The following is a 72,089-nucleotide window of genomic DNA, read 5'->3' as shown; positions in this document are numbered from 1 at the left end:
TATCACTCTCACGCTTAGATATGAATATCTGAAGTATAAAATTTCAAGGCAAACATATCTATAAGTGATCCAACATTGAAACAGATAGACTTTAATAACATGTTGAGAAAAGAGACCGAGTTTAATCCCAAAAGTTAATATTGTAGGATAATAATTATTGTGGAGTTTTTTTTTATCAGTAAATTATAAGTAATTTAATAGATGAGTGTATGCAGTGAATCTATTTATCAAAGGGTATTCTTGCTGGTTTTTCCCACTATACCTTTTCCTCTTAATAAATTGAACTTACTGCTTATTAGACAAAAATTAAATCGTTAATCAAGTTTAAGTATAGTGAGTTTTGTCATCCCTATATAATATATCTACATATGTATCAAAATGGGTTCAACCCATTTTTAGCTAATAAAATAAAAGATTATTTTTTTAAAAAGAAGTTATAAATTATTTTATTCATGATTGGAAAAGAAACATGCTCACATATAATCATATACATACATAAATCGTGAAATAATAATCATTAGTACTCTTTTTTTATTAGTAATAATATTTTTTAATAATAATCTCTCCATGATATATTGACTGAAATTTTAATTGTGTTAAAGACTCTCAATTTCAGTTCTTTAATTTTGAGCACATAAGTAAAATTAAAATTTTTCTAATGTGCATTTTAAAAACCATTGATTAATGAATAATTATGTCACGACCCAACCTATGGGCCGGACCGACACTAAGAACTAGGCCAGCCTAAAGCTCCCGAGGCTCATAGTAAGCCTAACTATTCCTCAACCCAACTCTAAGGCCCATTTGGACCCAATTTCAAGAATTCTATCGAATAGAGTCCAGCCATAAAATTGACCTTTTAACTAAGAGTTTTTTACTTATCCGACCTGTAAACATAATATATAATCAATTGGGGAGCTCAACTTACTCTCCACATACTCATAATAACATAAAGTCAAATGGGAGCTCAGCTCTCTCATCCAGTCCAACATACATACCTATAATAAGTTTACAGGTCAAACATGACAAAATATATTACAGACCCATATCAAATAAATATTTCTAATATATGCGGAAACTCTAGGAGTTAACAGAATTATACAAATATTACAGACATTAATAGATAACCTGCGAAAAAGAAAAGCAGATTAACCACAACAATAATCCTCCTGTAGCCTGGAAAAATAATGAACAGGAGTGAGCGTTCGACTCAGAGAGTATTATCAATTTTAACCATAATCTCTATAGCTATCTAAAACTAATACACCTTGTGGAGTGGAATACAACATCGTCATAAATTTCATACAAATCACATCAAAAAGGCAATTTGGAGCACTCACACACTCGAGAGTGTCAAATAATACATATATGAGAGCTGATCCCCTATACAGCCTTCTTAATCCAACATTTGCCAGCGAAGATCTCAAGCCGGACTTTCGTTTAATAAATCAAATTCGGAGTTCCAGCGAAGAACTCAAGCCGTGTCTACCCCGAAGGACCGTGTCCCAACGAAGATCTCAAGCCGTGTTTACCTGTCCTGTCCATATTCAACACTATACCACACGCACACTGCTTCAAATTACCACAAACAACATCCATGACACTTTAACAGTCGTGAATGCAATATAAAACGTGCCTAGAGTTTAACTACATAGATATATACATATAAGTGATGCATGGGCATGTTTGAACATATAATAATATCGAAATTACAATTAAAATTAATATTTTACTCACAGACTTAATCACAGTCACTGTGGCGGCTGGGCGGAGGAGAAAGGCTGTCCCGACTCACCTGGCAATTTTATTACAATTATTTAGTACATTTGATTCAATACAAGCTAAAAAAAGACTAAAGATGTTCTAAGTCGTGTCGAAAATTCGGAAGAGTCTCTCCTATACTTATGACCTACCCAACTTGCAAAAGGGCTTAAAACGCACTTCTATAACTACAAACTATACACTCACAACTCAATCACATCACACAGCCCCTCCTGAACCTAGGGTCACATGCATCATGCAAGATTTATTTTTATCTATTTGATTTCAATGATAAACAACATATTAAAGCTCTTTTAATATGTTTTTGGATCTGTATTTGCCATTTAAGATTTTAGAATTAATCAGATTAATTTTAGAACCCTAGATTAGATCAAGAATAAATAAATTAACCTATTGATGCACTGCAGCGTATTTGTGCCTTTGGGATGCGTCTTCAGGACACCAGATGTTGTCTCTCTAGCTTGTCCATATCAAGTTCACCTATGGCAGCCCTTGAACAGCTTCTAAAGCTTTTTCTATTAATTAGAAAATCAAGTTTTGCCTTTTAAGAGATTAAAGATGTAAACAGAACACTAGAAATAATTTCTAGTATTTTTAATTCAAGAGATTGTTTGCTAATCTCTTGGAATACATGAGAGAAGAAGATGAAGAGAAGGGAGAGCTTCTTGGGTGGCAGCACCAAAGATATCAGCTGCTGGTTGTATTGTTTTCTTTTCATAACAACACTTATATAGCTAGGTTACCACTTAAACCCTTGACACATGTCACCCTCTGATTGGTTCTAGGTTTAATTTACCCAATCACATTGTGCCAAGTGTCAAACCTATATTTAATCTTAATTTTAATCATCTTACATGATTAAAAGAAATTTGACAAGCTTATGTGTAATGCCATATGTCACCATCTCATGGTGCCACATGTCACCCTGTGAAATGACCAAAATGCCCCTGTGTCTTAATTTTGAGTTCTCAATCCAAAATAATTATTTCTCTTCTTTTAATCAATTTATATCAAATATAAATCAATCAATTAATCTTTATTAATTAATTTCTCATTAATTAAATTCATATTTAAACACTTTAAATATAAATTTAATTTATACTATACATCCAATAATCTAGATTTGGTTTCAAGCCATGCCAGGGACTTTGCAATCTAATTGCAAACCAAACCTATTTAATTAATCAATTAAACTCTTTAATTAATTAAATCATATTTAATTTGATGATTACTTGTGTATGTGTGTGACTTACTAGACTTATCACTAATTGGCAATAAGACATGATATCAACTCTTAATATAATCAGAACTCTTTCTTACTATAAATGATTTCTCTAAATCATTTTATGCACCTCATAGACCATGGTTAACACCTAGCATAGCATGCTATGACCACCTAATCAGTAATAAGATTTACCTTAAATGAATCTATAATCATATATTACCATGCACTAGAATCTCTCTGTTAAAAATCCCAATTCAAGCTAGAGTCATGGTTTATGTCAAACCCCATTTGCTATGAATATTATGTTCTCTTTTAATTCCAGTTCTTGATTAAAAAGATTTTCTCATCAGAAACTATTTTCTGATTAAATCTATATGTCCTGGCCAGGAACTTGAAACATCAAGAACAATTAAATGAACATAGAATTTTATCTCTATTTACTTAGAAGAACAGATTCCATCTTGATCAACACCTACCTCCATATATAACTAGTAGGAGTAAACACATGCCCATATATCCATACATAGTACAAGTATGAAAGCAGTATCAAACTCAAATCACCTATATACAAGATAACTGTGCTATCTTAGATCTAACGATTATATGCACTGATATGATTTATGACAATACATTGACAAGAGTAAACTCCAAGTGCTTGTCATAAGTGTCACTGGTTCGGCCTACTTATAATGTATAAGTGCCTATCATGTTTGTTATATGGCATGAGACTCACCATTCTATCTTATTTATATCTCATATAAATAACTTGGGAATAAACATGAATACAATCTTTCTGGATAAGTCATGCCCTTATTGTGAAATATCTTCGATTGTGAACTTATTTATGATACTTTGTACTAGAAATACTATCACTCATATTCTTAACAACTTAATAATAGAATTTCGAACAAAATATCAATGGACTTTTTCTATTACACATAAATATATTATGTAAATGGAAAAGTGGAAATACCTTTTATTAATAAAAATATGTACAAGATATATACTAAATGATATGCTCTAGGGCATACTACTAACATCAAACAGTCATCAATCACAATATGTGAAATTACAGTTTAGTTCTCATAATTTAATCCTTTTGCAAAAACTACCTAAATGAGTTCTAAAAATTCTAAAACTTTACCCCGCGGTCCTTAGCATCATTACTACGCTAATGCAAAAGGAATTATAATTTTCTGAGCTACCACGAACATTTTACGGATTTCTAATCCAATTCAAGCACTAAACAATTAAAAAAAAGTAAGTTTCGGGTTTACCTATACCGATTTCGACCTCGGGGACGCGCTCGGGACATTTGATAGTGGTGGGGCAGCTAAAATTTTGACCCAATTCTAAGGCTTTTTTGGTAGTCTGTCTATCTGGCTGGAAATTTACAGATCCGGACAACCGTCAAATTTCCCCAAATTGAAGGTACCTACATGAAGCCCACAATACGGGGGTTAGTACATAATTTTTACGAAATTTTCTAAGCTCATTTAGTGCTCGAAAAAATACTACGAAGTTTCGTGGGACCCACAAAAAAATGATGTCTGAAAATTTTGAAATTTATATTGCCGTAAAGCTCTCGACAAGTGGAGTGCTCTGGTACTCTCGGTTTTCTTATGGGTTTCACGGTTTGCGAGAAATCTAGCTCAAAAGTTGAAATAGGCTAAAACTTCTAGGACAAAAATTGGGCAAACCGCTCGATGGATTTTGGTGTTCTTGGTGTCTATGGAAAACTCTCGAGGTGTAGATGAGTTTAGACACAAGCCCTAGCCCAAACAGTGGCCGAATCGGCCGAATTTTGATTGTGAAGCCGAAAAGCCGCTCGAGCAGGGGGAGCTTCGTGCGTCATTTCCGGCCGCCTGGAAGGCCGGCGACAGTGGTGAAAGGCTGGAGTGGCGCGCGGGGGAGGTGGAGAGGCTGGGGTGGTGGCGGCGCAGCGTGGGGAGGAGAGAGAAAACGGGAGAGAGGAAGAGGGGTCAGGAACACGCCTAGAGGAAGAAAAAAAAGGAGCTGGCCGGTTCGATTCGATTGGTCCGATCATATTTGATTTGATTCAGCTGGTTCGATTCAAGATACAAAATTTTGAATTTTTTCTCTGCCTTGGGACCGAAAACGAGGCCCAAAAATTTCAAAAAAATTCTAGAAAACTCAAAAAAATTCTTAGAGTCCAAATATATTTTTAGTTTTGCCACTTGGTCTTTAAATTAATTTTTAAAAATATCAAAGTTTTATATTTTTGAAAAATCAAACCTGATTTTTAAAATTTGAAAAATTTCAAATAATTTCTAAAAATTTAAATAAAATAAAATATTAATATTTATCCATGAAATAATAAATTTAAAATTAGGGGTGTTACAAATTATTTAAATTTATTATGAAATCGACTCATTAATTATAATAAAACATTATTATAAATTATTTATATTTAATTATAATTTACTTTTAATTATTAAACCAAACGATAATAGTTTTAAAAAACCCACAAAATCAAAGGTAAAGAAGATATTGATGAGTTTAGCTCTGTATTATTAGATTAGTATTTAAGATTATGAAATTTCGAGTTGAATTTTAATTAGACTCAATTGGAAAATAAAAAAAAAATGCGAAGAATATGCTTTAACATGATTCAGGCCAATAATAATGAATGAGGGCCATCACATGTGAGTGCGCATGTGCACCAGCGTGTACACGTGGAAAATATCTTTCTATCTACTCCGTCCATCGCACGTGGCACATGGGCTCTGCATAATGCTCTAGCAACAAGTGAATTGTTGCTCCTTTCCTCGACAATGTCATTGTACACAACTAACCTTCACATCTTCTTCTTCTTCTTCCTTATTTTTCTTATTATTATTTTTCAATTTTCACACATTAATTTTATTTCAAAATTATCTTTCCCTTTTTCTCTTCTTCTTATCATCATATACATATCTTTTCTATTTTCTTTATATATATATATATATATATATATATATATATATATATATATATATATATATATATATATATATAAACATGCAATTCGATCGATGCCTATGTTTCTAGCAAATCAATCATAGCTTACAATAATATCTAGCAAATAATTATAACTTAGATATTGTCTCTTACTAGATATTTGCTCCCTTGTCAGATATTTTTCAATATCTGCTTAATTGATTAATGTTTAGTGTCAATTTACAAAGAAGCATTAATCATTAATTAAATTTATTTAATTAATTACTTTTTTACGTACATGATTAACAAAAATTACCCATTTATTTTTTCATTAAGTTTTTTAATTTTTAATATAATTGGCTTTATTTATAACTCGAATTTAAAATTTATATAGTCATAAAAATAATTTAAATATCACTGAATTAAAATTTATTAATTATTAAGCTATTTATTTTAATGGAAAGCAGAGCTGGCAGGCAACATATAACTAATTTGTTGACGCCAAATGAGTCAAAAAAACATGCTGGCATGCTGATGGGTTAGTATAACTAAATTCTTTAGAATTAGTTATTAACAGACTTAATGATCTGTTTAATCCTCAGTTAATGATTGACCCCATAAAAAGAATATTAACAATGAAAGGGAATCATCAGATTAGAATTTGGAAAATGGAATATCATGCTGTCCATACATATAAATTAAAAATGTTTTGATTGATAACCATGTGATTAGTGTCTAGCTAAGTGTGGATGACAAAATTAAATTATCCAAATTAGCTTTCGTTGATGATGGGCGTAATTGATCCACTGTGTTATTTATAATAAGACATTAATTATATATAGCCCTATCCAGGGCAGTGCTTACCCTAATAAAGAAAAAAAAATATAATAAAAATGAATTGCACTGTCTGTTCTTATATATAATGTTATGCTATCAAATATCAATAACCATTATAACATTTTATTTCTTTTTAATTTTTTGCTTTTAGCTTAAGTACAAACTTCAAATTTTACAGTTCTTCAAATTTTACAGTTCTAAAAATAATTTCAATATTTCTAAACCAAAATTAAACTTATTAGAATTACAAGATTTTTACACATGAAAGACAATGAAAACCCTAAATTGCTGTTCATAAGAAAATGCAAACCCTGATTGCTGTTAATCTTTATAACTCACTGGAGCCATTATTGTTGGCACCAAATTGTCACTTAGTACTAAACACTTGTCCCCATATAATGGTGCACAGCACTGTCAGACTCAGACTACTCTGATTTAGCTGTGGGAGTGATTTGACGGCCAATGAAATGATTTCATTTCACTAGTGGGGATTACAGCATTTGTTTTTCTAGGTCCCTATACCTTGTCAACAAGGCAATAGCCTATAAGAAGGAGATAGCTAACCCCTAGAACATTTTCATATCACCCATATATAGAAAGATGGTACCATTTCTTTACAGCATAAAATTTATACACATTGGCAAAAACCATGTAAGGACCAAACTGGAAACATTTTTTCTCAAATAGCAGACAATTACAAGTTCTACAACTTGATGATGATGGTTGGGTTTGCTGGGGGACACCACTCATATTATAGAACAGAGAGATGGAACTTGGCCCCCCCTCATCCCATATTCCTTGGGAATTAATTGCTAAGTTCATCTATCATCAGAGACTCTGCACGTGAGCTCGACTCACAAGTTGCATGAAAGAACTTGAAGCTACTTTTGAACAAAAATATGTATGGTTAAAATGTAGGGGCCATGCCTATCTTTAATTCTTTTGCCAGCAATAATGGTTATTAGAGAATATTTTTCTGCACATATACTTTTATTGCCAGGATATAATGTGTGGTTAAAGCTTGTAAAATTAGCAAATCAATCTGTATATAGAAATTATTTCACTAAAAATATGATACACATCAACTTGTTAGTTCAAAGTCCAAAACAAGTAAATAAAATGACTCGACGCTGACCATCTTTCTGCTAATATCATTTTCGTCCACCTTTTTGAAGGTTATAATAAAGGATTGAGGCAGAAACATTGTGAATAGAGTTAGTGAGTGATTTTTAACATAATCTTTCACATGAAAAAACATTTTTATTTACAGATAAATCATGGAAAATAACGATTGAATTTAAAAAAGTAAATTTAGAAGCGAATGCTAAAAGGTTCTGTGTGGGCTTCAAGGGTTATATGACTGAATATATATAGAAATCAAAAAAGGGTTTCTATTGACTAATTTAATTGTCTCTTTTTTTTTTTTTTTGGTTATTTTATAAAAAGGAAAGATGTGCACTATCTATAGAAGTTGGATTTCCATGTGATCACATTATCGGCGCCGAAACCACACGACAGCAAGCTTTTAATTTTGCTACTAAACAATAATGGACATTTGGGTATCTATTTAAGTTGAAGATTAATCGAATGGTCTGAAACAGATACTTATATATATATGTATATGGATGATTAAAAATTTAACATAAATTCGCACCTGCTCTTTGTTTTGGAGTCATTCATGACGTTAAGGAGAGACCTTGCCTTTGTATTAATTAAATAATCACGTTAATTATTAGTATATATATAAAACGTAAAAGCACAGGATGTCTGTAAGATGCTGATTGGATCGATGCCACCCTCTGTTCTATATTCTCAAGAGAAAATCTCCATATATCAAAGATTTGCTTCCGAAAAATGACAATTTGAACAGATATGCATACTGTTGTTTATAATTTGGATACCTAACTTTTATTTTGCCTCCCAATAGAAGATTAATTAATTTATTTACTAAAAGTTCTTTTATAATATTTTACTGAATTCAAATATATATTTTTCTAAGTACAATAAAATTATACATTCTTCTCGCATTAATTTGTTCAACTTTTACTTATCTTGTTTTTATAAGCAATTATTTTATATAAAAAAAAAAGAAATGAAAAAAATGGAGAAAAACCAGCAGAGTAAACCCTGATCAACACATCTACCCAATACACTCGCTTAACAAACTAATTACAATCTGTCATGAAAATATTTCATCAGAAACAAAAGAAAATAACGAAATAGATAAAATGATTGCAGAAGCATCAGAAATCAGCTAAAGAAAAGCAGCAAAGTCCTCTCTTGTTACTTCACTGTCTTCTTTTGTTCTTTTACCTAAAAGAAAAAAAAAATCATAATTCTATATTATTATTTGCGTTTATAGTTTTTAAACAAATTCAATCGTTTTTTCTTATAGAAATATAGTTATATTGGATTTGTAGTCATTATCAGGTGCTTGATACTAGAGCTCCCACTCTTAATTGAGAAAAAAATATATTCAAATATATATTCAAAGGTAATAATCAGGATTGATGGGTTGATACCTACTACTGTCTAGGTTAAGAACCAATAGAAAGATGGAGAAGAAGGAGAGAGATGGCCATTAATTAGTATAGCTATCTTTATCATAGTTCCTTATCCGATGGCCCTCGACAGTGTCTCCGATAGGCTAGTTTTAGGACCGCAGCCATATGCACTATAACTTGAGGGTAAATTTACCAACTAGAATCCAAAAGCAAGGGTTACCATTATCCATCCTCCCCATGACGGCCATTCATGGTTCATTTGAAGGGCATTAATTGCACAAAATTGAATTCCCTTAGATGTGCAACGACCGGTGGGGGACCTCTTCCCAGTCACATATAAGCTGCCATTTAGATTTACAATTTCTATTCTCTAGCTACAGCATAAATCAGAATGTGATTGTCATCTGATGTTACTTGTAAAAATATTCGTTATACTATTTATTATTATGTTATATGGATGGATAACTGATAAGTGCTCCAGATATTGATGCTTTAACAAACGGGTGCCTGATATTTATTGCCTTTTTTTTTTTAACATTTGCCAATCTTTTAATTATTGTCTTGATCGCGTTTATTAAAAAACTAGCTAGTTTTTAATTTAATTACTTATTGATCTTAGTCACTCCCTCCGTCTTAAAAAAATAGTCCACTTTGCTTCTTGTACATGGATTGAGAATTTCGGTTATCATAGTTTAACTAAAATTTTTTCAAGTTTCTTTTCTTATGTGCCCCTAATTAAAGTTGTTTGCTAGAGTAATATTACTTGGATTGCATTAAATATAAGATAAATATAAAGAATTACTATTATTGGCTAGAGCATCAATTTGGTTTTCTTTTGTAGGTAGTGATTTACAGTAATATGCCTTTAATTGAAACCTTAAAATTTCTCATTTTCGTGATATTGACTGATATAAAGAGGTTAAAGTAGCATTCAGGTGGTGATAAATTAAAGTAGTGAGAAATCAATAATAAATTTTGTTATTTTTTTATGTTGTGGTCAAAACTGATAATAAATGAATTATTCGCTGCACTCTACTTTCTTGGAAAAAAAAAATAAAAGCCATTAACTATTTTAAAGTGTAATTACATGAGGGTACACTTAAAAAAATATAAATTTTTAAAAGAGGAAAGAAGACTACTATTATGGGATACCGAGAAAGGAAGTGTAGACTATTTTTTTGAGACGAAGGGAGTATGATAAGTGAATAAAATTTAAGTGCTTTCCCTTAAACGTGAGAGACACAGTAATTAATTAGTATTGTTAAATGAAAATGTGTTTTTAATTAATTAGAGACATAAATATGCTACTTACAACGATATGATGTTAATTATTATTTAATGTGGTAGTCTAATAGTTAATTTAGTGAGATAGTTTTGTCTAATATTAATTTTGACTTTTCACATCAATATTAATAATTAAATATTATCCTTATTTAGGAGTGTGAACTAGTTGGCAGCTCACGGGATGCCATCTCAGACTCGATGATAGACTCCTTCTCATGAGATTGAGTTAAATCGAGAATATCAATTAGTGACTTCAAATATCAAGTTTAAGAGAATTAAAACTATCAGACCCGAATAAAGATATGATTGTCAATTAAGTAAAAGAATATATATATATATATATATATATATATATATATATATATATATATATATATATATATATATATATATATTGAGTATATACATGTATATTCATATTTAAATTACAAATTTAATTTTTATCTTTGTTAAGTATATATATTCTTAAATTTGAGCTCATTCTATAGAATATATATATATATTTAATCTTTAATTTTCATTTCTGAAGATTTCCTTTCTTTGTGCATTTTGTTTATTTCTTTAGTTATTTATATATTGTTCAAGATCTAGATTGTTACTTCTTCCCTGTTAGCTCATCCCCCTTTCGATCTTTGGGTCTCCTTGGTATCAGAGCCTGGGGGGGAAAAGGTTCTATTTAAGGTTCGGATTCACATTTAAACATTTTGAGAGGTTGGTAAGATGATCTTAAGGTGATAAGACAGCTTCTTTAGAGGTGTAAATAGGCCTGGGTTGTAAGTCCCGTCTTTGTAGCCGAGATGGCGTGTTTAGGGCAGTGATTCCTGGTGCGGTTACCTCACTTAACTCAAAAGATCAACCTGGTAAAATTCTTTAAGTATGAATCCAATTTTCTCAGAGGATGCTTTCTTCTTCAAACTCTTCTACCTCGTCCTCCGAGTCGAGAAAGATAGTTAATAGTGAAGAAATAGTAATCGAAAATTTTGAAAAATGTATAGATAATTGGGAAATTCCAAAAGTACAAAAAGATCAAATCTATCAGACTACAAAACTCAATTTTTTCAAAACTGATTTCACAATCAAAATTGAAGAGAGAGATCTTCAAACTACAATACCTTTTGAGACGATTTTTCTTCTGTCTCAAAAATCCTAACAAAAACACCATGAAAAACAATACAAATACTTCTACATAGGTTTAGTTCAAGTTGGAATTAAACCGCTTACAAAAGAAAGATTGAACACCTCAATCCTAGTAGTTCTTAGAGATACTAGGTTCATAAACTTCCAGGACTCCTTGCTTAGTTCGGTCGAGTCTAGTTTGTGCAATGGACCAATATCTTTTGATTGCTATCCAAATTTTACTGTTTCCTTAAGTGACAGTAACATTACAAAATCCCTTGTTTTACAAATCAAAACTCACAATTACAAAATGCTTGAAGGATCTATTCCTCTTGCACTGATTTACAAAATTCATTACAAAGCTATGATTTCTGCTTTTGCAACAAAACATAAGTTTCAAAGCAAAAGAGGAGAAACTTTGCTTTTACAAACTGATCTTACAAAATCCAATACTGTAATCCCTAGATCTATCCAATGGAAGGACATAACCCTACCAGAAGAATGGATTTTAGAAGGTGCAGTAGAACCGGAATCTTCAAAAATAGTTGAGCCAAACGTTCAACTTAGGCAAGTAACCCAGTATGACGATGGAAGAGTCAGCCTTAGCTTTAACAGAAGCCTTAGGTTTTCAGATGATTCCTCAACATCCAGTACTGTTGACATAGGAAGAGTGTCTCGTATACCTTCTGTCATTAGTTTGCCTATTACAAAACCAATTGAAATACAAAATATTCAGCCTAGGTATTCTACCTCAGATTTACCTAGCTCTTCTAGGTTTTCTACTTCAGAAATACCTAGATCCACTTTACAAAACGTAAATTACTCTACAAATGTTCCACATCCAGTTTATACAAATTTACAAAACGAGTCTGTTCAGGATGAAACCCAAACAGAGTCAGAACCTACTTCTCCTACCTTTTCAGCCATTACAGAAAATGTAAACCATGAACTTAATGTGCTTGAAAAAGAATTTGAAGTAGACAGACAATATTTGCATGATGATTTTTATTCTCCTAAAAATCATAAAAAGCAAATATGGTTTTTCAAAAATTTCACTGGTCGAAGGGAAGAAATTCAAAAGAAATATTATGACTTTGTATACCAACACAAGGTTCATATTCTTTTCTTTGATTGGTTTGAGATGTATGCTAAAGAGCATAACATTTCATATCCGTTTTCAAAAACTCCAAAAACTTTCAAAAAACCAGTTCCAATTACAAAACCTTCTCAAATTACAAAACCTAAACAACAGGAGCCAGAAGATAATCAATCAGAGTTCATTGCAGCTCTGAAAGATCTTCTAAAGAAAGCAGAAGAAAAAATATCTGCTAAACAAGCAGAAGAAAAATTGTCTGCTAAGCAAACAGAAAGAAAACTGTCTGTTAATCCTGTTACTGTTAGAAACAAAGTTCCTGAATGGGAAATTTCAGATGGTAGAAAAATACAGTCTGAACATCCTCCTCTTAGGATAGTAAAAATTCCCCATTTAGAACAAACAGTAGAAGCAGCCCCTTACAAAATTCCAAATGAAAGTGATTCTGTGAACATAAAAAACATTGTTTTACAGAATAACTTTACAAATGCCCATTTGCATACCATTGGTAAGCAATTACAAAAAATGGAACAAAACCAACAGGCTACAGTTTCCCAAGTTGAAACTAAGCCAGATACAAAATTGAAAAACCCAATTTTCAAACCATTCCAAGTTTCCAAAAATAGTCAAAAAGATTTACAAAACAACAACAATTCTGAGTTCATTCAGGCTTTGAGAGATATGAAAACTAGGCTAGAAGCTTCGACTTCTACTCCAGTAGCACCTGAAACACCTCAAACTTCCCAAAGGAGTGTCAATATAATTGAGGAAGATTCAGATTCAGATATCCAAAGCCAGGAAAACCAGCCCATCCAAACTGAAGAAATTCAGTCTTCAAAACCCTTACAAATCAATAGACTTTATTGGCCGCGGGTAACAACACCCCTCCCAATAACAGCTCCAGACTTAGGCATAGAAAATAGATCTGAAATCCTAACCCAGTCTAAATTCAATGCCTCTACTGTCTATGAATGGAACATAGATGGTATGTCTGAATACAACATCTTGAATTTGCTCCAGCAAATGACCATGGCAGCAAATGCTTACAAAACCCAAACTGGAACCCCAGACAGAGCTATTCTTTGAACTCCTCATTGCAGGATTCTCGAGTGACTCAAAGGATGGTGGGATGATCATCTCACGAACCTACAAAACTGAGATTCTAGAATCCATAAAAACCCAAGTAGATGGTGTAACAATTCTTGATGAGTTAGGCCAACCAATCCCAGATGCAGTAGCCACCTTGATAGTGACAATCTCCTTACACTTCGTAGGTGACCCATCTCATCTTAAGGATAAAAATGCCGAACTCCTTTCAAACCTTAGATGCAAAAAACTGAGTGATTTTCAGTATTACAAAACCACTTTTCTTACTAGGGTAATGCTTAGAGAAGATTCTAGTCAACCCTTTTGGAAAGAAAAATTCCTTGCTGGACTTCCAATCCTTTTAGGAGAAAAAGTTAGGAATAAAATTAAGGAAGCCTTTGGAAATCAAATCCCATATGAAAAATTAACCTATGGTGAACTAGTCAGTCTCACTCAAAAAGAAGGTTTAAAAATCTGTCAGGATTTGAAATTACAAAAACATTTGAAATGGGAAATGAGAAAAACTCGCCAAGAGTTAGGATCTTTCTGCAAACAATTTGAAATAGGAACCAAAACCCTACTCCATGTGGAGGAAGTTGTGAAAAACCTTACAAAAAATCATCCCAAAAATACAAAACCTCTTCAAAACCAGAAAAAGATTCCTATTACAAAAAATCTTCAAAAAAGACTAGCAAACCTAGTCCTCAATCCAAAACAAAGTTCAAAAATTGGACTTGTTACAAATGTGGTAACAAAGGCCACACTGCAAATTTTTGCAAATTAAACAAAAAACTTCATGAGTTGCAATTAGAAGAAGAAGTTATTAATAAGATAACTGCTCTTTTGATTGAAATCAAGGTGAGTCCAGAATTTCAACCAACAGAAGAAGGATTACAAATTGATGAATTAATCACAAGTTCATCATCCAGTTCAGATTCTGAAAATGAACTGTTTACAAAACCAAAATTGAAAATCAATGTTCTTTCAAAAGACCAGAAGTTACTCTTAGAAATCCTTACACAGGTTGAAGATTCTCAACTACAACAGGAATTTTTAGGAAAACTTTTAAAAACCTTTGAAGAACAACCAATACAAAAACCTTCTATTCTGCCTTCTGTTTCAAAAAACACATATGACCTTACGGCCATATTGGGTAGAAAGAAGACTTCAAAACAACCAACTGTTTCAGTCCAAAGCCTCCAGGAAGAAATAACAGCTGTTAAGATTGAACTTAACGAGCTTAAGGAAAAACAGGCACAGGACTCAGAAACACTTCAAATATTACTTTCAAAACAAATCAATGAAGAAGTCGAAAAAGAAGATGAAGAAAATACTTTAGAAATTCAAAGTCTTGAAAAACCTACAAAGGATTTTCTTTTCATTCTTAATGAGATTTCTTTCAGAAAATATTTGATTAGAATTTCGATAGTTTTTTCAAAAGATTTCAGGATCGATACAATTGCCTTATTTGATACAGGTGCAGATATAAATTGTATTAAAGACGGCATTGTTCAATAAAAATTACAATAAAAAACTAATGAAAATATTTAATCAGCAAACAATACAAAAATCAAAATTAATTACAAACAGAGGCTTCAATAGCAGTTCAAATCTTCTTTTACAAACTTCATTTGTTTTAATAAAGATATCATCATAGTGTCATTCTAGGACTCTTTTCATTAATTTGATTACTCCCTACAAAGTCAACTATGATAGTATTTCTTTTAAAACAAAAAATCAAAATCTTGTTTTCCCTTTTGTTGAAAAACCCAAAACAGAAAATTTGAATATCATAAAGGCTTATTCCATTTTTGATAATCAAATAAATGTTTTGGAACAGGAAACAAGACCGCATTTACAAAAGACACGATTCTTTTTAAACAAGCTTGTTTTCAAAAATCAATTTGATTACTGCTTATTACAAACTAACCCTCATGAGTTTTTGCAGATGACAGAATCACCCAACAATGGAGATTTAGTCCACTTTGGACCAATAATCCTCTCCAAAACTCCTGCTCAGAAATTCAGAATTAATGTAGCCAGAACTGCATATGTTCCCTCAGAGAGGCACCAATGTTTATTAGATAATCTTTGGACTCTAATACAAAACAAACGATTGGGAGTTTCAGCTCTCAATGCACTTTGTATTGAGTTTGAAGAAGCTAATAATTATGTGGCTGACCTCCTTAGCAGAATTAAATATCATGAGGATCATATCATAGTAGCTCAATCATTCATTGAGTTTTTACAAAACCAAATTTTATACAAATCCATTACATCCAGAATTAGTCCATCAGATCCATCCACTTCTAACCAAAATCATCACCTTGAATTACAAAAACAGGAATTTGAAGGCCTAGGATCCCCACTGGATTCTAGTGTAAAAATTCAAAGGCGAAGGATCAAGGCCTAGGATCCCCACTGGATTCTAGTGTAAAATTACCATTGGCCCCACTGGTCAATGTGAAAAATTATCACCACAGTGAAGTCCTTTTTGCTTCACTTGGTGCCAATAGGTCCTTAGCACATTTCCAAACCCGTTGTCTTTCGAAGAAATTCAGGCAACAAGTTCTCAACGGTCTTCCTCAAGAGATCCGCGAGCAGATCCTACAAAATATCATCCAGTCCAGAATCAAAGAACAGCTGGATGTTTTCCAAAAAGGTCTCAACTTTACAAAAAGCAATCAGCAAGGTCAAAATGGATGGTCATGGGAATGGGAGTACTACTCAAAACCGTTTCATCAGACTCGGGACCGTCACAACTGCGACCTCTGCTATCCAAATTGTGAACACACTTAGATTTCAGATTCCCGCTTCAAAACCACTCGGATGTCCGGTACGGTATCTAGACGCCGAGAACTATTCAAATGGGGTATGTTAGCCGGAGTTCGAGTTACAAAATCGATTGTGAAATGATAAGGTTTTTGGGGAATAGAGTCCTTCAAGAAGTCAGAAGACTATTATTACTCCAGAAACCAGTCAACTTACAAATAATTTCAACACCTCCAGAAGTATTAGCAAATGGAGAGCTCCAACAAGCAATCCATTACTTCTACCTGGATACAAAACTTCCTCCTCTCTATCATCTTCCAGATTGGCCATGCAATCATGAAGATTATTTCGTCCAACTCAACAAATGGCGAGCAAAGACAGTCGTTGACAACTGGCGAAAATATAGATATCCAGAGTATATACTAGTCCATACAGGTACATATTCTCGGATATTCGTTCATTACGAACATTTGCCGAATCCAAAACCCTTTCACATTGAAACCCAGTATGAAAATTACATGGTTCAATATGAAAGCTACTACGACCTATCTTCTGTCTCGTCCGATGACGAAACAAGTGATGATGAGGAAACATGGCACAACCTACAAAACATGTTGGAAGGCTAACACGAGTGGTCCAAGCTCCACTCCGATAAAAAAATAAAAAAAAAAAAAAAAAAAAAAATGAAAAAAGAAAAAGAAAAAGAAAAGACCGGCAAAAGAAATTTATGGCGGCAAAATTATCTATCTTGCTTTCTCTTCATTTTTACTTTTTAAAAAATTTTGCACTTTTACTTTTCTTTTTGTAATCATTTTACTTTGTTTTCTTTTACTTTATTTCAAAACCAGACAGGACACTATTCACCTGTCATATCTTATCTTATTCACTTTTACTGTTCACATGTGAAGGAGACAAGAATCACTGTTCACACGTGAAGACATCAAGTGGCAGACACTGTTCAAACTTTCCAAAATTACAAAAATGCCCCTGGACCCTTCTATTTAAGGAGGCATTCATCCAAGGCAAAACAAGGAGCTTTCTTTGGAACTTCAGAGCTTTTACAAAGGAGCCAAAGCCTCTCCAAGCTTCTCCATCCCCAAGCTTCTCAAGTCCTAGAAGGTTTCTCGCCGAGGTTCAGAAGGAGCAAGAAGGTCGATTCACTTCCCATCTAGCCCTACCTCTACCTCACCTACAAACTTACAAACCCTTGTATTTCCTTGTAGTAGATCTTAGGAAGCTCATGTGCTGAGCAACCTTTGTAAGTCCTACCCGGAATTACATCTCCAAACCTTTGTACAAATCTTACAAAAATTTATAAGATTTTGAAGTAAGTTTTCTTCAATTTCTTTTACAAAGTTTCAAATTTATTACTTTAGCATGCATATGGTTGGTTTAACCGCCTGATCTGCATAAATATACGTATATATGTTCATAACGGATGCTTTCACGCCTATTGAATATATACATGTATATTCATATTTAAATTTACAAATTTAATTTTCTTTTTGTTAAGTATATATATTCTTAACGGACTGGCTCTGCCGCCTATAGGATATATATATTTAATCTTTAATTTACAAGTTTAATTTTCATTTCTGAAGATTTCCTTTCTTGTGCATTTTGTTTATTTCTTTAATTGTTTATATATTGTTCAAGATCTAGATTATTGCTTCTTCCCTGTTAGCTCATCCCCCTTTCGATCTTTGGGTCTCCACAGTCTGGAGTAGGGTTTTTGGTTCCTATTTCAAATTGTTTGCAGAAAGATCCTAACTCTTGACGAGTTTTTCTCATTTCCCATTTCAAATGTTTTTGTAATTTCAAATCCTGACAGATTTTTAAACCTTCTTTTTGAGTGAGACTGACTAGTTCACCATAGGTTAATTTATCATACGGGATTTGATTTCCAAAGGCTTCCTTAATTTTATTCCTAACCTTTTCTCCTAAAAGGATCGGAAGTCCAGCAAGGAATTTTTCTTTCCAAAAGGGCTGACTAGAATCTTCTCTAAGCATTACCCTAGTAAGGAAAGTGGTTTTGTAATACTGAAAGTCACTCAGTTTTTTGCATCTAAGGTTTGAAAGGAGTTCGGCATTTTTATCCTTAAGATGAGATGGGTCACCTACGAAGTGTAAGGAGATTGTCACTATCAAGGTGGCTACTGCATCTGGGATTGGTTGTCCTAACTCATCAAGAATTGGGACACCATCTTCTTGGGTTTGTATGGATTCTAGAATCTCAGATTTTTGTAGGTTCGTGAGATGATAATCCCACCATCCTTTGAGTATCCGAGAATCTCGCAATGAGGAGTTCAAGAATAGCTCTGTCTGGGGTTCCAGTTTGGGTTTTGTAAGCATTTGTTGCCATGGTCATTTCTTTGGAGCAAATTCAAGATGTTGTATTCAGACATACCATCTATGTTCCATTCATAGATGAGAGGCATTGAATTTAGATCGGTTAGGATTTGAGATCTATTTTCTATGCCTAAGTCCGAGTCATTATTGGAAGGGGTGTTGTTACCCGCCAATAAAGTCTATTGATTTGTAAGGGTTTTGAAGACGAATTTCTTCGATTTGGATGGGTTGGTTTTCTGGCTTTGGATATCTGAATCTGAATCTTCCTCAATTATATTGACACTCCTTTGGGAAGTTTGAGGTGTTTCAGGTGCTACTGGAGTAGAAGTCGAAGCTTCTAGCCTAGTTTTCATATCTCTCAAAGCCTGAATGAACTCAGAATTGTTGTTGTTTTGTAAATCTTTTTGACTATTTTTGGAAACTTGGAATGGTTTGAAAATTGGGTTTTTCAATTTTGTATCTGGCTTAGTTTCAACTTGGGAAACTGTAGCCTGTTGGTTTTGTTCCATTTTTTGTAATTGCTTACCAATGGTATGCAAATGGGCATTTGTAAAGTTATTCTGTAAAACAATGTTTTTTATGTTCACAGAATCACTTTCATTTGGAATTTTGTAAGGGGCTGCTTCTACTGTTTGTTCCAAGTGGGGAATTTTAACTATCCTAAGAGGAGGATGTTCAGACTGTATTTTTCTACCATCTGAAATTTCCCATTCAGGAACTTTGTTTCTAATAGAATGTGATTAATGCATGCTTTCTTCTCGCTTGCTTAGCAGACAATTTTTCTTCTGCTTGTTTAGCAGATATTTTTTCTTCTGCTTTCTTTAGAAGATCTTTCAGAGCTGCAATGAACTCTGATCGATTATCTTCTGGCTCCTGTTGTTTAGGTTTTGTAATTTGAGAAGGTTTTGTAATTGGAACTGGTTTTTTGAAAGTTTTTGGAGTTTTTGAATACGGATATGAAATGTTATGCTCTTTAGCATACATCTCAAACCAATCAAAGAAAAGAATATGAACTCTGTGTTGGTGTACAAAGTTATAATATTTCTTTTGGATTTCTTCCCTTCGACCAGTGAAATTTTTGAAAAACCATATTTGCTTTTTATGATTTTTAGGAGAATAAAAATCATCATGCAAATATTGTCTGTCTACTTCAAATTCTTTTTCAAGCACATTAAGTTCATGGTTTACATTTTCTGTAATGGCTGAAAAGGTAGGAGAAGTAGGTTCTGACTCTGTTTGGGTTTCATCCTGAACAGACTCAAAGAACAGCTGGATGTTTTCCAAAAAAGTCTCAACTTTACAAAAAGCAATCAGCAAGGTCAAAATGGATGGTCATGGGAATGGGAGTACTACTCAAAACCCCGTTTTCATTGCACTCAGGAACGTCACAACCTACGACCTCTGTGCTATCCAAATTGTGAACACAGCTTAGATTTCAGCATTCCCCGCTTCAAAACCACTCAGATGTCTGGTACCCGGTATCTAGACGCCCGAGAACTATTCAAATGGGGTATGTTAGCTGGAGTTCGAGTTACAAAATTTGATTGTGAAATGATAAGGTTTTTGGGAAATAGAGTCCTTCAAGAAGTCAGAAGACTATTATTACTCCAGAAACCTGTCAACTTACAAATAATTTCAACACCTCCAGAAGTATTAGCAAATGGAGAGCTCCAACAAGCAATCCATTACTTCTACCTGGATACAAAACTTCCTCCTCTCTATCATCTTCCAGATTGGCCATGCAATCATGAAGATTATTTCGTCCAACTCAACAAATGGCGAGCAAAGACAGTCGTTGACAATCAAGTAAAATATAGATATCCAGAGTATATACTAGTCCATACAGGTACATATTCTCGAATATTCGTTCATTACGAACATTTGCCGAATCCAAAACCCTTTCACATTGAAACCCAGTATGAAAATTACATGGTTCAATATGAAAGCTACTACGACCTATCTTCTGTCTCGTCCGATGACGAAACAAGTGATGATGAGGAAACATGGCACAACCTACAAAACATGTTGGAAGGCTAACACGAGTGGTCCAAGCTCCACTCCATAAAAAAAAAAAAAAAAAAAAAAAAAAAAAAGAAAAGAAAAGAAAAGAAAAAGAAAAGAAAAATTTAAGACCGGCAAAAGAAATTTATGGCGACAAAATTATCTATCTTACTTTCTCTTCATTTTTACTTTTTAAAGTTTTGCACTTTTACTTTTCTTTTGTAATCATTTTACTTTGTTTTCTTTTACTTTATTTCAAAACCAGATAGGACACTGTTCACCTGTCATATTTTGTACTGTTCACTTTTTACTGTTCGCATGTGAAGGAGACAAGAATCACTGTTCACACGTGAAGGCATCAAGTGGCAGACACTGTTCAAACTTTCCAAAATTACAAAGCTGCCCCTGGACCCTTCTATTTAAGGAGGCATTCGTCCAAGGCAAAAAGAAGGAGCTTTCTTTGGAACTTCAGAGCTTTTACAAAGGAGCCAAAGCCTCTCCAAGCTTCTCCATCCCCAAGCTTCTCAAGTCCTAGAAGGTTTCTCGCCGAGGTTCAGAAGGAGCAAGAAGGTCGATTCACTTCCCATCTAGCCCTACCTCTACCTCACCTACAAACTTACAAACCCTTGTATTTCCTTGTAGTAGATCTTAGGAAGCTCATGTGCTGAGCAACCTTTGTAAGTCCTACCCGGAATTACATCTCCAAACCTTTGTACAAATCTTACAAAAATTTATAAGATTTTGAAGTAAGTTTTCTTCAATTTCTTTTACAAAGTTTCAAATTTATTGCTTTAGCATGCATATGGTCGGTTCAACCGCCTGATCTGCATAAATATACGTATATATATTCATAACGGACTGGCTCTGCCGCCTATTGAGTATATACATGTATATTCATATTTAAATTACAAATTTAATTTTTATCTTTGTTAAGTATATATATTCTTAACGGACTGGCTCTGCCGCCTATAGAATATATATATATATTTAATCTTTAATTTTCATTTCTGAAGATTTCCTTTCTTTGTGCATTTTGTTTATTTCTTTAGTTATTTATATATTATTCAAGATCTAGATTGTTACTTCTTCCCTGTTAGCTCATCCCCCTTTCGATCTTTGGGTCTCCTTGGTATCAGCTTCTCCATCCCCAAGCTTCTCAAGTCCTAGAAAGTTCTCACCGAGGTTCAGAAGGAGCAAGAAGGTCGATTCACTTCCCATCTAGCCCTACCTTTACCTCACCTACAAACTTACAAACCCTTGTACTTCCTTGTAGTAGATCTTAGGAAGCTCATGTGCTGAGCAACCTTTGTAAGTCCTACCCGGAATTACATCTCCAAACCTTTGTACAAATCTTACAAAAATTTATAAGATTTTGAAGTAAGTTTTCTTCAATTTCTTTTACAAAGTTTCAAATTTATTGCTTTAGCATGCATATGGTCGGTTCAACCGCCTGATCTGCATAAATATACGTATATATATTCATAACGGACTGGCTCTGCCGCCTATTGAGTATATACATGTATATTCATATTTAAATTACAAATTTAATTTTTATCTTTGTTAAGTATATATATTCTTAACGGACTGGCTCTGCCGCCTATAGAATATATATATATATTTAATCTTTAATTTACAAGTTTAATTTTCATTTCTGAAGATTTCCTTTCTTGTGCATTTTGTTTATTTCTTTAATTGTTTATATATTGTTCAAGATCTAGATTATTGCTTCTTCCCTGTTAGCTCATCCCCCTTTCGATCCTTGGGTCTCCTTGGTATCAGAGCCTGGGGGGGAAAAGGTTCTATTTAAGGTTCGGATTCACATTTAAACATTTTGAGAGGTTGGTAAGATGATCTTAAGGTGATAAGACAGCTTCTTTAGAGGTGTAAATAGGCCTGGGTTGTAAGTCCCGTCTTTGTAGCCGAGATGGCGTGTTTAGGGCAGTGATTCCTGGTGCGGTTACCTCACTTAACTCAAAAGATCAACCTGGTAAAATTCTTTAAGTATGAATCCAATTTTCTGTAGGACAGTTTCTTCTTCAAACTCTTCTACCTCGTCCTCCGAGTCGAGAAAGATAGTTAATAGTGAAGAAATAGTAATCGAAAATTTTGAAAAATGTATAGATAATTGGGAAATTCCAAAAGTACAAAAGGATCAAATCTATCAGACTACAAAACTCAATTTTTTCAAAACTGATTTCACAATCAAAACTGAAGAGAGAGATCTTCAGATTACAAAACCCTTTGAGACGATTTCTCTTCTGTCTCAAAAATCCTTACAAAAACACCGTGAAAAACAATACAAATACATCCATATAGGTTTAGTCCAAGTTGGAATTAAACCACTTACAAAAGAAGGGTTGAACACCTCAATCCTAGCAGTCCTTAGAGATACTAGGTTCATAAACTTCCAGGACTCCTTGCTTAGTTCAGTCGAGTCTAGCCTGTGCAATGGACCAATATCTTTTGATTGCTATCCAAATTTTACTGTTTCGTTAAGCAGCGGTAACATTACAAAATCCCTTGTTTTACAAATCAAAACTCACAATTACAAAATGCTTGAAGGATCTATTCCTCTTGCACTGATTTACAAAATTCATTACAAAGCTATGATTTCTGCTTTTGCAACAAAACATAAGTTTCAAAGCAAAAGAGGAGCTTTCTTTGGAACTTCAGAGCTTTTACAAAGGAGCCAAAGCCTCTCCAAGCTTCTCCATCCCCAAGCTTCTCAAGTCCTAGAAGGTTTCTCGCCGAGGTTCAGAAGGAGCAAGAAGGTCGATTCACTTCCCATCTAGCCCTACCTCTACCTCACCTACAAACTTACAAACCCTTGTACTTCCTTGTAGTAGATCTTAGGAAGCTCATGTGCTGAGCAACCTTTGTAAGTCCTACCCGGAATTACATCTCCAAACCTTTGTACAAATCTTACAAAAATTTATAAGATTTTGAAGTAAGTTTTCTTCAATTTCTTTTACAAAGTTTCAAATTTATTACTTTAGCATGCATATGGTCGGTTTAACCGCCTGATCTGCATAAATATACGTATATATGTTCATAACGGACTGGCTCTGCCGCCTATTGAATATATACATGTATATTCATATTTAAATTTACAAATTTAATTTTCTTTTTGTTAAGTATATATATTCTTAACGGACTGGCTCTGCCGCCTATAGGATATATATATTTAATCTTTAATTTACAAGTTTAATTTTCATTTCTGAAGATTTCCTTTCTTGTGCATTTTGTTTATTTCTTTAATTGTTTATATATTGTTCAAGATCTAGATTATTGCTTCTTCCCTGTTAGCTCATCCCCCTTTCGATCTTTGGGTTCAAATGGTATCAGAGCCATGATAAGCTACCCCAGGTCCCGAGTTCGAATCTTAGAGGGGTTAGTAATATCCAACTCAAGAGACCTTGGTGGTGTATAATGCTCCCCGGATGGGGCCCATGTGGGCCCCTACCCGGGGCCTCTCAACTCACACGGTGGGAGAGGGGTTGGAGAGTGGATGCCTGGGATGCCCAACGTGGTCCGAAAGGATAATAATAATTCTGGGCCTTGACTGGACAAGCTAGCTTTTCTGGTTCAAATGATACCAAGGAGACCCAAAGATCGAAAGGGGGATGAGCTAACAGGGAAGAAGTAACAATCTAGATCTTGAACAATATATAAATAACTAAAGAAATAAACAAAATGCACAAAGAAAGGAAATCTTCAGAAATGAAAATTAAAGATTAAATATATATATATATTCTATAGGCGGCAGAGCCAGTCCGTTAAGAATATATATACTTAACAAAGATAAAAATTAAATTTGTAATTTAAATATGAATATACATGTATATACTCAATAGGCAGAGTGATCGTTATGAATATATATACGTATATTTATGCAGTCGGCATTGAACAGACCATATTCATGCTAACGCTATAAATTTTAAACTTTGTAAAAGAATTTTAAGAAAACTTACTTCTAAATCTTATATATTTTTGTAAGATTTGTACAAAGGTTTGAGATGTAATTCGTAGGACTTACAAAGGTTGCTCAAAGACATGAGCTTCCTAAGATCTACTACAAGGAAATACAAGGGTTTGTAAGTTTGTAGGTGAGGTAGAGGTAGGGCTAGATGGGAAGTGAATCGACCTTCTGCTCCTTCAACCTCATGAGAAACCTTCTAGGACTTGAGAAGCTTGGGGATGGAGAAGCTTGGAGAGGCTTTGGCTCCTTTGTAAAAGCTCTGAAGTTCCAAAGAAAGCTCCTTCTTTTGCCTTGGATGAATGCCTCCTTAAATAGAAGGGTCCAGGGGCATTTTTGTAATTTTGGAAAGTTTGAACAGTGTCTGCCACTTGATGTCTTCACGTGTGAACAGTGATTCTTGTCTCCTTCACATGTGAACAGTAAAAAGTGAACAGTACAAGATATGACAGGTGAATAGTGTCCTGTCTGGTTTTGAAATAAAGTAAAAGAAAACAAAGTAAAATGATTACAAAAAGAAAAGTAAAAGTGCAAAATTTTTAAAAAGTAAAAATGAAGAGAAAGCAAGATAGATAATTTTGCCGCCATAAATTTCTTTTGCCGGTCTTTTCTTTTTCTTTTTTTTTTTTTTTTTTTTTTTTTTTTTTAATCGGAGTGGAGCTTGGACCACTCGTGTTAGCCTTCCAACATGTTTTGTAGGTTGTGCCATGTTTCCTCATCATCACTTGTTTCGTCATCGGACGAGACAGAAGATAGGTCGTAGTAGCTTTCATATTGAACCATGTAATTTTCATACTGGGTTTCAATGTGAAAGGGTTTTGGATTCGGCAAATGTTCGTAATGAACGAATATCCGAGAATATGTACCTGTATGGACTAGTATATACTCTGGATATCTATATTTTCGCCAGTTGTCAACGACTGTCTTTGCTCGCCATTTGTTGAGTTGGACGAAATAATCTTCATGATTGCATGGCCAATCTGGAAGATGATAGAGAGGAGGAAGTTTTGTATCCAGGTAGAAGTAATGGATTGCTTGTTGGAGCTCTCCATTTGCTAATACTTCTGGAGGTGTTGAAATTATTTGTAAGTTGACTGGTTTCTGGAGTAATAATAGTCTTCTGACTTCTTGAAGGACTCTATTCCCCAAAAACCTTATCATTTCACAATCAGATTTTGTAACTCGAACTCCAGCTAACATACCCCATTTGAATAGTTCTCGGGCGTCTAGATACCGGGTACCAGACATCTGAGTGGTTTTGAAGCGGGGAATGCTGAAATCTTAGTGTGTTCACAATTTGGATAACACAGAGGTCGCAGTTGTGACGGTCTGAGTGCGATGAAACGGGGTTTTGAGTAGTACTCCCATTCCCATGACCATCCATTTTGACCTTCTTGATTGCTTTTTGTAAAGTTGAGACCTTTTGGAAAACATCCATTTGTTCTTTGATTCTTTGGATGATATTTTGTAGGATCTGCTCGTGGATCTCTTGAGGAAGACCATTGAGAACTTGTTGCCTGAATTTCTTCGAAAGACAACGGGTTTGGAAATGTGCTAAGGACCTATTGGCACCAAGTGAAGCAAAAAGGACTTCACTGTGGTGATAATTTTTCACATTGACCAGTGGGGCCAATGGTAATTTTACACTAGAATCCGATGGGGATCCTAGGCCTTGATCCTTCGCCTTTGAATTTTTACACTAGAATCCAGTGGGGATCCTAGGCCTTCAAATTCCTGTTTTTGTAATTCAAGGTGATGATTTTGGTTAGAAGTGGATGGATCTGATGGACTAATTCTGGATGTAATGGATTTGTATAAAATTTGGTTTTGTAAAAACTCAATGAATGATTGAGCTACTATAATATGATCCTCATGATATTTAATTCTGCTAAGGAGGTCAGCCACATAATTATTAGCTTCTTCAAACTCAATACAAAGTGCATTGAGAGCTGAAACTCCCAATCGTTTGTTTTGTATTAGAGTCCAAAGATTATCTAATAAACATTGGTGCCTCTCTGAGGGAACATATGCAGTTCTGGCTACATTAATTCTGAATTTCTGAGCAGGAGTTTTGGAGAGGATTATTGGTCCAAAGTGGACTAAATCTCCATTGTTGGGTGATTCTGTCATCTGCAAAAACTCATGAGGGTTAGTTTGTAATAAGCAGTAATCAAATTGATTTTTGAAAACAAGCTTGTTTAAAAAGAATCGTGTCTTTTGTAAATGCGGTCTTGTTTCCTGTTCCAAAACATTTATTTGATTATCAAAAATGGAATAAGCCTTTATGATATTCAAATTTTCTGTTTTGGGTTTTTCAACAAAAGGGAAAACAAGATTTTGATTTTTTGTTTTAAAAGAAATACTATCATAGTTGACTTTGTAGGGAGTAATCAAATTAATGAAAGGAGTCCCTAGAATGACACTATGACTGATATCTTTTATTAAAACAAATGAAGTTTGTAAAAGAAGATTTGAACTGGCTATTGAAGCCTCTGTTTTGTAATTAATTTTGATTTTGGAATTGTTTGCAGCTGAAAGATTTTCAGTAGTTTTTTCTTGGAATTTTTCTGGAACAATGCCATCTTTAATACAATTTATATACCGCACTTTGTATCAAATAAGGCAATTGTATCGATCCTGAAATCTTTTGAAAAAACTATCGAAATTCTAATCAAATATTTTCTGAAAGAAATCTCATTAAGAATGAAGAGAAAATCCTTTGTAGGTTTTTCAAGACTTTGAATTTCTAAAGTATTTTCTTCATCTTCTTTTTCGACTTCTTCATTGATTTGTTTTGAAAGTAATATTTGAAGTGTTTCTGAGTCCTGTGCCTGTTTTTCCTTAAGCTCGTTAAGTTCAATCTTAACCAAGTTATTTCTTCTGGAGGCTTTGGGTAAAACAGCTTGGTTGTTTTGATGTATTCTTTCTACCCAATATGGCCGTAAGGTCATTTGTGTTTTTTGAAACAGAAGGCAGAATAGAAGGTTTTTGTATTGGTTGTTCTTCAAAGGTTTTTAAAAGTTTTCCTAAAAATTCCTGTTGTAGTTGAGAATCTTCAACCTGTGTAAGGATTTCTAAGAGTAACTTCTGGTCTTTTGAAAGAACATTGATTTTCAATTTTGGTTTTGTAAACAGTTCATTTTCAGAATCTGAACTGGATGATGAACTTGTGATTAATTCATCAATTTGTAATCCTTCTTCTGTGGGTTCAGAATTACTGGACTCACCTTCAGTTTCAATCAAAAGAGCAGTTATCTTATTAATAACTTCTTCTTCTAATTGCAACTCATGAAGTTTTTTGTTTAATTTGCAAAAATTTGCAGTGTGGCCTTTGTTACCACATTTGTAACAAGTCCAATTTTTGAACTTTGTTTTGGATTGAGGACTAGGTTTGCTAGTCTTTTTTGAAGATTTTTTGTAATAGGAATCTTTTTCTGGTTTTGAAGAGGTTTTGTATTTTTGGGATGATTTTTTGTAAGGTTTTCTGCTACAACTTCCTCCTGATGCGGAGTAGGGTTTTTGGTTCCTATTTCAAATTGTTTGCAGAAAGATCCTAACTCTTGACGAGTTTTTCTCATTTCCCATTTCAAATGTTTTTGTAATTTCAAATCCTGACAGATTTTTAAACCTTCTTTTTGAGTGAGACTGACTAGTTCACCATAGGTTAATTTTTCATATGGGATTTGATTTCCAAAGGCTTCCTTAATTTTATTCCTAACTTTTTCTCCTAAAAGGATTGGAAGTCCAGCAAGGAATTTTTCTTTCCAAAAGGTTGACTAGAATCTTCTCTAAGCATTACCCTAGTAAGAAAAGTGGTTTTGTAATACTGAAAATCACTCAGTTTTTTGCATCTAAGGTTTGAAAGGAGTTCGGCATTTTTATCCTTAAGATGAGATGGGTCACCTACGAAGTGTAAGGAGATTGTCACTATCAAGGTGGCTACTGCATCTGGGATTGGTTGGCCTAACTCATCAAGAATTGGCACACCATCTTCTTGAGTTTGTATGGATTCTAGAATCTCAGATTTTTGTAGGTTCGTGAGATGATAATCCCACCATCCTTTGAGCTGCCCTGAGAATCCTGCAATGAGGAGTTCAGCAATAGCTCTGTCTGGGGTTCCAGTTTGGGTTTTGTAAGCATTTGCTGCCATGGTCATTTGCTGGAGCAAATTCAAGATGTTGTATTCAGACATACCATCTATGTTCCATTCATAGACAGTAGAGGCATTGAATTTAGACTGGGTTAGGATTTCAGATCTATTTTCTATGCCTAAGTCTGGAGCTGTTATTGGGAGGGGTGTTGTTACCCGCGGCCAATAAAGTCTATTGATTTGTAAGGGTTTTGAAGACTGAATTTCTTCAGTTTGGATGGGCTGGTTTTCCTGGCTTTGGATATCTGAATCTGAATCTTCCTCAATTATATTGACACTCCTTTGGGAAGTTTGAGGTGTTTGGTGCTCTTTGGAGTAGAAGTCGAAGCTTCTAGTCTAGTTTTCATATCTCTCAAAGCCTGAATGAACTCAGAATTGTTGTTGTTTTGTAAATCTTTTTGACTATTTTTGGAAACTTGGAATGGTTTGAAAATTGGGTTTTTCAATTTTGTATCTGGCTTAGTTTCAACTTGGGAAACTGTAGCCTGTTGGTTTTGTTCCATTTTTTGTAATTGCTTACCAATGGTATGCAAATGGGCATTTGTAAAGTTATTCTGTAAAACAATGTTTTTTATGTTCACAGAATCACTTTCATTTGGAATTTTGTAAGAAATTTGCTTCTCTTGTTCTAAATGGGGAATTTTACTATCCTAAGAGGAGGATGTTGGTGTATTTTCTACCATCTGAAATTTCCCATTCAGGAACTTTGTTTCTAACAGTAACAGGATTAACAGACAGTTTTCTTTCTGTTTGCTTAGCAGACAATTTTTCTTCTGCTTGTTTAGCAGATATTTTTTCTTCTGCTTTCTTTAGAAGATCTTTTAGAGCTGCAATGAACTCTGATCGATTATCTTCTGGCTCCTGTTGTTTTGGTTTTGTAATTGGAACTGGTTTTTTGAAAGTTTTTGGAGTTTTTGAAAACGGATATGAAATGTTATGCTCTTTAGCATACATCTCAAACCAATCAAAGAAAAGAATATGAACCTTGTGTTGGTATACAAAGTCATAATATTTCTTTTGAATTTCTTCCTTCGACCAAAGTGAAATTTTTGAAAAACCATATTTGCTTTTTATGATTTTTAGGAGAATAAAAATCATCATGCAAATATTGTCTGCTACTTCAAATTCTTTTCAAGCACATTAAGTTCATGGTTTACATTTTCTCAGAATGGGTAAAAGGTAGGAGAAGTAGGTTCGACTGCTTGGGTTTCATCCTCGAATGCACTCGTTTTGTAAATTTGTATAAACCGGATGTGGAACATTTGTAGAGTAATTTACGTTTTGTAAAGTGGATCTAGGTATTTCAAGTAGAAAACCTAGAAGAGCTAGGTAAATCGAGGTAGAATACCTAGGCTGAATATTTTGTATTTCAATTGGTTTTGTAATAGGCAAACTAATGATGTAAGGTATACGAGACACTCTTCCTATGTCAATAAGATCGGATGTTGAGGAATCATCCAAAACCTAAGGCTTCTGTTAAAGCTAAGGCTGACTCTTCCATCGTCATACTGGGTTACTTGCCTAAGTTGAACGTTTGGCTCAACTATTTTTGAAGATTCCGGTTCTACTGCACCTTCTAAAATCCATTCTTCTGGTAGGGTTATGTCCTTCCATTGGATAGATCTAGGGATTACTGATTGGATTTTGTAAGATCGGTTTGTAAAAGCAAAGTTTCTCCTCTTTGCTTTGAAACTTATGTTTTGTTGCAAAAGCAGAAATCATAGCTTGGTAATGAATTTTGTAAATCAGTGCAAGAGGAATAGATCCTTCAAGCATTTTGTAATTGTGAGTTTTGATTTGTAAAACAAGGGATTTTGTAATGTTACTGTCACTTAAGGAAACAGTAAAATTTGGATAGCAATCAAAAGATATTGGTCCATTGCACTGTGCTAGACTCGATGAACTAAGCAAGGAGTCCCGGAAGTTTATGAACCTAGTATCTCTAAGGATGCTAGGATTGAGGTGTTCAACCCTTCTTTTTGTAAGCGGTTTAATTCCAACTTGGACTAAACCTATGTGGATGTATTTGTATTGTTTTTCACTTGTTTTTGTAAGGATTTTGAGACGTAAGAGAAATTGTCTCAAAAGGTTTTGTAATCAAGATCTCTCTCTTGATTTTGATTGTGAAATCAGTTTTGAAAAAATTGAGTTTTGTAGTCCGATAGATTTGATCTTTTTGTACTTTTGGAATTTCCCAATTATCTATACATTTTTCAAAATTTTCGATTACTATTTCTTCACTATTAACTATCTTTCTCGACTCGGAGGACGAGGTAGAAGAGTTTGAAGAAGAAACTGTCCTACAGAAAATTGGATTCATACTTAAAGAATTTTACCAGGTTGATCTTTTGAGTTAAGTGAGGTAACCGCACCAGGAATCACTGCCCTAAACACGCCATCTCGGCTACAAAGACGGGACTTACAACCCAGGCCTATTTACACCTCTAAAGAAGCTGTCTTATCACCTTAAGATCATCTTACCAACCTCTCAAAATGTTTAAATGTGAATCCGAACCTTAAATAGAACCTTTTCCCCCCCAGGCTCCGAACCTTAAATAGAACATTTTCAGAATCTGAACTGGATGATGAACTTGTAATTAATTCATCAATTTGTAATCCTTCTTCTGTGGGTTCAGAATTACTGGACTCACCTTCAGTTTCAATCAAAAGAGCAGTTATTTTATTAATAACTTCTTCTTCTAATTGCAACTCATGAAGCTTTTTGTTTAATTTGTTGTATACGAGACACTCTTCCTATGTCAACAGTACTGGATGTTGAGGAATCATCTGAAAACCTAAGGCTTCTGTTAAAGCTAAGGCTGACTCTTCCATCGTCATACTGGGTTACTTGCCTAAGTTGAACGTTTGGCTCAACTATTTTTGAAGATTCCGGTTCTACTGCACCTTCTAAAATCCATTCTTCTGGTAGGGTTATGTCCTTCCATTGGATAGATCTAGGGATTACAGTATTGGATTTTGTAAGATCAGTTTGTAAAAGCAAAGTTTCTCCTCTTTTGCTTTGAAACTTATGTTTTGTTGCAAAAGCAGAAATCATAGCTTTGTAATGAATTTTGTAAATCAGTGCAAGAGGAATAGATCCTTCAAGCATTTTGTAATTGTGAGTTTTGTGGTAGGGCTAGATGGGAAGTGAATCGACCTTCTTGCTCCTTCTGAACCTCGGTGAGAACTTTCTAGGACTTGAGAAGCTTGGGGATGGAGAAGCTTGGAGAGGCTTTGGCTCCTTTATAAAAGCTCTGAAGTTCCAAAGAAAGCTCTTTTTTGATGGTAGAGTATTTCTTTTGACAATCATTCCAATGTGCAGAATGGAATTGAACTATTTGTTCTTTTCCGTTTTGAACTTGTTTTAAAATTCCACCATAACCTAACTCTGAGGCATCTGTCTCGACTACCTTAGGGGCTAATGGATCTGCCAAATGCAGACAAGGAATGGTTTGGACCTGTTTTTTGATATGACGGATCACTTCATATTGAGTATATATATATATATATATATATATATATATATATATATATATATATATATATATATATATATATATATAATTGAATTAAATCGGGTTAAAAATAGATATATGCAAGTCGCAGACAAATTGGGTAATAGACAATGTCGATAGAGAAGAGACTAATTCTATGGACTCTGGTGCTGTATTGGTCCACTGTTTCTTTCTTTCTAGCATATATATAATTGAATTAAATCGGGTTAAAAATAGATGTATGCAAGTCGCAGACAAATTGGGTAACAGACGATGTTGATAGAGAAGAAACCAATTCTATGGACTCTGGTGCTGTATTGGTCCACTGTTTCTTTCTCTCTAGCATATGGGTTGGGACGTTGGGTTGTGCTTGTGTCATAGGCAATTCTACTTTTGTTTTAGTATATGGTCTGTCATCAGCAAATTCCAAGCTATGTCTACGAGTGCCCACACAAATATATTTTTTAAGCTTCCTAATTTATTTATTTTTGAACCTTTGCAGTGTAAATCCCCAAGTGTCTTTCCACAAATACACCACGTGGTCTCCCTTTGATGTCTGAGGTGGACCTCCATACAATTAAACCCACTATTTCACTCCTCTCCCCAACTCTATTTATACCCCATTTTCTATCCCTTTCTCCCCAAAAACTCTCTTCTCTCCCCCTCAATATCTCTCAAGTTCTCTACCAAAAGCTAGAAGTAACTCTTCTTCCCTTGCTTTCAAGACTGAACAAAACCCCACATAACTTTTCGTCTCTCCATGGCTGCATCTACTAGAGCCTCCAACTCCGGTAATTGGGCTACAACCCAATTCCCTCAACTTCTTTCCTCTTGTTCTCTGCTGGATTTGGGCTCTATTTCCTTTACCAAAAGCAAGCCCAATAGTAAAAGAACCAAAATTCACTGCGCTCTACACTCCTCTGTTCTCCATTTCCCTGAACGGCCCTATCAAGCACCGGTAACTCCCAAAGATGACTCCTTTCTTACTGTAAAACGCAAAACTGCCCACCTTCAACCGCCGCAGTGGAACCTCTTTCAAAGAGCAGCAGCCGTAGCTTTGGACATGGCAGAAGATGCGTTGGTCTCTCACGAGCGCCAACACCAACTGCCCAAAACTGCTGATCCAAGAGTCCAAATCTCCGGAAACTATGCTCCCGTGACTGAACAGCCCGTCCGGCAGAAGCTTCCTATCACCGGAACTATGCCTGAATGCATTAACGGTGTCTATGTGAGAAACGGTGCCAACCCACTTTTTGAGCCGATCGCCGGTCACCATTTATTTGACGGAGACGGCATGGTTCACGCTGTTACCATTGATAAAGGCAATGCAAGTTATGCTTGTCGTTTCACTGAAACAGAAAGGCTGAAACAAGAGAGAGTTTTGGGCAGGCCAGTGTTTCCTAAAGCAATAGGCGAGCTACATGGCCACTCTGGTATAGCAAGATTACTGCTTTTCTATGCCAGAGGATTATGTGGGCTCGTTGATCACACCAAAGGAACTGGAGTGGCCAACGCCGGGCTTGTCTACTTCAATGACAGGCTTCTTGCCATGTCTGAGGACGATGTTCCTTACCAAGTGCGAGTCACTGCCAGTGGCGATCTTGAAACTGTTGGCCGATACAATTTCAATGGCCAACTTAACCACACAATGATTGCCCACCCAAAAATTGATCCAGTTTCGAAGGAGCTATTTGCTCTGAGTTACGACGTCGTCCAAAAGCCGTACCTCAAGTACTTCCGATTCTTCCCCGATGGGACAAAATCACCGGATGTCGATATCCCTCTCCCAGTGCCAACCATGATGCATGATTTCGCTATCACTGAGAATTTCGTGGTGATACCTGACCAACAAGTCGTTTTCAAGCTTCAAGAAATGATAAGAGGTGGCTCTCCGGTTATTTATGACAAGGACAAGAAGTCACGGTTTGGGATTCTTGCAAAGAATGCTGGTGATGCTAAGGATATTATCTGGGTGGAATCACCGGACACTTTCTGCTTCCATTTATGGAATGCATGGGAGGAGCCGGAATCCGATGAAGTAGTGGTAATCGGATCTTGCATGACTCCACCGGACTCCATCTTCAACGAAAGCGACGAGAGTTTAGAGAGCGTATTATCAGAAATCAGGCTCAATTTGAAGACGGGTAAGTCCACGCGCCGCCCCATAATTAAAGAATCAAACCAAGTGAATTTAGAGGCCGGGATGGTGAACAGGAACAGGCTGGGGAGAAAGACTCAGTACGCTTACCTAGCCATTGTTGAGCCCTGGCCTAAGGTGTCTGGTTTCGCCAAGGTGGATCTTTTTACAGGCGAGGTAAAGAAATATATATACGGCGATAAAAAATATGGTGGGGAGCCATTTTTCCTGCCAAGGGACCCTAATAGCGAATCAGACGATGATGGGTACATTCTTGCTTTTGTCCATGACGAGAAGAAGTGGAAATCGGAACTTCAAATTGTGAATGCCATGAATTTACAGTTAGAAGCCACGGTTAAGCTACCTTCCAGGGTTCCCTACGGGTTTCATGGCACATTCATTGACTCAAACGACCTGGTGAATCAAGCATAGCCTTATTTACTACTACCTGCAGCTACAAAGGGTTATGTTTAATACTTCCTTTTTTTCTCGTTCTTTACTTGTTTGTGTGAAAATTACCCAAGAAAGGAGATTATTACCTGAGGGATGGTGGTTTTGTCCCCGGAATCTCCTGGACATTAAAAACCCTAACAACCGTTTTGTTTTTGTTAGGTTTATAGAGTTTTTTTTTTTTTCCTTCTCTTTTTTATTATTATTAAGTTTTAAAGGAACCAGCTTGTAGCTTTGGACTGTAGTACTGTAGTAGAATCGAAGCTCAGCTGGTTTCTGCTTCTCTTCTTTTGTCGGTCTTTGGGTTCTCCGAGAAAGGGAAGGGAAATTGCTTGTTAGCAAGCTAGGATTACTACTACCTCCAATCCTTATACTCCTGCTTGTAGATAATAAATATTTACAGTTTACTCTTTTTTTTTTTTTTTTTTTTTTCCTTTAAATACTTATATATTTATTTTTTTTAATCCAGTACTTATATTTTTGTTGATTATTATTTATTACCTTCAATTCATGCATATGTCTGAAACATTCCATGTGCCTGGAATTAAGTTGAAGGCTATTTGTCACGTTTAGTACAGTTCTTGTTCTGAAGGATATAAGGCTAATAATTTTTGCCAATTTCCATGTTATCACTTTCAGCTTGCCATTTCATTGTCACATAAATGCAAAATTTTGTCTTTTCTCGCTTTCAAATATTTCCCCCCCTTTTTCTTGGCGAATAGTTTTCTTCTTTGTTCACTGCCTACGACAAGTAGTGGAACTTTTACTTAAATGGGTAATTTCGTTTTGCTACTCAAAAACTAACTGCTCCAATGGCTCCTATAACTATTGTTTTTTAAACTTTTTTTCACAAGCTGCTGTTTTAATGCCTCAGCTTTTGCGCATCGAAGCCCCAAGAGCCAAAATGGCTCTAAATTACCCAATTTTTTTTCGTCTGGACTTTGGAGACTGAGTTTAATTGGTTAAGTCGGTCGCCGTGAAACCAGTTAACTAAACGTTGTCAAAGAAGTCAAACTGTTCATTACTTAGGCGAACCAATCGAGAATTTATTACATCACATATTTGTGACCTTGTTACGTCACCCACCGATTGAATTCAATTGGTATTAACTTCTTTAGTGAAAATTTTTTGCCATATTGGATTTACTATTAATTTAAGATATAATATAATTTTAAAATAAATTGAAAAAATCTATAATTTATAAAAAAATTATAGAATGAAAAAAAAAATTAAACTAAATTCTTATAAAATTATATTTTCTAAATATAAGAATAAAAAAATTATTATATAGGAAAAGGAAACTCTAATTAATGAATCATAATATTTATGCCAAGGTTAAAATATATTTTAATATTGGAAAATAGAAAAGAAAAAAAATGGAGGATGAATGGTATGAATACAGTGCATACTGTAATATATTAAAAAAAATTCCGGCAAAGAATGAAAAAGCAAAATAAATAAGACAATCTTTTTGATATATACACGTTTTCTACATCAAGATTTTTGCTGTTGATCTTTATATCCAATTCATGCATTTGTACCAAGAAAAAAATCATGCATCATTATTGAGTTAATGGCAAAGCTCTTGACTTGTCAAAATATCATATTTTCCTTTTCCTGGATGAGATAGTATAATAAACTAAAATGAACATCACTATCTTTATTTAATTTAAGGCAAGGCGATCTAATGATTAAAAATATATCACTCGTATATCTAATAAGTAGACTCAAATTAGAATATTTATTCCTCCAAACTTTTGTTAAAAAAAAAGAAATACAATATTTTTCTCAAAAGGGTGATATGAGAAAGAGGACAATGACAAGGAAACCCTACCAGGCAACAACTCATTTTATTGGTATTCGAATTTGTTAAAAAAAAAAAAAGGAAAATGTGTTTGCCGGAGGATGAATATTGGCCATAACTTTGTAGAAAGGTGTTTTATTGGCAGTGACAGTTACAGCGGACACAGTGCTGCAGACAACGGACACAGTGCTGCAAACAAACGTTCCACTTTGCTTTATCTTAGGTTTGTCCAAAAAGTCTAATCTTCTCTTCACTACTTCACCAAAAAGATCAGTTTACAAATGGACTTGCCAATTGTTTTGCTTCTGCACATTTGCATTTCCACCGACTTTCTCCTCTTTTTCTTTTCCTTTTTTCTACCTTAATTTCGCGCATGGGTAATTTATTTCATCATAAAATAATTGTCCATTTTATTTGGAAATTTATCCTTGAATTGATTTCTTTTTTTTTTTTTTCCAATAAAGCAATGATGGTTTTTCACCCACTTGCATTTTATTGGAAATTTTTTCCAATTTGTGGTCGGCATATATATATATATATATATAGATATTGTCACATTGAATTAATGCGAATGGCCCATATGTTCATGTTAGATCTTGTTGCTTTATGCAGGACGTCCACCGACTGTAGTCCCTCCCTGTCTAAAAACACGAAAGTGGTTGGACATCGACAAGGTATTATAGCACCCTACTCTATTAATTAGAGCTTTTTGTTCTGTTTTGTATTAATTTCCATGCATATGGACTATCTCTTTGGAATTTTTTTTTTCCCGAATTGCAGAATGAGAAGGAGAAAAAAAAAGGTAATTTTATTACTGTCATTAGACTAGTAACTATTGGATGTTAAAGATAAATTCTTCGTTGGTGTCTCCATCCCATATAAATTTTCAAAATATTAAAAAAAATGATAAATAATTAGTTTCTCATTGGTGCTAATCAGTAATCACAATCACATATTTCTTAGTAATTATTTGTTAATGAGCCTTTTGGCAGTGGGTAGTTATGTGCATTGAATGATGAGGAGCCTGCAGCTGCTAGGAAATTTCTGATGTTGATTTCTTTGTTCGAAAGGGCAACGTGGTAGCTTAGAAATTAGTGGTGGTGGTGGTGGTTTTTTCCTTGAGATTGGTTCGTATAATGCACGTTTTTACCAGAAGTAGCGTGCTTTATCTTTTTTTTTTTGGTTAGCGTGCTTAATTATAACACGAAGCTGGAGAATTCAAAGAGGATTCTTTTGCAACGTAAGGTTATATATATATATATATATATATATATATATATATATATATATATATATATTGATAGGAGATGTATCTCTATTTCGAGCCAGGGAAACTTACAGATAACTGAAAAGATTTACAATAGGATTTACATATTGCTCACTTATAAAAAATTCTAATAGCAACGAATAAATTCAAACTCAAAATAGGGTGCATTAAGAGTTTAAAACTTAATCCCTAAACCCATCATTTATGGACAAATTTTTATTATCTTTTATCTCATCTGGAGATCCTCCTACCATCCAAAACCAAAAGATTTTCAAAATAAATGGCTACATATATTTAATTTATCCTATTTAATATATTTTCTTTTAATTTAGCTTCACATTAATAATGAACAATTAAATACATTTTCAATTTATTCTCAAGCAACCTATTAATATAGCTTAAGTCTTAATTAATAAGTTATAATTTAATAATATTAAAATTTTCCAACTCAAGTAACAGTTAGAGTCTACTTAAAGAAAATATTGATTGGGTCTTTACAGCAGTAAACGTTTATGCTGATAAATCAAATAAGAAACTAGGTCAACCAGTCTAGCTAGTTGGCTACTTCTCCACGCCATACAAGAAGTTCGGGTGAAACCCACATGATAACCTAACTAAAATCCAAGACCAGTAAGCTAAAGTTCAAGAAAGATATTCACTGTGGAAGTGGAACAGCAGTCAATCTATCCTACCTCGCACTGTCAAACCAAAACATCCAAAAACCAAAAAATTTAAACCCTGTAATTTGTCGTGTCTGAGACCGACATCAGCCGCCATTACTTATTCAGTGCCCTCGCGATGGGCCCAAATCAAAAGTAATTTCCAACCTTTAATTTCTTTTATGTATATACAATTCTTTATAAATCTTGGCTAAATTACTACAAGTTAGTATATTTAGTTAAAATTAATTATTTAATTTTTATTGTTTTAAAATATAATTAAAATGAAATGTTTATATGTTTTATAAAATTAAACTCTTTAACCCTTATAAAAGTTAATCAATTCATTTTTGTTTTGCATCAAAGTATTTTTTTTATCTGATTTATGGTTTGCAGAAAATTAAAAACTAATTCCTTTTAGTTCGTAACTGCCCCTCCCAATAATGTATTCTCTAAATATCGGATATGAATTTCTCTTGCAAGCAGTCGTACCACTACAACTAACACTTGTTGATAGTTAATCAATATATTTTAATTTTGAATATTTATATTGTTTAATCTCTGTATTTTTAAATATTCATACTATTTAGTCTCTCTGACAAAGATTAAAATAAATTCACTAATGTTATATATTATCATAATATTAGATATCTATATTAATATTCATATTTATATTACATTCATCTTGTGAGTATGTTATATCTTAAATGTATAATATTTACTCTCATACAATATAATTAGCTTGATTATAATTTTATAAAACTTATTTTTTACTTTGATAGAAATCATATGATCATAAAACATATTCATCACATTTTTCTATTTCATTCATTCTATTTTGATTTTATCAATTACATTATCATTTATTATTATTATTTTTAAATAATAAAAATCTAAACACTCGAATTAATTGGATTTCTGCATCAAAACTCCATCTTACGAGAGCTGCAGATCTCCATCTCCACTTCACATGTAATAAAATTTCAAGAAAGTGGCGCTGACACGCTTGGCTTCCAAACTTTTTGAACTCAAGAATAAGATAATTAACGTGTAGAGAGAAAAGAGAAATGCAATAGCTCCTCACCATTTGTCTCCTGAATTTTATGGAGGATGACGAACTCAATGATGCCAGCATCTATTATTTCTGTTTAACTTTCTAGGTTTCTTTCTTCATTATTTATATCACACTCCCCCAACTTATAGATTTAATGCTGTATAATTAATCTTCTCGTTCATTTAATTACATAAAACATCATTCAAATACGTAAAATATTATAAGATTATTTCACATTTTCGATAAAAAATTATAATACGTCTTAGAAGATATAAATATTGTTTATAACTAGCTCATAATTATTGGAGCTATACATGTATATATAATAGTGTTAATGCATAAGAAAACATAAACACTAATTTCTCTTTCCCATGTCATGCTAGTAGCAGTCAGTGTCTCCTAATGAAACATCAACTGATTTAATTATATATTTATTAATAATACTTTGGTAATTAATAATAAAAATATGGAGGAGTGCTATTAATTTGATTGGTGAAGGATGAAAGTTATTATAAAGATTTATTGGAGGAAGAGAGGAAGTGGGAATGGCCACTCTTGCTTCCTCCACTACAATTGGATGGATAGATACCACTTTCCCATTCAGTTGTAAGGATAAGAAAAACAATAGTAAAATAAAAATAAAAAAAACCATGAAAGAATTAACACAACAAGCTCTGAACCGCGTATAGAAGCTATATCAGTAATGGGAAAAATGGGCAAAACACTTGGCTAAGTAGCTATATATTAAAATGACCAAAAGTAATAGCAAAGTGTGCCTTGCTTGTAGTCGGTCAAATATATATACATATCAGACTAACAGAAACTGTCACTATGCAATTTTTCCTAATAAAAAATAATCATTATGGATAATAAAATACACTTTATGATTATTATCCTAAAAATTAATTGCTTTAGTTGAGTTTAATTAGTTGGAGTGGCTATCGTAAGATCCCAAGAGTGAAGAGTATATGTGTATGCTTTTTGCAGGGTGATGGTGAAAGATTATTAATTAATTATTATGGATAACAAAGGTTTTTTTTTTTCCCTTTTTTCTCTCTCTTTTGAAGAGAAATATGTTGGAGTGGGGTCTGTTTGACTGGTGGGAATCCTGAAGTAATGCTCCTATTATAGTTATAAGCATTAATTGAAGAATAAAAATATTTGTCTGTGGTAGTTTAATCTTAGGGAGGTGATGGATCAATTAGTAATTGCTTGCCCAGTCAGATGAATTAATAATTTAATCTTTTCACTGCCCACTTCGGCCATCCTAGGACTTTCAATGGGTTGACATTCGTTGTGCTTTTTTATTATCGATTATGTTTCCTCCCTTCTACGATGGATATCATTAGTAGCTCTTATTTAATTTTAGTTGAAAATAATTTAGATTACATTTGTTCTTTCAACTGATCATAGTGCAAACTGCTTAGATTGGCAACCCACTCCACCATGTCCTTAAAATGACAATGAGAAGAAAAAAAGTTTAACAATCGAAAATTTTTTTTTTAATATAAAAAGGTGTATTAAAGATGTAAAAATTTAAATTAAATAAATTAAACTTAAATAATTTGATTCAATAATTTAATTTAAATCGAATAAATTTAGACAGAATCCTTCCTCCGTAATAAAGATGAATGAGAACTCATAATTATTCTAGACCACCTAGGAATTTAAAACTATAATTTATCACCCTATCTCTTGCAGTACCCTCGAAAAGAACCTTAATTTCCTCATCTAAATAAGCTTGGAATCATTAATTTTCTCTATTAAAATGGCCCCTAGGATTTGAAATCCGTTGTCACTGAAATCACATTCACTAGAAAACTATTTAGGGGGTGTTTAGTGTATCTGTTAGATGCAGCTGATAGCTATAAACACTCAAACAGGTAAGCTAGAGTATTTGGTAAACTTAAAAAAGTAAAGCTGATAGTTTATGAGTAACTGATATAATACCTATCAATTGCAATTTGTATCAACTCTATTTTTAGAGTTATTTCTCATTAGCTGATAACTGATTTGATTTTATTTTTTATTTAGATTATATTTTCCTTTTTCATTTAACTAAAAAATTAATATTATTAATATTTTTATCTTTTTCATTTATAATTTTAACATCTTAATTAGATGCATTATAACTTTGTTAAAATATTTTTTTATTAATAACATAAAATATAAAATATTTATTTATTATAAAAAAAATACGTTTTTTATATTTAAGAACTTAAAATTAATTATAGGTTTTTCTTTACCAACAATAATAATTATTTTGTTATTTTATAACTATATTTATAAAGTTATTTAATTATTTTTTATTTTAATAATAAAATAAATGATATAATATACTTATTTTACATATTAACAGTAATAGTTAAATATAGTTTTATCAAACACTTAACATAAATCAATTATCATCAACTATTAACTAATAACTAACCGTAATAGTTATCAGCTAACAGTTTAAACCAAATAGGCATTTAATCAATTTAATACTAACCTGACTTGATTAAAAATATCTGCAAGATCATAAACCCTAAAACGACGCTTCCCTGGTCCTATATGAATGCATTTAATTATATTTTCTTACTTAATGCCTTAATTGTCGTTGAAACCTCACAACAGAAACAATAGTTTTTGCTTTTACTGTAACAACTGTGATGGCTAGCTATCAAAAAAAGCTGCTTTCTAGCTATTTCTATAAAAATGGCCAACGTATAGAATCCATAGAATTTAATGCATTAACCATGCCCCAAGCTTCAAAAGCATAACATGTGTGCATGCAAATATAAATGTAGAATATGTATGTGTCAAGCCAAATAGTGGCCACGACTACGCCTCTCCAATGCACTGAGGCTGAAGGTTTTCCCTTAATTTCGTTGGAAACAAACAGAAATCTTTAATTACTGATGAGGTCAAATACCCAGCTCTAAGCTATATATTCATGTCGCTTGTCCCTTGATCAATACATCACGGTATCCTGGTAAATTTTTCTTCTCCATTTATATGGATACACATTTTTAAAATTTTTGTTAGTCATCAACTAATTACTTACCATATATGAATTCTTCAATATCTAAACGAACATGAGAGGGGCGGTTGAGGATGGCAATGAGATCTTCTGGTCAATGACCCTTCAATATCTAATGGGGCAGGGTCCTAGCTACCTGCGTCAAGATGGAGAAATTTAGGAAGCCATTAAGTTAATCCAACAGAATCGCATTAATTTCTGTTCATAAAAAGAAAAATTTTTTAATATAATAATATTAAAGCTTTCTTAAAGACGGTTCGAATTTTAATTAATGTTAAATTAATTTAAAATAAAATTTTTATCAATAAATTTTTATTTAATAATATTAATTTGAATTGTTTTGAAAATTATAAATTTGTATTTTTAATTAAAATAAAACAAAAACTACTTGGCATTGGTACAATCCTAAATTAAAGTATTAGAGTTCTTGAAATATCTCGTTCTAAAGTACTATAACTAAATTAATTTGATTAAAGTATTGGGATTTCAACATAAATCCTAAATTAAAATTCTTATTCTAGTTAGTGATACTAAAGTCTTTAGAATCGTAAAATTTCAAGTTCAAATTTTAATTTGAATCAATTAAATCGAAGAAGACAGCATCTTTTTTAAATGCATAGCATCCAGGGAAAACATTCATTCTCAGATCATAAATTCGCCATACCTTTCCTTCCTTCGAAGTCATTAAGAATGCATGGTGGGACAGTCATTGCTCAATTCTTCTCCGACACGGATCAAATTTAAAGACCCACAAAGCTGTCACTGCTTCGTGATTTTTAATTGTAAATGTTGGTATTTGTTTTCAATTGCCACGGCTAAATTGATAAGGGTTAGCTGAATTTCACGGTTTAAAAATGATTTCTAAAGTAATATTTATTAGCTAATAATTATATATTTAATGATTTTACAAATCATTTCTTATATCATCCTTTCGTAAATATGGGACACACTTGGACACGTTGATTTAAATGTCAATGTGGAAATATATAGAGATTCATGGTCAATATACGAAAGTACGTGATGCAGTGTTCAAATACAAAGATGAATTTTGATGTCATGGAAGGAATGTCTAGCTAGCAAGAACAAGGAGGAAGAGACACAGATGCTTCCAGCTGCTAAGATGACACAAGTTAAACGCTTTCAAGGTTTCATCACCAAAAAGAACATTTAAATATAAAGGAAATTAATGGAAAAGGCTTAGCTTGGCCTTTGGAGAAACTGTTAGGCTTCTTTGTTGCAATATTTTTTTATCGCCTGTACTGTCCATTGCTGGAAGATGCAGTATTTATTTCCTAGAAAAATTAAATATAAATAAGAAATTACATATAAAACACATTTGGGGCTCGGAAAAACCATCAGACCTCTTCCTTAATTTAAATATTTTAAAAAAATTGTTATATTTTAAAGGAATATAAGTATGCAAAATGTTAATTATTGATAGGCCTTGCTCGATAATATTAGTTATTTTAATAGTCGTTAACTGTTATAATAATTACTAGTTATTTACTAACCGTTAGATATTAAATAAAAATAGCTTTTGAATAAAAATAATGGTATTATTTTGTTAACCTAATCAAAACACTCTCTCAATTTCTAAACATTAGCTATCGAATAGTATAAATAAGAAAAATAATATTTTAATCCTGTATTGCCATAAAAATCATTACCGAATAGGATCATAGTATTTGTATATTCATATTGTTTTAAAATCACACATTATATTTATCATTTAGTAAGATTTTGAAGGAAACCTAAACTAAATTAATCCTTAAATTATATAAGCAAACGAACCTCAAAAATTAATATTTAACATGATTTCAGTGTATCTTGGAAGATTGATGTTCTGATAGTATGAGGTGATGATAAGATTAAATATAACTAATAATGTGAAAAATTTCTAACGTAGTTTGAATCGCAAAATTATGTTCCACTGAAATGTTTGTCCCATTAAGAATTTTCCTTTCTTATTTGATTAATTTTTCAAGAAATAATAAGACAAAATTCTACAACAAAGAATGGAAGAGAAAAAACATGTCTACAAAATGTAACCCTAATTGATGTCAGGAAGTTGGCAAAGGAACATATCAAATCAAAATTAATAAATGCCAACTCACCACATTTCCATTTGCTTGTACATTTCCACGAGTACTCCACATGGGCAGGCTTGAATGCATGTCACCAATCATACTTTGCCATTCTGGATTTAGTGACAAATGAATAATGTCCTTCCCTTGATTTGCTCTGAATTAGGGAAGCAATTAGGCTAACTAAAGGATTAATTTGCTAGCTATTCTTGGCTCTTGTATTTGCAAGAACAGATCATGAACATGGTCACATTCTTTTCTAAATTATCAAATCAAACAAGTGGCATGAGGACATGTTTAAGCATGTTTCCCAATAGCCACCGAGAATCAGAAATTGACATGTCTAATTGTTACATTATTATTGTTATTATTATTTTAAACTTTGACTCATTGGAAATTAATTAAAAAGAGAAAAAATTATCATGATTTAAATCTTTAATTTTTCTAATTATATTATAAAATACACACTTAACTTATATATTACTAATTCTTCAATGACTTGTCATTTTGTGAATTAATTTTATTCCACTTACATTCATTTGCAAAATATTCAAATTAAAAAGATTCTCTATTTTGTTGTACCCCTAAAGAAAAACAAAGAATCGTGACTAATTGATAAAACATAAGACAAAGCTTTTAATTTCAAGATCAAAACGATATCTTTCTTTTCCTGAACATTTTCCAAATGACAGAAACTGCACATTGAGACAAGAAAATGTGAAAAATGATATCTTGGAAAGAATTTTTGTCGTGGAGGAAAGCATATAAGGTTTGGTGCTTGTTCATCCACTTAATTAATTGATTAATTAAACTCGTCTTGATTCCCAAAAATATATATATGTCTGCTTGATGCTTGCAATAGCCATTGGGCAATATTAATAAATACAAACAGCAGCAAAACTAGTTATGTTCTTGCAAGTTGCAAATAATTCACATGGCCATGTTCTTGTATCAAACAGTCACGTATGCAGATAAGTTATTGATTCTGATAGACATGTTTATGCATGTTGGGGGACAAAATAGACATTGAATTCAAGTCTTGATCCGAGCTTTTAATTTGTACTATAGTTACTATTAATATGGGAATAAGAAGAAGACGAAAAAAGGAAACTATTCAATGCACATCACATCAATACATTAATTTTATGAGATTAGGGTTGGTCAATTGTAGTCTAATTAAAATTGAGATTAGAATCGGTCAATGGTTTTACAAACTCGAACCTAGCTGAAATCGGAGAGGGAACAAGTTACAGTTTCTTTATCATAACTTGAATTGAAACTAATGGTTTAATCTACCGATTTAAATTGTAAATTCAAACCATCCTCAAATTTCTTAGAAATCATGAGGAAGTAAGATTACACAATATTTGATTTAAAGAAGAGATGATAATATTTTATGAATTTTAATGCAATAATATTGAAATCTTTTGAAGTCAAATCTCGATTAGTGACAAATGAAAGAGAGAGAAAGAAAAAAAAAATCCGATAAAAGTGCATTGCTTTGCCCTGGAAGTCAGGTGGATATATAGAACCCAACCTGGTGAACATGTCCAAGCCTATTAATATTGGATTTGAGGCCTTGGATCCAATAACTCTTAATCCACAATCCAATTATTGTTTTTGGAAAAAGCTTTTTTTTTTTTATTAATCTTCTTTTTCTCTCTTCTAACAAAGGAAAATGAATCCTTAAAACAATAAAAATAAAAATAAAAATAAAAATAAAAGGAAAATGAAGGCATTTATGGCTTAAGGCATTTTTGGAGTACTTCATCAAAATCACTTGGAAAAAGCCACTCTCTTCAAGTATAAAACAGGGAAAGACAAGGATATAGGGCATCATATATATATATATTCATGTGTGTAAGAACCATGGGTATCATAGAAGTCGATACTTTTTTGTTGTTGCCGCTTGAGTTGAGATGCCTTTGAACACCCGGCTAAGCTATAACCACAGGTTACAACGCCAAGGCCCATCTTCCTGCGGTTTGGTTCAAATTTTTCTTCAAAATTTCGTCACAGATTTCAGACTTCCTTCAACAACAGTAGCGGACCTGTTATGATGCTACGGGCCAGTGGAATGACTCATTACTTCATTCCGTTTTTCTTATGTTTCCATTTTTTTCATTTCAAAGTAGCATTTCCCCTACTCAAAATTAAAATCTTACATAAAACTGCTCAGTTCATTTCCAGAATCCGACGTTCCAAATTCACAATCACGATATTTTCCATTTATCCCTTGAAAATGTTCAATAAACCCCCTGATATTTCTAATTCAATCTCACACAAACATTATCAAGGGACATTTTCCAGGTATTTAACCCAAGGTTACCATACATCGTTTTCGCACGTGAGTTAAGCTTCGAATTGAAACAGAACGAATGGCATAGATGATAATTCCACGCATCTATCTACCCACAAGCCATTGCATAATTGTAACTTGCTCCGAAGAATAAAACAGAAAATGCGTCAACTTGGACAGTTGCAAATTTCAACAAAATAGTAATAATAATGACAGCTTCAGACAGCTGGAAGTGTTAAAGTATAAATGGCTGAAATGCCTTCTCCAGCCATTTAAACACTAGTAACTGAGATCATTTAGCATTTGACATTCTCCAGTACCAGTTTAGGCTAGAATTATACCAAACCTAAAAGTATTGATGAGAATTCCACATATCTACCCACAAATCATTACAACAATATTAGCTCACTGTGAAGAAAAAACAATAATAGAAAAGCCTCCCCTTGATGGACAACTGCAAGTTTCAACAGCACAAAATTGTTAACAAAAAATGAAATTAAATGACGACTTCAAACGAAGCTGAAATGGAAAGTATTAAGTTGAAGGACATGAAAATTCTACCAGTGGTGATGACTATTTATTCTACTCTAACTATTGGCACAGCTGCTCAACCGCTGTCACAATCTGGGCAGGTTGAACCACAGTCCATTCCTCCAATGTCCCAGCATAGGGGGTAGGTACATCCTGTGAAGACAAGCATACAATTGGAGCATCCAAATAGTCATGGAAATTTTCAGTGATAGCTGCAGTCAAGCTAGCACCAATGCCACCAGTCCTCATGCATTCCTCCACAATCAGGACACGATGCGTCTTCTTCACAGAATTCCCAATTGTGTAGAGATCAAATGGTTTTAGTGATCTGATGTCAATCACTTCAGGATCATATCCCTTGTTCACTAAAGTTTTGGCAGCCTGCATCACATGATATCTCATCCGTGAGTAGGTTAAAATAGTCACATGCTCTCCAGGCCTAACCATCTCAGCTTCCTCGAGATTACAAATATATTCTTCATCAGGGATTCTCTCTTTGAGGTTGTAAAGCAAAACATGCTCAAAGAGTATAACTGGATTCTCACTTCGGATTGCAGCTTTCATCAATCCCTTGGCATTATAAGCGGTTGAGCATGCAACCATTTGGATTCCAGGAATTGATTGAAAATATGATTCAAGGCGTTGCGAGTGCTCAGCACCAAGCTGCCGCCCAACTCCACCAGGTCCACGAATAACTATGGGTATTTTAAACTGTCCACCTGAAGTGTAGTGAAGCATGCCACAATTGTTTGAGATCTGGTTGAAAGCTAGAAGGAGAAACCCCATGTTCATACCCTCAACAACTGGCCTCAAGCCAGTCATGGCAGCTCCAATACCCATACCAGTGAAGGAGTTCTCGGCAATAGGGGTGTCAAGAACTCTAAGATCCCCATATTTTGTTGCCAAACCTTTTGTCACCTTGTAAGAACCTCCATAATGACCCACATCTTCACCCATAACACAAACAGTGGGATCTCTGTCCATTTCTTCTTCCAAGCCTTCTCTTAGGGCCTCAAAGAGTAGAAGTTCATGTCTGATCATAAAATGCAGATCTACTTCAGCACTTTATGTGTGGTGCACAAACATAGAAATCATAAAACATAAGGAATAATGTGATAATCCTAAATCTGAAGGCTAAAAAAAATATGACACAGTATATAGCAGTTTATCATTAGGGTCTTGTGTGTATGAGTTGCTCCACCAGGGAAGCCCCAAACCAATCAGAGCTAAGCTGGGATCAAGATAATTGACCCACTGGCTGCTAAATTGCATTGTTCAAGCCCTTTCAAAATTTGGGCTAGGCAAGAATTTGGTACTCTTTAGCCCAGACCAGCTTTGCCCATTGCTATTCCACAATAATTATCAGATTTCATGAAGAAACATTATTAATTCATTGGTTAGAACCCCGTCTCAAGTTTCATTGCTCTAGTCAATGATCAGCTACTTAACAAACATGCATCAAATATACAAGGTAAATTATGAAGATAATAAAATATAGAATAAAATAACCAAGCATATGTGCATACCAGGCCTGGGCCACTTATCTGGTTTAAGTCTGGCCAGGTAAGACAAACTTGACCTGATTTCCACCAGGCTAAGAATCACATTATTAAGCATTTTGACTGGAAGGTTTATCCTAAAAGGGGGCCTTATGCACAATTATTTCAAAAGATTATTATGCAAAAACATGCTCTCTACAAACAGTCCCAGGCCTATTAACTGCTTGCACAATATGACAACGCTTAGTTATCAAGATCTATTTTTGATAGCTAATCAATTATTATTATGTAAGTCCAATAATCAACATTACGTATATACTGATATAATGAATATCCCAGCTGCTAAAAATTTAAAGATAAAGAATTTCTTCATTGATATTACAAAAGCCAAAAACATATGCAAAGAAAAATGGAAAATAGGAAAATCACTAGCAGCAAGGAAATGATGACCTTATCTAATACATAATTCAAGAACAATACACCATAGAAGCAATGCAAAATCATACTATTAATAAAAAAGGCTCAATATGCTAAGAATCCGGCATGAATAAGAACAAAAAAGTCCTTTGCACCAACAAATCAAATATCTCAAAATAGTATTTGGCATTTGATACAATTAAAAGAATCATTTATTTTTAATAAAATTTTAAAATGTTTTCAAGGATTCTGATTCTTGAAAACTGCCAACTTACTCTGTGGTGTCCTTTCAGTTAATTTCAGATAATACAAAATCATGCTAATATCTCAAAATAGTATTTGGCATTTGATACAATTAAAAGAATCATTTATTTTTAATAAAATTTTAAAATGTTTTCAAGGATTCTGATTCTTGAAAACTGCCAACTTACTCTGTGGTGTCCTTTCAGTTAATTTCAGATAATACAAAATCATGCTTTCCTTTCATCCACATGATTGCTCTTTCATAACATCCATTAAATTAGATGATTTTAGCTTCTACTTACCAATAAAATTATAAAGTTACATCAGAAATCCTAAAAAGTATAAGAATGGTACAAGTTCGACTTATTCATCATTTCATTATCAGAACACACTACAATCAATACAGGACAAAGGATCCATATATCTATGGTAGAATTATAGTATCATGGGAATTCACTCAGATATGAGCTTGAAAGAAAAACCAGCTTGCGTAAATCAGTGAATGTTAGACATGCTTCAAAGAGTCAAGTCAAGTTTGACTACAATTTAAATTTGAATTTCATAAAACTTTTAAACTGGACTAGAACAACTTTTAGAAGCACCACACAACAGTCACAGAAAGATATTAACAAACAGAATATTAATATTGCTGGAGGCTCGGCCAGAATATGTCAAGCTATAGATATATCATCTAGTAATGCAAGAAACGAGTAGAATAACACGCCCAATCAAGGTTACAGATGCGACTATAGAATAGAAGCATACCCAGGTTTAGATGCCGTGGAAGCTGCAGAACCATCAGCCTTTGTCTAGACAAAACGAACAGCAACAATAAACAAAATATCAGCTCCAAAATACAAACACCAAACATATAATTCCCATTCGTCAAGAACAGCATAAACTGGGAACAAAAGGTAAATTATTTACCGCAACAGCATTGGTAATCAACTGCTCGGCCCTGCGAGCTCTAGAATTAGAACCTAGATTGAGGTTCACGCTCCCATCAGATCTGACCAAGAGGAAGCTCGCTTTCCTCTCTGAATAAAAAACAAACAACAAAACAGATTCAGAGAAGAAGTACACATTTTAACAAATTTCACTGCTAATGAGAGGTTGAAGAGAAACAAATTGAGCATAAAACCCGAACCTGAAAAGGATCTGGGAGAGGGGAGCTGTAATTTCTTGGAATCGAAGGAATTAGAAGCCGTTAAAGCTCCTAATCCCCGGAATATTGTAGTCATTGGTGACTTCTGCTCCTTTTATGTTAGGTAGAAACGAACCAGAGATTGATTTCTGGGGAGAATAAGGAAAAGAAACGGAGAGAAAGGAAAAGATGAGAAGAGAAAAAGGGACAGAGATGGGATTTATAAAATAGAAAGCAGAGAAAGCAGATGAGAATGGGCGGAGAATTTGAGGAATTGAAGAGCTAACTGCGAGCTACTTGGGCTTTTGCTTTGCTTTGCTGTGCGTCTCAGCTTCTGGCGATTAATTTGATGTTGAGACTCGGGCCACAATCCACATTGTTTCCATCGTCACTTGACTTCCCACTTCTTCTCTATGGTGGGGGAGGGGTGGGGTTTGTTTTCTCGTCCACACCGCAACTATTTTATGTTCAGTATGCAAAACTGGCCACGCCAGTTGTGCGGGGTAATACTGTCATTTGATATCTTAGAAGGTTTAGGTGGAGATCTCTGGTTGGTTGTTGATACAGAAGCACTTGACCTGGGTGTTGCTTGCGCGATTATATGTCGTTGGCGGTGACCAACTCGGACGGTTGAACCAACACCAAGAATCATTATATCTCAAATCAAATTTAATTAATAATTTTAATATCCAAATTAATTTATTTTTTTATTAAAAAAAATTAAAAGAGCAGGACCTAAATTTAAATCTATCAAATAAATGATATATTTTTCAATCTGAATAAATTATTTAAATTTTAATTAAAATTTATTATAAATTATTTATATCCATATGAAATATGTTTATATTATTTGAATAACATATTTAATTTTATATGTACATTTAATTTTTTATATAATGATATATTTTTATTAATAATTTATATTTTAAAAATTTAATAATCCTATAAAAATATTTTAATTCTATTTATTTAAAATATAATATCTAGAAATTATAAATAATATTATAAAATATATATTTATATTTAATTAATATTTTTGATGTAAATAAATTCAAATAACAAATATTTAATGTAAAAAATCGAATACGTTACAAATTTGAATGCATATTATTCAAATTTGCACTATAAAAGTTAAATATTTAAAAATACATCACCCTATCATTCCTAATTTTGTACTGTTTTGCTCGAGGTGAGAATGGATAAACGAGTCAGCTCAAATTCAGCTTGTTAAATTTTATTAAGCCCAAACTCGACTTAAGCATTTAATTTGCTTATCAAACTTGGAAGTTCAATATACATTTACCTCATTTATCAAATTCGAGGGTTCACTTATATTTAGGTTGTTTATTAAACTCATGAGTTCGGATTCAACTCATTAGATTTAATTAATTAAATTATTAAAAAAATATAATTCTGTTACTTCTGCAGATAGATTTTACCTTGAACAGGACAGAACTAATTAAGTTATTGAAGGTTCGCTGAAAGAGAATCTGCCAGGATTGAAGCCTGAGGACACCACTTGAATTTTGGCGACGCATACGCTGGTGTAGTGGGAATTTCGTAAATTTCTCCTAACCTTAATTTCTAACATGAGATATTTTCAGGGAAAAAAATATATATTTTTGTTTTTAGCTTTTATGTTACTGCATTTTGTTCAAACTCAAACAAATAATAATAAATACTATAAAATTGAGTAGTGAATCGCAAATATCATAATCAATAAATTTGGCTTCTAACATCTTGATTTTGTGACTTTGTTCATTATTGTTATCATGACCACACATAATATATTCTACAGGAAATAGTAGCGGATTCCTCATTGTATTTGCCTTGTGTATGCATGCACGGAGACTTTCGTTCTGCTATTTTTGATGGCTTTGGACTTTGGTTCATAGCAGGAGTCGGCGGAAGGGAAAAATGTGGGGATTCCATGCATCTGTATCTTATAATCGTTCTTTGCTTGGTGAGAAACATTGAGCTCATCTGTATTTTTAGTTTGAGTATCTGAATCTAGAATCATAGTCAGAAAGCTTTTATTGTATGGTTGGATTTGCAAATGGAAAATGCACTGTCTTGGGTCGATAACCAATTAAATTAGCTTGTTGGATTCCAAACAATTCTTGGTGCCGGACATGAATGTCTAGAGTTGGTCACATTTCTCACTGCTTTACAAATATCACTGAGTGAAAATGTTGCTCTGGTCTGCTCGTGTTCCACGATGGCAAACACTCCTTTTTTTTTTTTAATCGGAAAATATCAATATAGCAACAAATTTAAATGATCCAAAGCCATTATATAATAAGGCCTAACTAAATTACAAGCCCATACCCAAATAAAATCCAATCCTCGAAAGAAATCCTAAAACATTTGGGCACAAACCCTTCATCACCGACGTTGCTCCAGGATTTACTGACGCCACAAAATGAACACGCAGGGAAGGTAATATATGGAAAACTTTAGCCAACCAAAGCACATGCAAACTAAACAGCCAACCGATAAATAGATTTCCCAAACATTGTGTCAAACCAAGGACACCGATTGGCAAGAGAGGCAAGCACATGTCGAGCCAGTAACCCAGGAGCATGCAAATGCTGGCGAAGTTCGGAGAGGCTTGCAGAGCTCAGACTTGTCACTCTCATATAACCAAAAGGATAGGATCTCAGTAGCCAGATGATTTATACTAGAAATACTCTTGAGATGCTAGCCGAAATAAGGAGATCCCTTGGAAACCAACGCTGGAACTTCACAAGCAGCAGATTCTATCACAGACCCTCTCCCATTAGCACTAGATCTGCACAATAAAACAAAACCAATAGTAATACCATCTATTGGCAAACCAAAACCAGAGAAGGGGAGGGATGGCCCTGTCTCCGGTCTGGGGATTTGCAGCCCCCACCCGATGAGAGCAGGGGACGGCCGTGATCAACAACTTAAGAAAAACCAACTAACCAAGAGGAAGAAAATCTCTAATTAACCCAGAGAGACAAGCTCTCACTTTGTCCACTGACGGCAATTAGTCACCTCACTTGGCATTGTATCAAATGAAGATGTTAACCACAAGGGTAGATAAGGTAGTTAGGTTTGCTTCAAAATCTACAGCCCACTCTAGATTCAACTTTCATGACCGACATTTGGAGACAAATTTTTAACACGCTAACCCTTTATTTGGATTGAGAGAGATGGAGGCAAGAGAAAATAAAATAAATTTGATTTTTTTAAATTCTTTTATTTAGATATTAAGTAGAAGAAAGAAAGGAAGAGAGCAAGGAAACATTTTAACCTTGGGAAATGAAAAGAAATGGAGAGTAATTATTATTAAAATACTTAAATATCTTAGAATTTAAGTTAAATTGAAATTAAGTATTTAGAATTAATTAAAATTTTAAATTAAATTAATTTAGGAAGAAATTAAAGAAAGAAAAAGAGTTTTGTAGTTAAATTCGGTAATCACCGAATTGTAGTTGAAGTAGGAAATATGAGTCCAAAGTAGACCTATTGTTCGTCTTCTAGCGGCCTATAAGAGACAAAGGCCATTTGGCCATAATTATGAGAGAAGTGTATACAGTGAGAGTTGAAGGCAATGGGAGAGTGAAAAGTTGTGATTTAGTCTATCAAATTGTTGAATGCAGTGTGAGATAATTTACGAGTGATTTGTGGGTGAGAAAATAATTAATAATTGTATTTATTTTTATTTAATAGTAAATTTATTAGTTGAGTAGGTTTATATTGAATCACATTAAATTTTATATTTTTTTATTTTATATAGGTGTATTTTTCACAACAAGTGGTATCAAAGTTGTGGTTCGAGATGTTAAAGATGATAAGAACGAATTTTGAGGTGAAGTCATTCGATAGAAAAAATAATTTTAGCCTATAGCAAAACACAGTGAATGATGTCATTGTACAATAAAGATTAATCGAAACATTAAACAAAAAGTAACTAGCGACTATGAAAGATGATGATTAGGATGAGCTTCAATAAAAAGTGGTGAGTACGATTAGATTAACGTTAGCCCATAATATGAAGTATAATATTTTGGAGGAGATTTTACCAGTTGTCTTATAGAAGAAATGAGAGAATTTATATATGTCAAAGTCACTCCCAAATTATTTGTGTTTGAATAATGAGTTATATTAATTCAGAATGGATGAAGATATTGACGTGAGGGATCACCTTAATATTTTTTAATAAATTAATTACCTAATTGGCTAGTGTTGTTGTGAATTTAGATGAATAAAATAAAACCCTCTTATTTTTAACTCTCTCACATAATCTGATAAAGCCTTGGTGACAGCCCTAACAATTGATAATGAGACTTTGAAAGTGAAGGAGGTTATCATAATTATACTGGATAATAAGAAGTTCAAGAAAATAGATAGTAGCAATGAAGATGGGGCTTTTGTTGTTGGTTCTAGTCATGGTAAAATAAATCCACAAGGAAACAATTGGAGAAGGAATAGTGGATCGAGCTCGAGAACACGAGTAGATCTTGAAAATATAAAATGCTACTATTGTCATGAGAAGGGTCACATTCAATACCATTGTATGAAGATAAAAATTTTGTTTACAGAATTTAAATAATTCAAAAAGAGTCATAGAAAAGAAAAAAAAAGAACTGATATGATTGCAATTGATGATGGTGTTGAATGTAAATGGTTGAATGTAGATGATGATAAGAAAAAGCCAAAAGATCCATTACAAGATTAGTGGTTAATAGATTCTATTTGCTCATTCCATATTTGCTCAAAAAATGAGTGGTTTGATGTGATTAAAGAGAATGAATAAGAGAAAGTGAAATTAGCCAATGAGAATAAGATAGAGGTCGAAGGTGTTGAAATAATGAAGATTAGACTGCATGGTAATCGTGTGAAATTATTTGATGAAGTAATGTATGCTTATAAATTCAAAAGGAACTTAATTTTCTTAAGTAAACTATATTCTTTGAGCTATTGGTGGAGTCATGAGGGTTAATTGAAATGTTCTTGTGATCATGAAAGGGGGAAAAGATTGATGCAAAAAACCTCTATAAATTGAAAAGTAGCACATTAATTAAAAAAATACAAGTTGAGGCAAAAGGTAAAAATTGACCTTTTACAAGAGTTGTGAAAATTAATTTTATTTGATTTAAAAGGTGGAGATTGTTAGAATTTAAATTAAATTAGAATTAAGTATTTAGAATTATTAGAAGTTTAAGTTTATTTAGGAAGAAATTTAAAAAAAGAAGAAGAATTTTGTATTTAAATTCAGTAATCACCCAATTATCGTTGAAATATGAAAGGTAAGTCCAAATTAGACTTGTTCGTCTTCTAGTGGCCTATAAAAGACAAATGCCATATGGCCACAATTGCGAGAGAAGCATATGCAGTGAGAGTTGAGGGCAATTGAAGAGTGGCAAGTTGCGATTTGGTACATCAAATTGTTAAGTATTTAGTGATGTAATTTGTAAGTGATTTGGGAGTGAGAAAAATAATTAGTGATTGTATTTATTTATTTTTTATAATAAATTTATTGATGAAATAATTTTACGTCAAATCACATTAAATTTTGTATTATTTATTTTATGTAGATATATTTTTTACAACAATATCATTCTATAATATAAACTTTAAAAAAAAATGACAGTATAATAATTATTTCCCCTTTGTTCTTTTGAGAAAGAACTTACATTTTTCTCCTATTCATATGATATATCCAAATAATATAAAGTAATTTAAATTTCTTTTTTTTTTTCTATTCTCTTCAATCCCCAATTTAATTTCTCTCTGTTTCCCCAACCAAGTTAAGGATCCAAATAAATGGTAAGTAAGTATTGTATTGTGTTTAGGAGGAAGTTTTTACAGACAAAGTATGGATTTTTAAAGTAATAAGTTTGTTTGGGAGCAAAATTTTTTTTAAGTTTTGAAAAGGTTTTGATACCTTAATTTTGATTATCTTACTTTATTTTAAAAAAAAATTATTGCTCGAGTGCAAAACTACAAAATAAAAAAAATATGATAGTCATTGCATAACGAGTAATAGTTGTTAGGGCTGTATATGGATCAGTTTGGACGAATTCACTGTGCTTCACTAAATCAAACTGGTAAAGTCAATTTTGATACTATTCAAATTGAAATTAATAAATTAAATTATAAAACAACGGATATTTGATTTTTACATTAAGCGGGTTAGGTTTATTTTTTACGGTTTTTACTTTTTTTAATACTTTTTAAAATTTTATAATTTAATTTTTATTAAACTTTTTACATGTGCAAATTATTATAATTAATTACAAATAAATATTAATTTAAAACATATTATTTATTAAAAATAAATAAAAATAAAAAATGAAATAGAACTACTCATGTGTATGTATGTATATATATACACTTTCATTCAATTTAGTTTAAATTTTAATTATGTCAACTTGAAATCTAAATCGAAAATTTAATTTATAATTATTTTTGAATCATGATTAACATTTAAATGTATAAAATTATTAATTTTGATTTAAATGTATTCGAAGTAATCTTGTTGTAAACCCCTATTATTGGTTGGCTGCGGGCAATTTTGGCGTGGGTGGCGATTAGCACTTAGCCGCCCACGAACAAATTGGGACAAATTTGTTGAAGCTTTATGCTTATTTTCTTTATCTGTTTGTAACTTGCCATAGCCCACCACGTTTACAATGGACCGGTAGAGGCTGCGCTGCAGTGATCCGGAACACTAGCTTGTCGTGCTTCGGCTACTGTCTTGGTAAAGCGGTGTTTGGTTTATTTATCGGGTGTAATTGATAGTTAATAGATATCTAAATAAGTGAAATAGAGTGTTTAATAAATTTTAAAAAAATCAAACTAATAGCTGATGAGTAATTGATATGATACCCATCATCTGCAGTTTGTATCAACTCTATATATAGAGCTATTTCTCATTGACTGATATCTTATTTGATTTTATTTTTTATTTTAATCATATTATTATTTTTTATTTAATTAAAAAATTAATATTATTAATATTTTTATATTTTTTATTTATAATTTTAATATTTTAATTAACACATTTTAACTTTATTAAAATATTTTTTATTAATAACATAAAATATAAAATATTTATTTATATTTAAAAATTTAAAATTAATTATAATTTTTTTTATCAACAATAATAGTTATTTTATATTTTATCTTTATTTTTAAAATTATTTAATTTTTTTAAAAAAATTTAATTATTTTCTCATTTTAATAATAAAATGAATGATATAATATAATAGGTTAATAATTATATATTTAATTTAATAATAAAATAAATAATATAATATAATAAATTTATAATTTTATATTTATTTTAATAATAAAATAAATTATATAATATATACCTTTATTAGTCATTTCACATATTAACAGCAATAACTAAATATAGTTTTACCAAACACTTAATATAAATAAGTTATCAGCTATCGGCCATCAGCTAACAGTAACAACCATCAACTAACAGTTATTAGCTGTATTCAACAGTTAAACCAAACAGATCCTAAGTTCAATTGAAAATAAATTCTTGCCTAATCTTTGATGTACATAGGTTGAAATTGGAGAGACGGAGAGGATATTTGGCCTAACTTATAAACCAGGTCAAAAAAATTTATAAGTTATAATCTTAGGTTAATTTATTTATTTAAAATATTTTCAAAGTTTTATGTGAAAAAAAATATTTTCAGAACTTATAATAGGTTAGGGAGAGAAATTTTAAATTTTTTTATTTTAATATTTATAAATTAATTTAATTAAATATTTTTCCGTATTACTCGCATTTAATTTTATAATTCTAATATATATATATATATATATATATATATATATATATATATATATATATATGTCCTTATTACATTTATTCTCCTATTATCTTTAAAAAATTTATTTTCCTATAATAATTTAAATAAATAATTTACATATATTTTATATTAATTTTAATAAAATATTTATTTATTTAATTTTAAATTAAATGATATTCTAATACAAATTAAATATATTTTGATAATATTATAATAAAATATCAAGTTAATATAATTTATCATTTTAAAAATAATTTAATAATAAATATATTTATAAATTAATTTTTATCACACATATTAATTATTTATCAATTAATTTTAAATATTTTATTAAATACATAATTATTTAAAATTTTAAATATTTATAACTTTAAATTAGCTAATAAACTTCTAGAGATGGGATCAAGTCATGGCTTTGAAATTTAAATTCTTTTCACAATCAATCAATTCCAGTTATTAAATATTCAGCCCCCACTATAGAAAAAACGCTAAACGGATTTCACGTTTCGGGCAACTTGTTCTTAGATTCCAACACAAAGCCACATGACTTGCTATGAAATTGGGATAAGAGAACTGAGAAGGCAGAATATAAGATGAGGAATTGAGAAAAATCTCACGGGAATTTTCAATCTCTACAGACTCATCCCTTTAATGGTGCCTTCCTTAGTCATTTTCCATGTCCGAAAATTTATATAAATAAACATGTGATTTAGATATTTTAAATGAGCACGTTGATCACATTTCATGCGTGAATGAAACATGAGATAGAGAAGTTAATTACCTTTCTCATCCTAGACCAGAGAGAGGGCTTTCTTTTAGTGCCTAAAATGCATGGTAGGCCATGGATTAAATTGATACCTGAATAGCCCAACTCATCATCTTTCCTTAATAAAACCATACAAAAGCCTTCAAAGTCTAGCTATATATTCTTTTTATAGATATCGCTTAATTTCCATGTGATAAACATTAAAGTATCATATTATTAAATAAGGCAGATGGGTAGATCCCATCAATTAAACAAAAGAAAATACATATCACTTGTACTTCAATGTTATTTCCAAGCAACATTTATTTGAGGTGTTTTGAGCCAACCTTTTTTTTTTTTTTAATTAAAAAATAAATATAATACCACTTTTTAAGAAAAATTATGGTTGATTATAATTTATTAATTATTTAAAAAGCAAAAAGAAATTTCCTTGAAATTTTCATGAGTTGATTTGGAAGAGAAAGCTTGTGGACATAAGAAAAAAGAGAGCTTTACAGAAACTGCCATGCCATGACTTCCCTACTGCCAACCAAATTCCATGAAGCTTCCCTGAGGCTCTCCAGCCTCCATCTTAATAGGGAGAAATTATAAAACACATTGCACCGCAAACTTATTATTATTATTATTATTATTTGGTTTTCCAAAACATTAAAAAAAAAATTAATGAAATTTCACTCTCGTTTATCATATTAGTCCTTACCTGTTTAGCAGCATCCACGCCCATCATTATTTTATGATAAATTTTAAAGACGTCATATATTATTTAATTCTAAATTATTTTATTGCGAATATAAGTTAATGTGGAGAATGAAATCACTACAGGATAAAAATAAAAAAGAAATTTAAAAAATGTCTGCAACCATCACATCATCCACAATTTAGGAAAACAAACCATTTTGGTGAAAAAAAAAGGTTAAGCCGAAAGTTAAGTTTCAAAAAATCACTGTTATAATTCTAAAAATAAATTATTTATTTGATATTGAGATTATAAAATCTAAAATTGTTTTTCACTTTTCAGGAAAAAAAAATATTTTAAATATTATTAAAAAAATAATTTTATTATTTTAATAATTAAAATTTATTAAATTTAATTTTAAATTATTTTTTATTTTCTAGTGGCCATTTAATTAATATTTTTTTTAAATAATTAATATTTTTTATTTTTAATCTTTTGAAATTGGATATTCAAAATTTTGAAAATTTGGAGTTTATTTTTTAGGAGTTGGAATTGGAGCTACTGAGAAGAGCAAGATAAAGAGAGAATATTATGAGGATAAAAGAATGACTTATTTAACTAGTGAAATATAATGATATATATATAATAAAAAATGGATGAAAGACTGAACTAAACTTTAAAAAATAATAAAAGGGTTAATAATGACAATACTTGATGATTAAATTATAATTTATTTATATAAAAAATAAAAATCAAAGGAATTGAAAGAAATAAAAAGAAAATCAGCGGTGACAATTTTTAATCTCCATTATCTCTATTGTTGTAAGAAAAATAAAATTATATATATATATATATATATATTAATTTCATTTATGAAATAAATGTAAATTAATTTGTGATATCTTTGTAAACCATTTACAATTTGAAGAGAATTATTAATTAATAATTAATAAATTTATTTATTATTATTATATTAACCTGACATGATTTAATAGATGTTATATATAAATGATTTATAACTAATTAGTTAACCTAATAATTCATCTTTTCCACGTGAAAAATTACAAATGTGTATGTGTCTAGATGTGTCCATGGCCCCCACTTCACAGCTACACGCGCGACATGCGCGCGGTTCTTCTTCTTGTTCTCACACACACACACACACACACACACACACACACACACGTCTATATATATATATATATATATATATATATATATATATATATATATATATATGGTAAATTATACCCAATGCCACCCAGATCTCATTCTTCTTAAATCCAAGCTTCAATATATTTTTACTTCTCCTTTTAAATTTCAATTTCTCAGATCAACTAAAGATGAGGAGGAACTGCAATCTTGAACTCCGCCTATTTCCCACCTCCGATCAAGACCACCACCGCCAAACGGAGGCGTCAAATGAAGAACAACGACAAGAGCAGCAGATAACGATGTTCTACAATGGAAGCGTTTGCGTTGCCGATGTTACAGAGCTGCAGGCGAGAGCTATTCTGATGTTGGCAAGCAGAACAATGGAGGATAATATGAGAATAAACTCAAGTGGATCTTCGTCTTCCTCGTCGTCGTCGGGACAACTTGTATCGCCAACATTGGCATCTCCTCTGCCGGTTTATAGCCCCAATAATAATGGTTTATCGATGAAGATGTCACTGCAAAGTTTCCTTCAGAAGAGAAATCATCGAATTCAAACAACTTACCCCTACAACATTAACCGGCGGCCTCATGCATGCAGGGTCGACCATTGATCGCTAGCTAGGGACTTCGTCATTTTTATCAGTTAGTATTATTAGTTAATTTGCGCTTCATGGCATGCAACCATAGGATGGACGCTTGTAAATTTTGCATTTTCAATTTATATATATCTACGTCATGGTTTCATACATTTTTTCTTGATTAATTGATAAAAAAAAAAATTCTGCAATTGCAGATTATGAGATCCTAATTTAATGTCTAATTTTTAAACAAAACTTTAGCTTGAAGGTTTTTCTTGTTTATATCAAATTTACCATGAACTTAAAACAGAAGAGGTATAATAGGATTTATCTATTATAGATGTATCATATGTATTTATATTTTAGATTCATAATAAATTAGATATATATAAAAATTTCTCTAGTTTCCTCTTCCTGCTATGTAAGTTTAATTACAACCTAAGCCTTTGATTTTTAAAGTCATTAATTAATTTCAAAATACATTTGTTGGCACTGAGTAGAATAATTCAGTGGATCGGCATCCTGTCCATATCAATTCAATTTATGTCATTTAGGTTATTATACCATAAAGAGTTAGAATTGCACTTCTACTAATAACTTAAACACTCCATCCTACAATTGGTTTTAGAGTTAAGGTCATAGGTTTGAATCCCTGGCAACTGCTTGGAGATTGTTGGCACTGAGAGGGGATAGCTTAGTTAGCTAACATTCTGTCCAGGTCCCTTTGTCCCTTGGCACTTGGGCCCCTACGCTATAAGGGTTGAGTTATGCCTTTACTAATAACTTAAACTTTTGGCACCGTGATATTACAATTGGTATCAGAATTGAGGTTATGGGTTTGAATCCCTAGCAATTGCTAGGAGGTTGTTGGCATCAAAAGGGAATAGCTCAGTGGGTCAACATATTACTTATATTTCTTTAGCTTATGACAGTGGAGCTGCTATATTATAAAGGTTAAAGTTGTACTTTGATACTACAATTATTAAATTGTCTAATTAATTTCCCTCTCTAAAAAAATTTATTGTCTTATTTAATCAAAGGCAAAATCATATACATTGAAACTATATTTCTAATATTCAGTTTGAATTTTTTTATTAAATAACATTATATTGGTTTAACGTTTATATATTTTGATTATTAATATATAACTTTCACAAAATAGTTAACTATTATGTGAATTTTATAAAGGAGTTAATCAGTATTGACAATAACTTGGCTCAAATCAAATGCTTCCAATTTATTGGCAAACCCACTAGCAAAACTTTGATGAGTTTCCTCCCCCTAATTTCCCCAAGCATGTGATTGCCAATTCACTTAAATTTGATTGATGAAATGGGTATTTGCCACATGTGCATTATGCCAATTAATTATGTGAACACACATATAGATTCATTAATAGGGCTAATTCCAAATAAATCAGCCACTTGCTTAGCCTAACACGGGTGTATGATTGTAACATTTTGTCCCAATATGCATCCAGATATTTATTTACCTACTCTTTGATTTTGATGGAATCGAAATTCATCATTTTTGTGAATGAAATAAAGATAGACTATATTATATATTCGTTTAAATATCTCTCATATTGCGAAAACCCAATATTTTATCTATTTATTTATTTTAATTAGTTAATAATAATTTAATGTATTTATTTTAAAAAAATTATTTTATTAGATGGTCTGCTTATTTTTATATATATATATATATATATATATATATATATTATTTTTAAATTTAAATATATATCTATAATCTGAACAATTCAGTTCAATAATGACTTTTATCCTACTCTACACCTAATGGAACTCTTGAAATATATATACCCTAATAATCTCTTTCTGCTAAATTTTATTCTCAAAGCCTGTTTATCACCTTCTTTTACACCAAATACTCTCAACATGTATTTTTATCATCTTTTATATATATATATATATATATATATATATATATATATATATATAAAGTTGGCTTCGTTGTCGTCTCACCATGCGTCCCAACGTCCTTGTTCGTCCCTCTATATATATATATATATATATAAGTTATTTTATTTTATTATTATTTGATTTTTTTTTATATTTTGAGTATGTAGAAGATTCGAATATTCAATTTGTCAGTTGAAATTGTCTCTCTTCCATTGAGTATAACTATTATTTTGGAGGTTCAAGGTGAGTGATAGTTATAGCACATAGTACCATTTTAGTCCGTTTTAAAATTCCTTAGCATAAAAATTATTATTAAATGAAATTTTAAATCAGTATTTTAATAATTATTTTACATGTGAGGTTCTAGAGTTTTATTTTATTATTGAATTTTATTCCAATTTTGATTAAATAATTGATTTTGTCAATTATCTCTGCATTAGAACCATTAGGATCCCGAGAACAGGCCTTTAATGTCTTTATATTGATTGATATCTGAATATAAAATTTATTGATGTGTTACATTGAATTTATTTGAGATTGATTTGATCTTATTGAATCTCTGAAATTATTGAAATAAACTATTGGAATTGCACTATCGGTTATTATTTGCTATCTAAAATTTTTCATGGATTTTGATTGATTTGTACAATTTGATTTTCTGTTTTGAATTGGTATCTGTGACCAGTATCTGTATCTGCTATCTGGCCCCACCGTGTGGACTATCACGGTATTAGGTTGCATTGTTGAATCATATATCATTGCACTTTATGGTTTGCATTAGTATCATTTGCATTGATATTTGTGAAGGAGGAGGAAGTTATCTAATATCTGGTAGCGTGCTTACCATCTGGCCTTTAGTGATATGGGGTAATCACCCTGGTGTACTGTACCATAAAATTTTATTAAATAAACTTCTTCTATATATATGTTTTATGAAATTATTTTATTAATGATTTTGATAGCATGAGCATGATTTTATTGAATTGAAAATTTATTGTGAAATTAATCAAGCGTCTGCCTGTTTCCATTTCATTGTATGCTATAATTATCATTCACTGAGCATTAGCTCAAACTACGTTTTCTCTGTCTGTTATCTATTTTAGATCAGTAGAATTCTGCAGCTGATCCAAATATTCAGTCCATTTTCTAGAGAGGAAAAATTTTTTATTTGTTCTCATGGCATGCCCGAATTCATGTTTCCTCGGGCTAATAATTAGTTTAGTTTATTGAACAGTTTAAATTTTTATTTGAAATCTGTAGAGACTCCGCCGTTTACTTATGGGATATTTATGTTGTTTATTCAGTGTTTTATTTATTTGGATTTTATCTATTTTTGGGATTAGTAAGTGACAATATATTTATTCAAGATATTCTGATAAGGCTTGCATAATTTAAGAATGCTTAAATTATGTGTTGGTCACAACATAAAATTTTGAGTGGTGACAAAGTTGGTATCAGAGCCTGGTTTAGGTCTAGTAAACTTGCGGAGCATAGGATCCTTAACGTCTTTTCAGTTTATCATTGTTTTAGATATTTGCGTCCTTCGTACTTTTTCACCTATCTTAATTTGGCTCATATTTTCATATTTAATACTTGTTTATTAAAATGAATAGGTGTCTGGGTCTGTTAAACGTAAGAGGAGAGCTAGGGCCAAGGGTTCTAATGGTGTAAGCCTTGATCCAACAAGGGAAGTACTACCTCAAACTACTGATCAGATATCTGAACAGACGCCTATTCTAAGACAGGGGCACAACCATTCCAATTAGCTACTGCAGCTCAAGCACCTAGAGCTAATCAGGTTACTATGGTAGATCTACCAGCAGGATTGCATGCAGTGAATCGTGCTATTAATATTATAACTGAGTACCTTACAACTCAATAACAGCAACCTGTGGTTAGCCCTATTTCAGCACCAGCTCAGGATAGGGCTCGATTTCTTGACTCTACAGACTTTCTTAAGCTAAAACCAAAGGAGTTCATTGGAGAGGATGCATTAGCTGATCCCTTAGATTTTTTAGATGACATGGAAAGGTGTTATGACACTATGGGTTGCAGTAGTGCTCCAATGGTGATGTTGGCAGGAAATCAGCTTAAGGGAGTTGCTTGTGAGTGGTATATCTCTAAGAAGAATGGGCGACCCGAAGGTTCTATCCTCTAGCCTGAGTTTCACTCTCTATTCTTAGAGCAATTCCTCCCTCCTAGTATTCAAGAGGCTATAGCTTTGGAGTTTAAAACCTTGAAGCAAGGCAACATGACAATTACAAAGTATGAGATGAAGTTTACCAAATTATCTCACTTTGGTAAACACTTGATTCCAAATGAGGAGAAGAAGGCTCACAGGTTTGAAAGGGGCTTACGAGACAGGCTAATTGATCGTGTAGCTCCTTTACGACTACCTAAACATGAGGAGGCGATTGATTAGGCTAGACAGATGGAGATGTATAATGATGAACGTTGGGCTCGTGAGCAGCATAAGCGGTTTAAGAAAAATGGTCAGGATAATCAGTTTAACAGAGGACAGAGTCATCAGGGCTCTTATCATGGTAATAAGCAGGGTTCTCAGTCTATAGTTGGTAATAGGGCACATCAATCTGGAGTTGGTCAGGGACGTGAGTAAAGGATTCATGCAGGGAATGCTCGATATAGTCAGATTAGCACTGGGCTTATTTCCATTCCTTGTCAGCATTGTGGTAAGCCATATAAGGGCACTTATCATTGGGTCACTGGAGCATGCTTTGGTTGTGGACAACTAGGACACCATAGACAGGACTGTCCTACTAGTGGGACAACTCAGGGTGCTGGTCAGGCAGCACATTCTACTCCCTATCAGGTTCAGCCAATTTCACAGTATAGTGGTAAAAGTCAGTGTTCTAGTGGTCGTGGTCATGGTGGTAGAGGATCTGCTCAAACTCAGGGACAAACATCTGGTGGTAGAGGTCAAGCCAGGGTTTTTGCTTTGACTCAACAGGATGCTCAGGTATCTAATGTAGTAGTGACAGGTACACTTCCTATTTGCTCATTTGATGCTAGATTACTGTTTGATCCTAGTTCTAGTCATTCCTTTGTTTCTCCATACTTTTCCATGAGATTTAGCACACCACCTACTTTGTTAGAGTATCCTTTATCTGTATCAACACCTATGGGGAATGCAATAGACACTAATATGGTGTATAGGGGATGTATAGTTCACATTAGAGATAGGAAAGTAGCTGCAGATCTTATTTCTTTGGTTATGTTTGAGTTTGATATGATTTTAGGCATGGATTGGTTATCCACTTATCGTGTTTCATTGGATTGTCATAATAAAGTTGTACTCTTTAAAATTCCTAGGGAGACAGAATTTCAATTTCAGGGAGATCGCAGTATAACATCTAGTAATCTTATCTTAGTAGTGAGTGCTAGCTGATTATTGCGAAAGAGGTGTAAGGGGTATTTAGATTATGTTAGAGATGTTCAGGTAGAAGGTGCAGGTTTAGAGAATGTTGCAGTGGTTAAGGAGTTTCCTAATGTGTTTCCAAAAGATTTATCAGGTTTACCCCCAGAGCAAGAGGTAGAGTTTGGTATAAACTTAGTTCTTAGAACTGAGCCCATATCTATGCCACCTTATCGTATGGCACCCGTAGAACTTAAGGAGTTGAAGGAGCAGCTATAGGACCTACTAAATAAGGGATTTATTCGTCTTAGTGTTTCTCCATGGGGTGCTCCTGTGTTATTTGTGCAGAAGAAGGATGGGTCTTTGAGAATGTGGATTGATTATAGGCAATTGAATAAGGTGACTGTGCGTAATAAGTATCCTCTTCCACGCATAGATGACCTGTTTGACCAACTTCAAAGTGCAAAGTGTTTTTCCAAGATTGATCTTCGATCTAGGTATCATCAACTGAGGGTTAAGAAAGAAGACATACTCAATATGACCTTTAGGACTAGGTATGGACACCATGAATTTCTTGTAATGTCTTTTGCTTTTACCAATGCTCTAGCCGCTTTTATGGATCTCATTAATAGAGTTTTCAAGCCTTTCTTAGATTAATTTATTATAGTATTCATCGATGACATTCTAGTGTACTCAAAGAGTAAAGAGGAGCATGAGCAGCATTTGAGAATTGTCCTTCAGACCTTATGGGAACACAAGCTATATGCCAAGTTCTCAAAATGTGAGTTCTAGTTAGATAGTGTGGCTTTCCTAGGCCATACAGTGTCTAAGGATGGGGTGTGTGTTGATAAGAAGAAAGTTAAGGCAGTGCTTCATTGGCCTAAACCAGCAACTGTGTTAGAGATTCGTAGTTTCTTGAGTTTAGCAGGGTATTATAGACGGTTTGTTCAAGTCTTCTCTACTATTGCAGCACCTTTAACTAAGTTGAGACAGAAGAATGTGAAATTTCAGCGGTCTGAGGCTTATGAAAAAAGTTTTCAGGAGCTTAAGACTCATTTAGCTACAGAACCAGTGTTAGCCCTTCCGTCTGAATCAGGGAGTTATATAGTATATTGTGATGCTTCTAGGATTGGTTTAGGATGTGTTTTGATGCAGCATGGATGGGTTATTGCATATGCTTCTTGTCAGTTGAAAAGGCACGAGCAGAATTATCCAACTCATGATTTGGAAATGGTTGTAGTAATTTTTGCTTTGAAAATCTAGACGCACTATTTGTATGGTGAGACTTGTGAGATCTTTACTGACCATAAAAGTCTCAAATACATCTTTGACCGATGTGATCTTAATCTGAGGCAAAGGAGATGGGTAGAATTGCTAAAGAATTATGATTGTACCATGCTGTATCACCCTGAAAAAGCTAATGTGGCGGCTAATGCCCTAAGCAAGAAGTCTTATGGTAGTTTAGCTCACATATCTACTAAGAGGAGGCCTCTGATTGGTGAATTACATGAGTTGTTAGATCAGGGAGTAGAGTTTGAAATCGTAGCTGGATCATTCTTAGCACATTTTCGAATTAGGCCTATCTTGATTTATCAAATTAAGGCTGCTCAGAAGAGGAATTCTGAGTTGTGTAAGATTATAGATAGTATCCATCAAGGCCAAGCTCAAGGGTTCATGTTAGATGATGATGGAGTTCTTCGTTATGATGCTAGACTTTGTGTCCCTAGTGATGATGAGTTCGGAAGAGAAATCATGGAAGAGGCACACCATTCTGCTTACACAGTACGCTCACGTTCAACTAAGATGTACCGTGATTTAAGGGAGCATTATTGGTGGGGTGGCAAGAAGAAGGATGTTGTAGACTTTGTTGCTAAATATTTGACTTGTTAACAGGTTAAGACAGAAAATCAGAAACCATCTAGGATACTTCAGCCGTTACCTATTCTCGAGTGAAAGTGGGAGCACATTACTATTGACTTTGTTGTAGGTTTACCTAGTACACGAGGTGTTTACAATGGAATTTGGGTGATAGTAGAGAGATTGACAAAATCTGCTCATTTCCTTCCTGTGAAGACTACATATGACTTTGCTAAACTTGCACAGTTGTATATAGACAAGAATGTTAGTCTTCATGGTGTTCTAGTTTCCATTGTCTCTGATCGTGGTACTCAGTTTACTTCTCAATTTTGGAAGAAATTCTAAGAAGCTTTAGGAATACGAGTAGACTTTAGTACTACTTTTCACCCTCAGACAGATGGACAGTCAGAAAGGACTATACAGATATTGGAGGATATGCTTTGTGCATGTGTTATGGATTTTAGTGGCTATTGGGATCATCATTTGCCTTTAGTAGAGTTTGCTTATGATAACAGTTATCAGACAAGTATAGAGATGGCTCCATATGAGGCATTATATGGTCGAAAGTATAGGTCACCGATTTGTTGGGATGAAGTTAGAGAAAGAAGGCTTACTAGACCAGAGTTGATACAGTTAACTTCAGAGAAGGTTCGGCTAATTTGTGATAGAGTTTTGACTGCTCAGAGTCGACAGAGAAGTTATGCTGACCCTAAGCGTAAAGATGTAGAGTTTATGGTTGGAGAGCATGTATTTCTGAGAGTTTCACCTATGAGAGGAATCATGAGGTTTGGGAAGAAAGGGAAGCTCAGTCCTTGTTTTATTGGTCCATTTAAAATTTTGGAGAGAATTGGAGCAGTTGCTTACCGTTTAGCCCTTCCACTTGGTTTTGCACATGTACATCCAGTTTTCCATATTTCTATACTTAGGAAGTATGTACTAGATCCATCTCATATTTTGCAACCTCAAACCATACAATTTAGAGATGATATGTCATATGAGAAACAACCAGTAAAGATTTTAGATCGAAAAATTAGGAAACTCCAGTCTAAAGAAGTGGCTTTGGTAAAAGTCTTGTGACATAATCACTCAAGTAGTGAGGCCACATGGGAGGCAGAATTTGAAATGTGAGCCAAACATCCTCACTTATTTAATTCTTCAGGTTATGAATTTGTCTGTTTAAATTTGGGTACTGAATTTCTTTTAAGGGGAAAAGTATGTGGAAACCTAATATTTTATCTATTTATTTATTTATTTATTTTAATTAGCTAACAATAATTTAATATATTTATCTAAAAAAATATATATTTTATTAGATGGCCTGCTTATTTATATATATAATTTTTGAATTTAAATATATATCTGTAATTTGAACAACCCAGTTCAATAATAACTCTTATCTCATTCTACACCTAATGAAACTCTTGAAATATATATATCCTAATAATCTTTTTCTGCTAAACTATGCTCTTAAAGCCTGTTTATCACCTCCTTTTATACCAAATACTCTCAACAAATATTTTCATTATCTTATATATATATAACTATTCTGCGTCCCTGTTCGTCCACCAATATATATATTATTTGGGTGGATGAACATATTTTTGGTGGACGAACAGGGACACAGAATAGTTTTATATATATATATATATATATATATATATATATATATATATATATATATATATATATATATTAGTTATTTTATTTTATTATTATTTGATATTTTTCTTTTATATTTTGGGTGTGTAGGAGATTCGACTATTCAATCTGTCAGTTGAAATTGTCTCTCTTCTATTGAGTATAACTTTTATTTTGGAGGTTCCAGGTGAGTGGTAATTATAGTACATGACACCGTTTTAGTCTCTTTTAAAATTTCTTAGCATTAAAATTTTTATTAAATGAAATTTTAAATCAGTATTTTAACAATTATTTTACATGTGAGGTTCTAGAGTTTTATTTTATTATTGAATTTTATTCCGATTTTGATTAAATAATTGATTTTTTCAATTATCTCTGCATTAGAGTCATTAGAATCCCGGGAATAGGCCTTTAATGTCTTTATATTGATTGATATCTGAATATAAAATTTATCGATTTGTTAAACTGAATTTATTTGAGATTGATTTGATCTTATTGACTCTCTGAAATTATTGAAATAAACTATTAAAATTACACTATCAATTATTATTTGCTATCTGAAATTTTTCGTGGATTTTGATTGATTTGTACAATTTGATTTTCTGTTTTGAATTGGTACCTGTGTCCAGTATCTGTATCTGCTATCTGGCCCCGCCGTGTGGACTATCATGATATTAAGTTGCATTGTTGAGTCATGCATCATTGCACTTTATGGTTTGCATTAGTATCATATGCATTGATATCTATGAAGAAGGAGGAAGGTATCTAATATCTGGTAGTGCACTTACCATCTGGCCTTTGATGATGTGAGGTATCATCACCCTGCTGTACTGTACCATAAAATTTTATTGAATGAACTTCTTTTATATATATGTTTTATGAAATTATTTTATTAATGATTTTGATAGCATGAGCATGATTTTATTGAATTGAAAATTTATTGTGAAATTAATCAAGCGTCTGCCTGTTCCTATTCCATTGTGTACTATAATTATCATTCACTAAGCATTAGCTCAAACTATGTTTTCTCTGTCTCTTATCTATTTCAGATCAGTAGAATTCTGCAGCTGATCCAAATATTCAGTCCATTTTCTGGA

General features: G+C 32.7%; 3 protein-coding genes and 1 long non-coding RNA gene across 5 annotated transcripts; 2 read left to right on the top strand and 2 right to left on the bottom strand.

Moving 5' to 3' along the window:
- Positions 1 to 33,260: 33,260 nt before the first annotated feature.
- Positions 33,261 to 35,607, top strand: LOC110672115 (9-cis-epoxycarotenoid dioxygenase NCED2, chloroplastic-like). Its single transcript, XM_021834799.2, has one exon. It carries the CDS (start codon positions 33,370 to 33,372, stop codon positions 35,176 to 35,178), a length of 1,809 nt encoding a protein of 602 aa, XP_021690491.2. The 5' UTR covers positions 33,261 to 33,369; the 3' UTR covers positions 35,179 to 35,607.
- Positions 35,608 to 47,536: 11,929 nt separating this feature from the next.
- On the bottom strand, positions 47,537 to 51,640 carry LOC110672118 (pyruvate dehydrogenase E1 component subunit beta-3, chloroplastic). 2 transcript variants are annotated; one of them, XM_021834800.2, is made up of 5 exons: positions 51,223 to 51,639; positions 51,003 to 51,112; positions 50,841 to 50,884; positions 47,947 to 48,949; positions 47,537 to 47,839 (listed from the first exon to the last, which is right to left on the bottom strand). In XM_021834800.2, the coding sequence occupies exons 1-4, from the start codon at positions 51,314 to 51,316 to the stop codon at positions 47,977 to 47,979; spliced, it is 1,221 nt and encodes a 406-aa protein (XP_021690492.1). In that variant the 5' UTR covers positions 51,317 to 51,639; the 3' UTR covers positions 47,537 to 47,839; positions 47,947 to 47,976. The 2 variants fall into 2 exon arrangements, with proteins under 2 accessions (XP_021690492.1, XP_057992019.1); XM_058136036.1 differs by having other exon boundaries at positions 47,537 to 48,949; positions 51,223 to 51,640.
- A 1,652-nt stretch (positions 51,641 to 53,292) lies between these two features.
- On the bottom strand, positions 53,293 to 54,471 carry LOC110672117 (uncharacterized). The gene is made up of 2 exons (XR_002498216.2): positions 54,169 to 54,471; positions 53,293 to 54,010 (listed from the first exon to the last, which is right to left on the bottom strand). It is a non-coding gene; the product is annotated as an uncharacterized LOC110672117 (long non-coding RNA).
- A 7,247-nt stretch (positions 54,472 to 61,718) lies between these two features.
- On the top strand, positions 61,719 to 62,370 carry LOC110672123 (protein TIFY 5A). Its single transcript, XM_021834813.2, has one exon. The coding sequence runs from the start codon at positions 61,810 to 61,812 to the stop codon at positions 62,233 to 62,235; it is 426 nt and encodes a 141-aa protein (XP_021690505.2). The 5' UTR covers positions 61,719 to 61,809; the 3' UTR covers positions 62,236 to 62,370.
- The last annotated feature ends 9,719 nt before the right edge of the window (positions 62,371 to 72,089 follow it).

Source organism: Hevea brasiliensis, chromosome 15 (genome assembly GCF_030052815.1).
Source record: "Hevea brasiliensis isolate MT/VB/25A 57/8 chromosome 15, ASM3005281v1, whole genome shotgun sequence".
NCBI classification, from domain to species: domain Eukaryota; kingdom Viridiplantae; phylum Streptophyta; class Magnoliopsida; order Malpighiales; family Euphorbiaceae; genus Hevea; species Hevea brasiliensis.
The sequence above is the reverse complement of the archived record's forward strand: the minus strand, read 5'-3'. Positions and strand labels throughout refer to the sequence as shown.

Bases quoted from the DNA above. Each gene is read 5' to 3' on its own strand.
- LOC110672115 (XM_021834799.2), top strand. From the start codon at position 33,370: ATGGCTGCATCTACTAGAGCCTCCAACTCCGGTAATTGGGCTACAACC.
- LOC110672118 (XM_058136036.1), bottom strand. From the start codon at position 51,316: ATGACTACAATATTCCGGGGATTAGGAGCTTTAACGGCTTCTAATTCC. The intron at 50,885-51,002 runs GTAAATAATTTA...CGTTTTGTCTAG, and splicing joins TGATTACCAATGCTGTTGCG to ACAAAGGCTGATGGTTCTGC. The intron at 48,950-50,840 runs GTATGCTTCTAT...TTTTATGATCAG, and splicing joins TCCACGGCATCTAAACCTGG to ACATGAACTTCTACTCTTTG.
- LOC110672123 (XM_021834813.2), top strand. From the start codon at position 61,810: ATGAGGAGGAACTGCAATCTTGAACTCCGCCTATTTCCCACCTCCGAT.